The sequence below is a fragment of the Chrysemys picta genome, chromosome 11 (assembly GCF_011386835.1).
Source record: "Chrysemys picta bellii isolate R12L10 chromosome 11, ASM1138683v2, whole genome shotgun sequence".
NCBI classification, from domain to species: Eukaryota; Metazoa; Chordata; order Testudines; family Emydidae; genus Chrysemys; species Chrysemys picta.
Window position 1 is genome coordinate 10046052 of NC_088801.1, and position 71861 is coordinate 10117912.

General features: G+C 43.6%; 2 protein-coding genes across 12 annotated transcripts; one reads left to right on the top strand and one right to left on the bottom strand.

The window, feature by feature from the left end:
* Window positions 1-877: 877 nt before the first annotated feature.
* IQCB1 (IQ motif containing B1) lies at window positions 878-26454 on the bottom strand. Of its 11 annotated transcripts, none has more exons than XM_008167808.4 (14): window positions 26348-26454; window positions 23725-23838; window positions 22625-22787; window positions 20915-21044; window positions 17393-17486; window positions 15777-15876; window positions 11807-11979; window positions 11172-11281; window positions 9785-9894; window positions 5891-6033; window positions 5043-5191; window positions 4436-4567; window positions 3900-4056; window positions 878-1441 (listed from the first exon to the last, which is right to left on the bottom strand). In XM_008167808.4, the coding sequence occupies exons 1-14, from the start codon at window positions 26409-26411 to the stop codon at window positions 1212-1214; spliced, it is 1869 nt and encodes a 622-aa protein (XP_008166030.2). In that variant the 5' UTR covers window positions 26412-26454; the 3' UTR covers window positions 878-1211. The 11 variants fall into 11 exon arrangements, with proteins under 11 accessions (XP_008166030.2, XP_023960568.2, XP_008166026.2 ...); XM_024104800.3 differs by having other exon boundaries at window positions 26312-26420; XM_008167804.4 differs by having other exon boundaries at window positions 26308-26404.
* A 52-nt stretch (window positions 26455-26506) lies between these two features.
* On the top strand, window positions 26507-39551 carry EAF2 (ELL associated factor 2). The gene is made up of 6 exons (XM_005279797.4): window positions 26507-26751; window positions 30899-30993; window positions 31753-31889; window positions 33383-33528; window positions 35268-35534; window positions 38704-39551. The coding sequence occupies exons 1-6, from the start codon at window positions 26586-26588 to the stop codon at window positions 38748-38750; spliced, it is 858 nt and encodes a 285-aa protein (XP_005279854.3). The 5' UTR covers window positions 26507-26585; the 3' UTR covers window positions 38751-39551.
* The last annotated feature ends 32310 nt before the right edge of the window (window positions 39552-71861 follow it).

The following is a 71861-nucleotide window of genomic DNA, read 5'->3' on the forward strand; positions in this document are numbered from 1 at the left end:
ATGCACTCTATTAGAAATGAGTCTTGTCTACATGTGGACATTCAGGAAAGTTAATCTGAATTAACTAAAGGTGTGAATTTTTGAAGTGGATTTGTTCAACTGCATTAGGTTTTGTGCAAACACCCTAATTTAGAATTAAAGTGGCCTTAATTTGGCTTATCTTAATTCAAAAGTGAATTAAGATAAACCAACTTGAGGCCACTTCAATTCTGAATGAGAGTGTTTTCCCAGGGGCTTAATGTGGTTTAATAAATCCAGTTTCAAATTCACACCTTTAGCTAATTCAGATTCATTTTCATGAATGTCCATGTGTAGACAAACCCAAAGTGACTAGGGGTACGTCTACATGGTAATAAAAACCCATGGAACCAACTCAGTACCAAAGCATGTGCACAAAATTAATGTGTTTTAAGGTCTGTCCAGAATTGGGATGGTTTCCTGAATTGGGGGCTTAACCAGATGCATAAATCCCATTGACTTGTATGGCTGGGGAGAGGGGGCAGGAAAGGGAGGAAACAAAAGCACCCCCAACTTTTAACTGGGCTTCTGTCTATCACCGATCTGTTCACTTTGCTTGTATGCTCTCTCTCTCTCTCCCCCTCCCACCAACTCAACCCCCGGCTCTGTCTTAGTCTAAAAACGACAATGTGCTGTGGGGACAGGGGCTGTCTTTGGAAAGCACCTAGCTCATTTTGGGCACTCCTGCAATTGAAAAATAAACAGAAGTTTCCCCCAAGCATTTGTTCTGTGAACCTACTCTTGACTTCCAAGTACTTTCATTTGCTTAATGAAGAGTTGAGATTCTAAAACCCAGAGTTTTGCAGAGATGTGATTTTCTTTTTTTATACAAAACTTTAGTGAATAATCACTGAAAAGCCACAGTTCATACATTTATTTTTAAAAAGTTAAAAAATACATCAGGCACATAAATACATATTTACAATTACTGTACTTTAATCCTGATTCTAGCAACAAACTGGATATAATTTTACCTTGAAGACAGCGTAGATATCAGGTTCTTCTGCAAAAGGAGATTCCTATGAAGTTTTTTTTTATTAAGAATAACAAACCCACTAAAATTAAAATGCCTTTTGATCCTACCTCATGCACAGGCTGGAATGTTTTCTTTCCATACAGTACATACTCAACATGACTGCACAGTATGGCATATGAGTCTGGGTCACTGAATTACAATTTCTTCTGCCTGCTAACTAAGAGGATTTACTTCCACCAATAAAGAGAGTTCCAAATTCAGTATTGAGAACATCATCAGGAATCATATCATCATCCATGAATTCATCTCCAAGCTTCTTCCACCACGGCCAGCGAGTATATTTCAGCATGGTATTATGGGATTGTCTGGCTTTGCATGCTACAGGGACTGAGCGACTCATAAAGACATCAAGATCTTTTTCTGTGGCCTCCATGAGACTTGGAGCACCTGTAACAAAGAGGAAAACTGGTGTAATTCTATCTGTGGAAAAGGAAAGGCTAGCGTAGGTCATTATTCTTGGCTCTGTGCTCCTTGGTGCACAGGGTGACCTCTACTGCAGTGCTTTCAGTGCACCCCAATACCTGCATCATCTCTTCCTGTTGGTCCCACCACAAACTAAATCTCTGTGCATACAACAGTTGCTGGTTTCCTTGCTTGTATAGTACTATTCTACAGTTACAGAGTAGGAGGCAGATCTAGCAATATTGTTCAATAACTTACTAAATTTTGCTCCACCTGGGTGCTAAGTGGTGTCTAGACTGTATTATTCTAACCCTTTGATCCCAGATTGCCTTCCTGGGCCACACCAGGACAGAAGAAAAATCCTACTTGTTCTCATTCAGGTGAGCCTACCCTCCTTGCCCAACGCATGACACCTTCCCATCCCAGAATGGCCCTAGTTCAAAGTTTTCAGCCTCTAAAGCGCCTCACCAGTAGGGATGGGGATGCTTCCACCATCAGTCCATTTTTGACAAACAGAATGAGGAAAAACAAAGTCATCCCCAGTTCTGCAGGGAAGATGACTATGCAAAGATCCTCATCCTTGGTGACTTAAAAGCAACAGAGATGGCTCTGTGAAAGGGCTGTCATAAAATAACAAAGTAAAGCCTTATTACAAATATGTTAGACATCAGCATTATGAACAGAAGGATAGGGCATGTCAATGTACTTCTAGTAATGCATGTCAATGTACTTAACCCATAGGGACATCTAAAAATATACTACTTGTATATATCGGAGATTTCAGTTTTGAAATGTGCTTTCACCATTATTCATGGTATAATCCTAATTTTCTCTACATTAGTTTTGTGACGCTGGCAAACCAGGTGCCAGCTTAGGTCAAGGCCCTCAGGCCTCACTTGAATACTGACGAACACATAGCTGGGATCAGTCTGGTTCACCTGTGTGTTAGTATTGTTAAAATAGGTATTAGAATTATAAGAATGTACTTAGTGTTTAGACTTTTTGAATGCTTGTAAGATGCTGCATGCATTAATCCAGGGGTAGTCAACAGGCGGACGATGGGCTAAATCTGGACCGCCAGATGCTTTTGAACGGACCGTTATCGTTCTTGTTATTGAGGTGTAAAAATATAGACCTTGACTATACCTTGACCAAGAAATTTGGACCTTGACAAAAAATAATTGACTGCCCCTGCATTAATCTCACTTATGACTTCCGTATCCCATATCATAAGGTAATATCTTAGCATTTGCATTGTAAGCTTCGGTAACTGTGTAAATCACCAGACAGGAGAGACACATTAACTAGTGTGAAATACTAGTCTCCAAAAAAAGGTGTTAGGTCCTACCTAACAAAGAAGGCCCATCAATAACAGACAAACTGTATAGTGGAACATCAGAGGACAAAGGAATTTGACTGCTCTTCCCACTGCTGCATGAAGAGAATATGCGCAAGTAAATTTCTGCCACGAGCCGAATTTGCTACTCGATGCAGCAGCGGGGAAGGCATAAAACCCCCCAACGAGGAACTGTATCTCTATTCTTGGACTCCTGAGCTCAAGATTTCTAGGCTTAAGCAAGGAATCCTCAGCTGTTAGCCTGGGTTAACCCTAAGGGATATACAGAGCTTGCTTATTATACAAGCTTCTATTAGGGTATGTCTACACTACCCACGTTACAGTGTGGCCACAGCAGTGCTGTGATGTGGGCAGTGTAGACACACTTTATCGCTGGGGGAGCACTCGCCCGGTGATTAAAAAAACACCTCGAATGAGGGGTGATAACGCTGGGAGCCGAAGCGCTGTGTATACTGGTGCTTTTCAGCACTAAAACTTTTGTCACTCGGGGGTGTTTTTTCACACCCCTCAACGACAAAAGTTTTTCACTGAAAGTGGCGGTGTAGACACAGCCTTACTTTTTGAAACTTAAGATTGGAACTCATTTGTGTGTGTGTATATATGTTTACCTGCTTTAACCTTGTAAATAACTCTCTTATTTCCTTTTCCTATATAATAAATCTTTAGATAGTTTATTATAGGATTGGCTACAAGTGTCCTTGGTGTGAGATCTAAGGTGCAATTGACCTGGGGTAAGTGACTGGTCCTTTGGGACTGGGAGTAACCTGAATATTGCTGTGGCCTTGTGTATAAGGGACCATCTATCACAAAGGTAAGCTTACCTAGGTGGCAAGATAGATTGGAGTCAAGGGGCCAGTCTGTGACTCCATGATAAAGGCTGTTGGAGTATATGAGGAGTTTACATTGATAATTGGTCAGTGAAATCTACACGAAATCCCACAACTCACAATCAGTTTGGGATTTGTGCCCTGTTTCCTAACAGTCTGCCCTTAGTTTGGTACCCACGCTCTTGAGCCACGGCAGGATAGCTTGGCAAGTTTCATCCATGTAGTGACCAAAGGAATGAACCTAGAGACAGGCACATACTCATCAACAGCTCCATGTCGGTGTTGACCTGAGCCAGTAACGCCTCTCTGCGCTGTTCTGCTCTGCGATCCAGACTGCTTCTGAGCAGGTACTGTGCCAGCTTTTCCTGGGCCTGCCGATGTAGTTCCTTACTCATTTCTTCTGCCATTTGGGAAGCCTGGAGGAAAAGAACATCTGTCACTGTTAAGGAACGGTTATCATTTTAAATCCTTTGTGGGCAGATTAATTGTCCACAGAACAACACTTGCGTTCCTCATCTATTTGTAAATTTAATAATTCTGCTTCCTTCTAAGTTTTCTCTGCAAAGTGATCCATCGTCAAGCAGATACAGTTTTCCAATTAGGCTTTACTTAACCTGTTTTATTACATTAATGGTAAAAAAAATGATCCTAGTATATTACTCTAAGACAAATAAGCAGGTTTAATATGCACGCAGCTCACATGGGTTATCCTGAGCACTCCATACATTACCGCATATATTTAATCCTAATGCACTACGGTGGGTGGGGAAATGCAGAGCTACAAAAGAGACACACCGGGTACAGTCTGATGTAGTCCTCCAGCTTTTGCTGCAATGCTAGTTTCTGTGCACTGGTGAGTTCCTGGGCTTCCTTCCAGGGGGAGAAAGCCTTCCGTTTCCTTTGACATTTCCCCAGGAATTTATGAGCCTGCATGAAAGAAGGTATCAGAGTATGCCATTTACAGGTTAGGGGCTTGTTTTCATGCATCTTTTTAAAAAACCTCCAAAGAAAAATGTCTCAGCACTGCAGCTAGTAAGGCGCAGCTTTCGATTTCACAGTGCAGAGGCAGTACGAGAGGGCATGATCTGACATACGCCAATAACTTATTGTCAGTGTTACTGCTTATACGAGCTGCATAGAGAATCCGCCTTCGTTCCAAAGTAACAGCTCTCCTCACTTTTCCACATGGACTGCACTGCATGTTGCAGTTTACACAGGGTTCTTAACAGCTGATGAAGTTTGGGGCTCTGCTTTGAGTTGCCTGATTTTTGACTATTTTAATATTTGGTTGCTAAATTCTGGCCAAGTTGTCATTTCTAGAAGTAAACACGTTGAGCCTCATAAGGAATTGCAGTAATCCAGTCACTCTTGTCTAACACCAGTACCGAGTTCAGATACTTACTGCTCTCTGAATGGTGACAGCCGCCTTATGCTGCTTAAGAGATTGTCTTTGTTGATGAACTTTTCTCCTTGTCCTATATCCCCTCCAGTGTCTCTGGATAGTTAATGCTGCCTTCCCCTCCATTTCCTGAATGTACCTGTCTACCTGACCTAAGGAGGTGACAGAAATTCATAGTTATACAACTGTGGCTGTGATTTCACAAGCACAACAAGGTTTGGCTTTTCAGTCCTTGGAGGAGAAACCACCACTGAAAAGCCAGGCATTGCAGTAAGTAGCATTGGTGGAACAGTAGGTGGCACTCTTTCTTCTGAACCAAAACCTCAGTACACTAATCACGGACACTGGGCTACTGGAGGTACAGGTCTCAGCATAGACATACCACTGCTGTGGGATCTTTAATGAACCCAAAGGGACAGGATCTCCCTTTTACCTCACACCTCTGCAAAGAGAAGCGATTTCAAGCCACCACATCTTTTGATTACCGAGAATTTGAAGAGTTTAGGCTGTTCTCCACCAGGCACTTCGGTCATAAAAAGAGATGGACATGCGAGACTGAGAAATACTTTTAAATTTAAATTTAAATTAATGGAGATATCCTATCTCCTAGAACTGGAAGGGACCTTGAAAGATCATCAAGTCCAGCCCCCTGCCTTCACTAGCAGGACCAAGTACTGATTTTGCCCCAGATCCCTAAGTGGCCCCCTCAAGGATTGAACTCACAACCCTGGGATTAGCAGGCCAATGCTCAAACCACTGAACTATCCCTCCCCCCCTTTGTTTGTATGAAAGATGGTTTTAAGGAAACCTGAGCCCTTAATGCTTTTGATACAGTTCAATATAAATCCTACCAGCATGGACTATTTCCAGTAAAGTCAGTTGCCGTTCATGAAAGAGCCTCATGGCCCTTTGTCTCTGAAGCTGCAATTGTTGTCTGAGGGTCTCGTCTTCTTTCAGCCTCTTTAAATGCTGCAATTCCTGTTTTCGTTTAGCTCTGCAATAGACACACATATTAAGAATTGGCCACCTATAAAACTAGCTATGCATTTCAAAGTTGCCCATCACTATCTAGCAGGTGCCATACACTGTACAAAACAAGATTAGTGCCTTTACTGTCTCTGCAAAAGAATTCCCCCCTCCTTCTCTTTAAGGCTGATTTTCTTAAATTGGATAACTTTTGGTGATTGACTTCCAGGAGAAATGCTGACAGGTCGTTCTTCTGCATCAACATTACTGATGGAAGTCTAGGACACAGTGGTATCTTACACTGTGCCTTAAGAGCAGCAAGGCTCTGATTCTTCTTGATCACAAGTTGTAAGGGACATCACAGAGGAGGACGCTGCACTGACAGCTCCCTAATGAGACCCTAAAAGTTTAACCGGAGGGACTAGCAATCCTCATTTTCCCCTCCAGCACAGTCCTGTGGAGAGGAGGGCATTCTCTAAGAGAGCGAGGCCCTGGATTTAAAGCTCAGAACCCTGACAGTAACTGCTCAAGGCCGCCTCCTTTCCCCATCATGAGTTAAAGGGCCACATTGCTATTACACCCCTACTTACATTCAATATGATATTTGTAACTTTACTGTATGTAGCAAAATGGTTTCAAGAAAGGCTGCAATCAGACTGTCCACTGAGGTTTCCAATCCCATGTATCTCTGCTTTAAACGGTCTCTTTGTGTTTCTGATCCAGGAAAGCACACGTTATTTCATGTCTGAACAGTGTGAAATCTCAGGATAAAAAGGGACTCATGGCCTTCTTCTGACAAAATCTTATCCATGCTCTTTTTCTAGAAATCCTTATCAACTCCACTAGTTGGGAAGCCACACGAGTGTAAAGTCTGCCCTCTGATGGATTCCTCCAATGTATGCCTGTTACACTGTCACTGTTGTATGTTATGCATTTGATAGGTTTCTATTATAGTGACTCTCCCCTTTTGTATTACGATGTGTTTTGCAGAATGCTGGCTCTTCATCATTCAGAGGGATATAGAATGAAAAGCCACATCTAGGTTACACAAGAGCACCTCTCACAGGAAAAAACACCCACAGACTGAAACCTAAGCTTCCTCTTACTGGGCATGATTGAAAAGAACTCCCTTCTGATCAATAATAAAGGTATCGATAGATACTGATGTAGGCACCATTAACACGGAATTACTTCATTGTAACAAATGTAAGATGAGTTGGTTACGTGACAGCCTAACCAACTTTTAAGGCAGATTAGCATTTTTTTAAAGATAGATTTTTCAGTTTTAATGTTTCTGAAACCATACCGTTTTCAGAAGCATACAGCTGGCAGATTTTAAGATACCCAACTGCTATTGCATGCGAACCACACTCAAGCTATGAGTTTCAGCCCCAACTAAATTTAACCAGATTTCCTGAGATCAGAGCTTTCATAAAACTCCATAAATATAGTTAAGCCCTGAATTCACAGCCACAGCTGCTGACTGCTGAAGCACCTCAAGTATGCTATATCGACATTCTAGGATGCTTTCCACCAACGATGCTGACAGGATTCTAAGCAGTATTCTTACTCTTTGGCATAACACTCTAGCTATCGTTTTGAATTAGACTGTAAACATTGTGCGGAAGGATTGTATTTTTATTATGCTGTGCCTAGCACACTTGGTCCCTGATCAGGGCCTCTATGCGCTACCAGAATAGAAATAATTACCATCCCTTCTGATCTGAAACTAACACACACAAAACCGAGAAACGGCTTCAACAAATGACCTAAATTAATATTTACAACTACTAAAATGCTTGCACAACAAATGTAGGCAGCTAGAGATCCCATCGTTCCCCTTGGCCTCCCTTCAAGTTAGGGCTAAACTCAGACTGTAGGCTTTTGGGGGTCGGGTGCCTGATTTGTTCATGAATACTGGCCCAAAGTGGCCAGTAAGTACTTGGTGGGAGTAAGTGAGGGAGCCAACATAACCAGAAGCATTCCATCTCCAGTGAGGCCATAGAGAAGACTCGGGTTCCATGGGTTTTGGCGGTCTGGCTGGGCAGAAGCAGAACTAACAAAGCAGCTCTCTGTGGCATAACCCCTCAACTAATCCACAGGCAAATACCCATGAGAATTTATGTAGCTTCCATCAGTATAAACTCTTGTGGGTTCCTCTCCTTCCTCAAAAGGTGGTTTTGGCTCAGGTGTGGAGGAAGTGATAGTGTGAGGGAGCTGTGCTGACAGGCAGGATGTGTGTGTGTGTGTGTGGGGGGGGGGTGTCACCGAGAAGCAGTGTAAAGTGGGTGGCCCTCCACAGATGCCTTGTTATCTGTGATTTCATAAGAATGGCCATACGGGGTCAGACCAAAGATCCATCTAGTCCAGTATCCTGTATTCTGACAGTGGCCAATGCCAGGTGTCCCAGAGGGAATGAACAGAACAGGTCATCATCAAGTGATCCATCCTCTGTCACCCATTCCCAGCTTCTGGCAAACAAAGGCTAGGGACACCATCCTCCATGAATTTGTCTAGTTCTTTTTTGAACCCTGTTATAATCTTGGCCTTCACCAACCACATCCTCTGGCAAAGAGATCCACAGGCTGACTGTGCGTTGTGTGAAGAAATACTTCCTTCTGTTTGTTTTAAACCTGCTGCCTATTAATTTCATTTGGTGACCCCTAGTTCTTGTGTTATTTCCCCACAAACTTTGGGACAGCCACACAGTTGAGGGCAGAGGTAAATACCTTCCAACCCAGATGAAATGGCAAATCGGAGACTCTGTTTTCACACCTTGTCTAGGATTTAAGGAGTGTTGTTAGAATGTGGTAGCTAACACATTTCAAAAGTCTAGCATAGACTTTAAAACATGCTAAACTGGTTGAATTAAAGCCTAGTGGGGAACCTCAGTTTTAATTCGATCACTTTAGCATGTTACAGTCGATGCAGCCTTGTCTACACTAGACTTTTCAGATGTGTCAGTAAGAATGTATTACCTACCATAAGCGAACATCACACCTTAAATCCCGATCTAGCCAGATAAGAATGACATTGATTTGAGCTTCATTCTTTGTGAGCAGAAACAAGAAACCAGTGTGGGGAGGGATAGCTCAATGGCTTGAGCATTAGGCCTACTAAACCCAGGATTGTGAGTTCCATCCTTGAGGGGGCCACTTAAGGATCTGGGGCAAAAAATTAGTACTTGGTTCTGCTAGTGAAGGCAGGGGGCTGTACTCGATGACCTTTCAGGGTCCCTTCCAGTTCTATGAGATAGGTATATCTCCATATATTAAATGTCCTAGATCTCATTCTATGGTTTGCTGGAGGAACCTGAGATACAGCCCTTAGCAAGTCAGTTTGTTACCCTTATTGTTTCTTTTTTTCCATCTGAGAGATGTCAGGCATATTATACAAAATGTGTATAGGAACTTACAGTGCTTTGTGGGTTTTTTTTTAAATATCTGGATGTTCATTAAGCCCAAGGAGATGTACTTACTGCAACTAGAAATGGATGGTGAAGACTAAATAATCCAACCCAATGAGGTAATCTAGTGCTCAAAAAGACAGAGAAAACTCTGACATTGTGGACATTCCATATGTTGCTACTATGTGTTGCAGTTTGTATAATTCATAACTGATTTATACATCTTTAAATACAGTTAAGAACAATATTGTGTGCAATTTTGTTATGTAGAAAAATCTATTTTGTTTGTTAATATACAGTGTCCTGCATAGCAGTTTCTGAGAGTAGAAACCCTGTTTTCCGGAGTCCTGCTTACAAAGGGATGTTTTTTTACCTGAAACTTCTTTGTAAGGCAGTCACTGCTATAGGAAGCGTCTTTAATCTTTTCCTGGTCAGAAATCCCCTCCACACAGCCTGGATTAAACAAGCTGCTTGATGCAGTCTCTGAAATTAACAAACCAGTTGACAGAATATATTCTCAACATATATAAAACGTTTTATTGCTACTTGCTCATTTGGCATAAACTCAGTGTTTGATCAAAACTGACTTCAGTTTTCACATGCCCTGCAGTTCACTGTTTCCAAATACTTGGGTAGATTTACACTCCCATAAATAAATTACTAGCATGAACCCTATATTTGTTACCAGGGCAGCTGCTCAGTTCATCTGGTTCAATTTTCTATATGTACTACATAAAGGACTTCACAAAGCAAACTCATCAGCTAAAAGTCTTTTTTTTTTTATAAGTGGAAGGCAGCTGGGAAAAATAATCCAGCTAATGTTTGAGTCATAGAACCGGATAGGATCTCGATAGGTCACCTTGTCCCGTCCCTTGAAATAAGGCGGGACTAAGTATTATCTATACCATACATGACAGGTGTTTGTCTAACCTGTTCTTAAAAACCTCCAATGATGGAGAATCTACAACCTCTGTAGGCAATTTGTTCCAGTGCTTAATTACCCTTACAATTAGGAATTTTTCCTAAAGTCTAACCTAAATCTACCTTGCTGCAATTTAAGCCCATTGCTTTTTGTCCTGTCCTCAGTGGTTAAACAGAACAATCTATCACCTTCTTCTTCAACTATATTTTTACTCAACTACTTTTCAGACTAGAACTGCGCTTTACGATTAAAACAATCCTTGTACAGTTGTAGCCCTTGGAATAACATCTCAGAGATCTGAATGTGTGACTCTTGTTGTCCAGGTGGATAAAACATGTACTTACACTCGTCTCCACTAAAGAGCATCTCTTATTGGTCACTTCTTTTACCTAGGCATTTACATGGCCCCCATCTCTGAAGTATGCAAGTCTCTCCTAGGTTAGATCTGTACATTCTTTACACATCTCTGTGAGGTAGGGAAGTATTATTTTCCCTAGTTTAGAGAGGGCTGAACTCAAGTAGAAAGACATTAAGTGACTTTCTCAAGGTCACCCAGGAAATCTGTAGCAGAGTTGCTATATGAACCCAGATCTCCTGAGTCCCGTCCAGATCTTAACCATGAGATCATTCTCTCTCTATTTCTTGATGGGCATATATCTTTACTGCTGGCTAACTTAGAAGTGGTAGAGTAGAAAATAAAAAGGGGGGTAATTTAAAAAAAAAAAAGACATGTCTGAGCAAATACTGTTTGGGGCGTTTGAGAGGTGGGACAAGAGTAAACCCAATATAATCAAATATAAATCCACCAAAGAGAAAAGTCTCATTAAACATTCAGCACCTGCATTTCTCCTTTCCTGCAGGATTCTGAGTAAAGAAGGTCTGAAAGTTGATTGAGATTCCTGTCAAATCCTTTGCCAGCCCATTGCTTACTTAGCAGAGTTCTCAGTCCTAGGTGAGAGAGAAAAAAAATAAGCATGTTACATTGTTAGAGTTAATTTTTCATTCGCTTGCTTACCAAACAGATTTCAAACTAGCAAACATAAAGCTGAATATCAGACAATCAAATCTGATTGTACGTGCGATGAGCTTTGGAAAGGGACATTAAATCAGAGCTAAATATGAGTACAGGCAGTTACCTTTAAGTTTCAATATCAAATGGTTTTCATGAAGAGCTGATGGTATAGACATCACTGCAAAATGTTATACAATAGTTATAGCTTTGTAGGTACAAGTCATTGACTATCTACAGACACATCTATGTGACAGGCAGATAAGTTACGTTTTTTGTGTCTGATCAGCTAATCTCTGTAAAGTACTTTGAAGATCTAAAGCACTACATAAATGTTAGGTTTTATTACAAGTGCTTTCATGTTCACCACAGTGAAACTGGCTCTTTCAGGACCTGTCACTAACCACTCACATTATTCTTGAATTTTTCTTCCCTGCGACAAGAAGTGGAGAGAAGTACACTACCTTTGTAGCGGGTACTGAGTAACTCCACAAGTTGGGGGTGAGATTCTGCCACTGACAGCAACACTTTTGTAGCAGCATTTCCTGTGACAGGATTGGTGGTAGATGAAAGTTTATAAACAAGTTCATCTAAAACAGAGTGAAGGATCTTTTCATCCACATGGAGTAACACAGAACTAACAAAAAGAGACAAAAGCAGGAACGTTACTGAGGGATGCATATTTCAACAATGGCTTTCTTCTTCTGAAGCATTGGGCACAAGGCAAGGCGGGATACATGACTCACTTGACCAATGGCCCAACCCACTATGGGAGCCGAGGGGACTGGATGACCTACTGGGCCTTTTCCAGCTATGTGTTTAGATTAAAATGTAACTCTAGCTCATGTAAGGTTTAAATCTCCTTTAATTATGGCTTTGATCCAAGAATGAAACAGACATTTTTGTATTTAAGACTAAAACAATTCCTAGGGGTTGATCCCTAGAAGGTGTTGGGCATTCTAGCTCCAATCCAGCACTACACTTATTCACACGCCATTCACTACTATAAGCATGTAACTATTCTAATCGATTTGAGTGGGATTATACATACACTGAACCAGCGAGACCAGAGTGCTTAGGACCTTGCAGGATTGAGCCCCTACAGACAATTCTATCCTCAGCTGAACTGCTCCCACTCCTATTGTCAATGGAAGCTGTATTTACATGTCTGAGGGCAGAAATGGGCATTTATATAGATTCACAGATTCTAGGACTGGAAGGGACCTCGAGAGGTCATCGAGTCCAGTCCCCTGCCCGCATGGCAGGACCAAATACTGTCTAGACCATCCCTGATAGACATTTATCTAACCTACTCTTAAATATCTCCAGAGATGGAGATTCCACAACCTCCCTAGGCAATTTATTCCAGTGTTTAACCACCCTGACAGTTAGGAACTTTTTCCTAATGTTCAACCTAGACCTCCCTTGCTGAAGTTTAAACCCATTGCTTCTTGTTCTATCCTTAGAGGCTAAGGTGAACAAGTTTTCTCCCTCCTCCTTATGACACCCTTTTAAATACCTGAAAACTGCTATCATGTCCCCTATCAGTCTTCTCTTTTCCAAACTAAACAAACCCAATTCTTTCAGCCTTCCTTCAGAGGTCATGTTCTCAAGACCTTTAATCATTCTTGTTGCTCTTCTCTGGACCCTTTCCAATTTCTCCACATCTTTTTTAAAATGCGATGCCCAGAACTGGACACAATACTCCAGCTGAGGCCTAACCAGAGCAGAGTAGAGCGGAAGAATGACTTCTCGTGTCTTGCTCACAACACACCTGATAATACATCCCAGAATCATGTTTGCTTTTTTTGCAACAGCATCACACTGTTGACTCATATTTAGCTTGTGGTCCACTATAACCCCTAGATCCCTTTCTGCCGTACTCCTTCCTAGACAGTCTCTTCCCATTCTGTATGTGTGAAACTGATTTTTTCTTCCTAAGTGGAGCACTTTGCATTTGTCTTTGTTAAACTTCATCCTGTTTAACTCAGACCATTTCTCCAATTTGTCCAGATCATTTTGAATTATGACCCTGTCTTCCAAAGCAGTTGCAATCCCTCCCAGTTTGGTATCATCCGCAAACTTAATAAGCGTACTTTCTATGCCAATATCTAAGTCGTTGATGAAGATATTGAACAGAGCCGGTCCCAAAACAGACCCCTGCGGTACCCCACTCGTTATGCCTTTCCAGCAGGATTGGGAACCATTAATAACAACTCTCTGAGTACGGTTATCCAGCCAGTTATGCACCCACCTTATAGTAGCCCCATCTAAATTGTATTTGCCTAGTTTATCAATAAGAATATAATGCGAGACCATATCAAATGCCTTACTAAAGTCTAGGTATACCACATCCACAGCTTCACCCTTATCCACAATGCTCGTTATCCTATCAAAGAAAGCTATCAGATTGGTTTGACATGATTTGTTCTTCACAAATCCATGCTGGCTGTTCCCTATCACCTTACCACCTTCCAAGTGTTTGCAGATGATTTCCTTAATTACTTGCTCCATTATCTTCCCTGGCACAGAAGTTAAACTAACTGGTCTGTAGTTTCCTGGGTTGTTTTTATTTCCCTTTTTATAGATGGGCACTATATTTGCCCTTTTCCAGTCTTCTGGAATCTCTCCCATCTCCCATGATTTTCCAAAGATAATAGCTAGAGGCTCAGATACCTCCTCTATTAGCTCCTTGAGTATTCTAGGATGCATTTCATCAGGCCCTGGTGACTTGCAGGCATCTAACTTTTCTAAGTGATTTTTAACTTGTTCTTTTTTTATTTTATCTGCTAAACCTACCCCCTTCCCATTAGCATTCACTATGTTAGGCATTCCTTCAGACTTCTCGGTGAAGACCGAAACAAAGAAGTCATTAAGCATCTCTGCCATTTCCAAGTTTCCTGTTACTGTTTCTCCCTCTTCACTAAGCAGTGGGACTACCCTGTCTTTGGTCTTCCTCTTACTTCTAATGTATTGATAAAAAGTCTTCTTGTTTCCCTTTATTCCTGTAGCTAATTTGAGCTCATTTTGTGCCTTTGCCTTTCTAATCTTGCCCCTGCATTCCTGTGTTGTTTGCCTATATTCATCCTTTGTAATCTGTCCTAGTTTCCATTTTTTATATGACTCCTTTTTATTTTTTAGATCATGCAAGATCTCGTGGTTAAGCCAACGTGGTCTTTTGCCACCTTTTCTATCTTTCCTAACCAGTGGAATAGCTTGCTTTTGGGCCCTTAATAGTGTCCCTTTGAAAAACTGCCAACTCTCCTCAGTTGTTTTTCCCCTCAGTCTTGATTCCCATGGGACCTTACCTATCAGCTCTCTGAGCTTACCAAAATCTGCCTTCCTGAAATCCATTGTCTCTATTTTGCTGTTCTCCCTTCTACCCTTCCTTAGAATTGCAAACGCTATGATTTCATGATCATTTTCACCCAAGCTGCCTTCTACTTTCAAATTCTCAACGAGTTCCTCCCTATTTATTAAAATCAAGTCTAGAACAGCTTCCCCCCCAGTAGCTTTTTCAACCTTCTGAAATAAAAAGTTGTCTGCAATGCAGTCCAAGAATTTGTTGGATAGTCTATGCCCCGCTGTGTTATTTTCCCAACATTTATCCGGATAGTTGAAGTCCCCCATCACCATCAAATCTTGGGCTTTGGATGATTTTGTTAATTGCTTAAAAAAAGCCTCATCCACCTCTTTCACCTGGTTAGGTGGCCTGTAGTAGTCTCCTAGCTTGACATCTCCCTTGTTTTTTACCCCTTTTAGCCTAACCCAGAATAGCAGTTTACATGTTTGAAACACTATGCAAATTTAGCTAATCCTCACAATACCCCTCCATAGTTGGTTTAAGTATTATCAGCCTTTTACAGAAGGGTAAACTGAGAAGCAGATGTTACTGACTTGCCCAAGAGCCCAAGTAATTCAGGGCATGTCTACACTGCAATAAAACACCTGCGGCTGGCCGGGCTTGCAGGACTCAAGCTGTGGGGCTATTAAATTGCAGTGTAGGCTGGGCTTGAGCTGCAGCCTGGGCTCTAAGGCCCAGCGAGGGGGAAAGGTCGCAGAGCCTGGACTCCAGGCCAGGCCCAAACATCTACACTGCCGTTTTATACCCCCGCAAGCCCAAGTAAGCAGACTCAGGCCTGTCTTGGGTATTTTACTGCCTCAGTGGCAGAGCCAGTACTACAACTTGGGAGATATTCCAGTCCACTGGAATCTAGTGCTGTTCCAGGAACTAAAAAAAATTATATTCACAATAAACAAAGCAATTTAAGGATAGAGAAAACTGCCCATTTTAAGACTTCTCCAGCAGAGCCTGGTATAAGATATCTTAGGCATGCAGAGACTTTGCTTTTACAAACCCAGTACCAAACTGATCTTTAAATCTAAAATAAATAAATAAAGGAAAATCAATTGAATTCTTTAAAAGCAGCAAACCTGTTGGCCCTCAAAATATTCTGTAACATAGACATCATTGCAGTTGCAGTTTCGACATCATCCGTGATTAGCAACTGCAGGAAATGGTTACTCTGCAGCACTGCAACAAAGGAAAAGGAAACAAAATCAAGAAATAATCAAAACCAGGGATTTAATGCCAGTTCATTTGTAGTTTACCAAACAGACCTATAAAACACATTTCCAAGCAAGTGAAACGAGGGTCACTGTTTTTTTTATTAAATATTCTTTGCCTTTCTAACTTTTACAGAGAGACAGACTGGGAAAAGGGAATGAGCCCAAGGACTTGTCTATACTGGGGTTTTTCCGCACGGGTGGAAACCTCCTGTGTACTAGTGCAGAAGTGGTGTGAAAAGTTTCAAAGTAGGGTAAGTCACACGGGCACAAGTCTTTTTACAGTGGGGCAGAAGCATGGTGCAAAAGTTTCCAGTGGAGAGGACTCCTGAACCTTCACTCTCTTATACCAATTTTATGTCAGGATAACTTCATTGACTTCAATTAAGTTACAATGGAGTGAAATAGAGGCAACATACTAGAGATTCAGACCCACTGTTTTTATTTAATAATTATCCAGTCATTTGTATTTTTTAAACCCATGTGCTGAAATTTTTGTTATTTTTTTTTTTAAATGTCAAATACTGGGCAAAATCTCTCTGTTACATTCTGAAGTCAATGGAATTTATACAGTTATAACCGAGAACTGATTTTTGACCGAGTATAGGCCAATTTCTCAGACGTTTGTAAATTTACCAGTATTGCAGTAAAATGAAGTAATACACTATAAAGCTTTTTGTTTGGTTGGTTTTTGTGAACTCTGTCTAGGCAATCTCTTGAGCCCATATACAGCTCATTTTAGGACAGAAGCGTGAAAGTTTCAACTATGCATTTATATTAGGAAAAACTCTGATTTTTGTTAATATCTATAATTAAAAATGGAAGCTGCAGGAAAAAACATGTCCAAATCAACAACTTCAAAACGGAAAGTGGCCTCTTTCTTTTATTTTTGCTTTTTGAATGGCCTAGATTGCCTGTTTCATATGCTTATGCTTCCATTGCATAATGCAGAGGTTCTCAACCTTTTTCTTTCTGACCCCCTCCCCCGCCCCAACATGCTATAAACACTCCATGGCCTGCCTGTGCCACAACTGCTTTTCTGCATAGCCAGTAGATTAAAAGCCAGGGCCGGCGACAGGGGGTAGCAAGTAGGGCAATTGCCCAGGGCCCCACGCCACAGGAGGCCATGCGAAGCTACATTGCTTGGGCTTGGTCTTCAGCCCTATGTGGCAGGGTTTGGGCTTCAGCTTCAGACCTGCGTGGTGGGGCTTCAGCTTTCTTCGCTGGGCCCCAGCGACTCTAACGCTGGCCCTGGTCTCTGGTTTATTTTGGCGGCCCCCCGGTTGAGAACCATGGTTGAGAACCACTGGTACAATGGGTTATTTCAAGAGCTCATTTAAAAGTACATGATAACTGGATAAAACCAGGACACAGACTGGTTTCAGAATCACTTCTGAACCCTTCACTAGTCATTGTAGTTATATTAAAATTCAAAATTTTTCAGTTATTTTAGGATGCAATGAATTTCCAACCCCTTCTCTTACCACACTCCGTTAGCTGAATATGCCCACCAAACAGCCAGCAGATGGCATCAGTTACTGTCCGGAAACACCGTAAAAATTCACTTTTTTCTTCATCCTGAACAAAATAAATTAATAAATTATAAACGTGGTCGCATATAATCCCAATCTTAGGCCTCTATTTTGTGCTATATCCACAACTCTCAATCAGGATGTTGCTCTGTATTTGATCCTTACTGACCATGGGAGATGCAAGTTATACTAACAAGCTAATCCATAATATTATTAGCTAATATGTTGATTTGTGAATGCTGGATATTGCAGCAATTCATTCAGTTTAATGAGGCTTACGTAGAGAGTACGCCTGATTCTGACCTTATTTACAGTGGTGTAAGCTCAGAATCAGACCGCGTACAGCCAGCCCGTACAACTTACACAATATTAAGTATCTGAATATCTTTAAGAGCCCCGACCTTGATCTTGGCATTAAGGGGCTGGTACATAAATAGTAGAAACTGTTTGAGTTCTCAGTATGGCAGTCAAATTCAAGGCAAAATAACTCATAATAAGCACTGTGACAAAGGATGCTGGAATCTCATAGGGCAGGTCCCAAGTGAAGTAAAATGCTGGATCCCACGTCCATACCCCTCCTCAAGAGGGTCCACATCAACTCCCGGCTTCCTCCTCCATCCCCGACACCAGATGCTGCAAGAATTCATACTGGACCCTGCCATTCAATCTAATGACTGTAAGGAACATGCAAACAATGAGGGTCTCAGGTCTATGAGAGGGACTGGAAGGGTCACTTAGTCATGAGTTGTCTATGCTTGGTGGATTGAGGCTTGCTAAACCCTTTCAGAGTGTGTGGTCAAGGCTGGATGCTCAGTTACCTCTGGACAATATGACTGGAAGTTAAAGTACTGACCTATGGGATAGCTTGTGCTTGCACTCAACAATAAAGCCTGCACAGAAGTGGGTGATTCCGTAGCATGTGGGTTGTGGCATATAATAAGAACGTGTGGACAAAATTACACACTGTGGGTAGACAGAAGACTCCACGGATGTCAATCAGGAACCTTTCACAAGCTCTAAATTCACTTAAAAGAATTGAGCAAACAGAATATGTCATACTGCTGATATATAATCATACTCAGCAAGTATGTAGTTTCCAACATAATACTGTACAGCGTATGAAAACTTTGACTAAGTGCAAGGAGTGAGTCAGTCAAAAAGAAGTGTAATATTTAGGGGGAAAGTTCTATTCAGGGAACCCATCAGCATCCATGTGGTTGGTTATTCAAATTATACTATTTGTACTGATCCTAGGGTCTCAGAGTGCTCCTAAAACAGTAGGGAATTTTGCCATGATATACCCCTTTGAAGTTGCTAAATAGTGGTTACCCTCTAAAATGGGACAAAGCAACACTTTCAGAACTGCCCACTGATTTGGAGTTTCTCAATTTTAGGTGCCATGTCAGAATCAGTGGACACTTTGGGACATTTTGGCCAAGTTCATTTAGAAAGTATATGGCAGAAGAGACTCCGGACCATCTTTCCAAATGGTAACTTCCTCTTCTGAAAATCTGAATAAAGCACTACGAACAGAGCCGTTGCCAAGTCAGATTTAGTCATTTGTGAAGATAAAAGGTAACTCTCATGATTGGCAGACCCCAAATGTGATTGCCCAGTTTTGTTGAGCTGTTTTTGCTTCTCATTTATTATTGCTTTGTTCTCAGGAACAACCCACTCTCAGCAGCCAAGCTCTTCACAGCAACCCTGCAGTAACAAACTAGTCCATGCACACACAGGATGGAAGAAATATTCTGTGAGGAAAGTCATTCCAGTTTCAAAACTCCAAAGGTCAGTTATTAACAGCCATGAGTAAAAAGTCAGTTCTGAAAAACATCCTTTTATATTATGGTGTATCTGTAGCAGAACCCTTCTAATTCAGTAGATGACAGGGTGGATAAAAATCAATGATTAAAAAAAAATGATTTTTTAAATTTAAATTGGATTTTTTTGATAAAATGCTTTTTGAGGAAAAAAACCTACCGTATATACTCGTTCATTAGCCCGTTCGTTTATAAGCCAACCCCCCCCAGAATGGATAGGTAAATGTAGCAAAAACTGTATGACTCTTTCATAAGCCGACCCTATATTTCAGGGATTGGAAAACTTTGGCTCCCGGCCCATCAGGGTAAGCCGCTGGCGGGTTGGGACATTTTGTTTACTTGGAGTGTCTGCAGGCACGGAGCCTCTCAGCTCCCTGTGGCCACGGTTCGCCATTCCCGGCCAATGGGAGCTGCGGGAAGTGGCAATGTATTAGATATTCAATTCAATGATTCCATAGAGTTTAAAATCATCAAATTTTGGTGTAGACCCGTTTATAAGCCAACCCCAGTTCTTTGATGCGTCACTTTTTTACCAAAAATATTCGGCTTATGAACGAATATATACGGTATCTAAAGATAGTTTTAGATAAGATACATTACAGTTCAAAGGTATCTCATCGTGGAATAGGGATTATAAATTCTAATTCTATAGTGTGAGACAATATATTCATGTAATGTTTAAGAAAAGTTTTGTAACTGAGTTCCACTAGTTCATGGATTAGAGGCCTAATCTTATGGGGTTCCACATGCTTCTGTATAGATTATTTAGGTTAATCTTTCTATATACCCAATGGGACTCAGTGCTCAGTCTAGAAGATACCTCAGAGATGCTTAGTTTTGCAGTTCTTAAACTGTGGATTTGTGTCTCCAGAGGTAATATGCTTGTTAACAGCAAAAATGTTTTTAAATAAATAATATATAAAGGTGAGAAATAACAGACCTCAACTCTGTTGTCCCTCTGCAAATATGCGTACACCAAGTCAATCCCTTACCTCTCTCTAAAAGTGCAAAGTTTCAAAAAGTTCAATAAATAGAAGATTGTTGGGGGCAGAATAGATCTGGACAAAGAGAAGAAGTCTGGAGATAAAATGTGAGAAGCGAGGGACATATGCTTATTTTGTTAAAATATTATATGTTTGCTGTTGAAGAAAAAAATCCAGAATACTTAACGTTGTTGTTTTAGTTAAATACAACAATTTAAATGTCTGTCTGGTGATGTTCTCCTCCTAATACAGCATGGCAAGAAAATCCTCCAAATATTAATGATTAACCTGTTGAATTGGAGATAGTTCACCTCCCAGTGACTTCATAATATCCGCTTCATTTACCTTTGTTAAATGAAATAATCAAGCAATCATTCATTTTCTGATATAGCTGTAAAACTAATCTGAAAAGTTTTCAAAATAAATCACCGTTTAAAAATGTATAGTGTGTACCTTCTAAAAATGAAAAATACATCTATCTATGATTGTGAAGAATATGTATTAAGGTTATAAAACCAACAAGAATGCACTTTTATGTAGAAAACCATGATTAAATCGAATCTTCCTGACTAGTGATTTAAATCAAATCCTTCCTGGTAGAAGTGCTTGGAAACATTCTCAATTGGTTACAAAATGTTCATGGTGCTCTCTTAACCAAACAATTGAAATACCTTTATTGCTCGGATAAACCGTGCTTGCAGACGTCTTCCCAAAAACAGGAGGTTATCGACAGCTGAAGGAAGTAATTTATTGTAAAATTCTTCAGGATCTTCTTTCACCTCCAGTCCCACACAACACTGACTGAAAAGAAAGAGCACACAGATCTGAACCTTGCAGAGTCTGTTGGACAAAAGCAAGTGAATAAATGCCATCAGAGACTGAAAGATAGACAACTATTGCAACTAGCTCCAAGATATCTACCTCAAAGGAAAAGAATAATTAGGCTGTTGGAGAGAGAGAATTTGTTATCTATGACAGCGTGTCTTGGCCAAAACCATATCTGGGTCACATTGCCCATTAGCTTTCTGGGACCTGTTCTGATCTGTTCTATATACCCTCAATGCAATGCTAAGATACTATGATACCATTAAAAAACCAGGACAGACAGACAGATTAAAATCAATCTGGAACTGGAGGCAAGTTTTGTAAACCAAAAAATACCATGCAAATAAAAGCACAAATTCACAAATAACTGGGAGGATACTTTCTGCAACCTTCCTCTTTTTTAAGACTGTGGGTGAGCTAGGAATCAGTATTACAGGTCTACACTTTAACCCTCATCCAGTATTACTGTTTTGGGCATCTTTGGAGGAATCTTTTTAGAAATAATTACTGTCATATAGTCACACAAGTGGGCATTTTTTTTAGTCCATGCTCTGCACTAGAGCTGGGCAAACAGAGGAAAATTATTCATGACCATTTTGTGAATTTTGCTTTGAAATGCACCTCCACCTTCTTGTGTGCAAACCCTTTTTGTTAGCTTTCCATGAATATTTGTGCAAATGAGTGTAGTTAATCTGAACCGTGCACGGAAAGCCAATGCCAGGTGAACCACTTAGATTCATTTAGTTACAAGAAGACTTGTTTTGTTACAAAATTAATTAATTTTGTCTGGAAGCAGAATCAGTTTATAAAGGTTGGATCATGCAGTTGGAAACAGAAACAATATCATGTGGCTTTGGTGCCTGATCTTGAAGCTTCTAGCAAATTTCTAATATCAAAAACTCAGACCTAGGAAATGGTATTAGAGAGACAAAGCTGATCTAAGGACCCCACTTCAGGGTAATTTGCAAGACTTATCATTTGACTCAGAATTTAAAAGTTTGGGGGTGAGGTGGGTAGAGATTGTTTGAAGGCGATTTGAGTTTTAAGTTGTCTGGCTCATTGGTGGTGATTTTATACTAGGTAGGATTATTGCATTTGTGGTATATTTTTATGTGATGCCCAGGGTACTTAGAGTGTATGGATAACATCCATTTTTAAAGCATTTCTACACATCTAAAATAAATAAAGAACGATTTGTCAATGACCCAGAGACTGACATTTGATTGCAAGAGCATGTGAACAATTCTGAATAAGCAGTACATTGGTAGATATCATGATCTACTTGAGGACAATTTATAAACAAACAAGGGTAAATGTGACATATTTGTTCCCACCGAATAATCCGCCTAGCACGTTGAAACACAATGCAAATCAGTTAGGCTTTGCCTGACCTCTCTCTGCCCTTGACCGCTCCCTGCACTCTCACCCTGACATTTTCTGCGCAACAAGCCTTGTTTTGGATGTGAGTCAGTGTAGAACAGCTTGAAAAGAAAAAAGTGAGAGGAAAGATGTGAAGGAGAACAAAAATAAAACTTTACCGCTGCTTTTCATTTTACCTTAGTATCTCTGATAGCTGGGCAGCAGTAGCCCAGCCCCCGGGCAGTCGAGAGTAATCTTGTTTAAGGACCAACATACAGTATTGAACAAGATTATAATAGTAGAGGTCCTGTTTAACTTTCTGTGATTCTTTACTTCCCAAAGATGTACTATTTAAAATTTCTGGGGGGGAAGAAAGAGGAAAAAATTGTGCATATGTTTCTGATCCATAAGAAAGTTATTTTTCAAAACATAAAAGGCTGAGTATAAATATACATCTGAGATCAGTGTTGTTAAAAAAAAAGCCCAGTAACAATAATGTAAAACATACTTTAAATGACTATAATTTGTTAACTTGTATGGTTACAGATACTATATCTAATTAAAGATCATATTCCTGCTTTCTAGTTACAGATTTAGAAGAGTGCAGCAAGAGTATATGTATGATCTGGCAGGTAGCCCATATGTATGAATTTGCTAGTCCATATAAAACCATGATGAAAATCCATTGTGAAAACCCTTATTAACTTGATTATAATAACAGTCAAATTTCAGAGCTGGACCTAGCTCACACACCCTACCCACCGCCCATGTGCAGAAGGAACACCGCCAGGGTAAATCTTGGTGGTGGTGGGTGGGTGGGTGTGTGTGTGGAGAGAGAGAGAGAGAGAGAGAGAGAGAGAGAGAAAATAAATAAATAAGTGAATGTTCGGCTTTTTTTATGTCACTTCCAGACAATCATTCCCAACCCCACTAACTCTGTGCCCACAAACCCTCACAGAAGGGATTTTAACCAGGTGCAGTGTTCCTGCCCACAGTAGCATGGCTTTTGCAGAAACTGTACTGGCAGCAGGGGATAGGCAGAGAAAAAGTCCATAGGGGTTAATCCTCTACTGGCCTGAGGGTTCTCTTCCGTTCAGATCCCAGCCTCATGTGTGGTTCCCAAGTAAATAGTCACTTTAGGAAGATTTACAGGCAGTTCTATGTTACTGATCTTATGGAGGCCCTGGTGGATATACTCAAAGGAGGGAACAATTTGACTGTCAGTTACATAGGTTCATGAAAATGACTGTCTACACTTCTGCATTCCCTATTTATACCTTAAGAATCAATTATTTACCTTTTAACTTCAACAGCAACACAGGAACATCCCGATCAGAGCTTTCAGTGACCTGAGCGGCCAGTGCCAAAATTCTGGAATCCACAGCTGCTGGCTTCATTTTATATGGGTCAGCTATATTTTAATAAAAGAAGTCAGTAAACAAAAGCAGCTAAGCACAAAACTTTTTAACATGCAGTGCTTTGTAGCTAATATATATCATACCTAGAGTTGTTTACCAAAGGGAGGATCAGTAATGACATTGTGCACAGACGAGGTACTAGTAAATCTGCATTTGGTATGTATGCACACAGGGCATATTTGATTCACAGGGGTTCTTATAGGATTTTTGGGCAGGGGCATGGTGGAGAACAGGAACAACGAAGAAACAAGATTGAGCTTTTATCTCATCCTCCTAAGACTGTCCTGCTAATCAAACTTTGACATATTTGAAGGAGGACAAAAATCACTGGGAAAAGCAAATGTATTCTGAGCTTCTAACAGGCTATGTCTACACATGCATAGTTCATTATTATTGATAGCAGTTATGTTATAGAACACAACGGACTCCCAAGACAATGCAATAAAATGAGAATGTTAAAACTGTTTGGGACACGGTTAAGTTCACAGTAACTTTCAGCACAGCTTGCCCTTCCTTCATCATGGGGACTGAGTGGCACAAATGGGGACAGGTGCTACTTAAGAATTTGTTCTCTTAAAATGGATGAATATTGGCACTTGTCCATAAAAAAATTAAGTGAAGGAGGACAATCTTACGGTTAAGGAACTGAGTGGGGATTCAGGGGATCTGAGAATTCCTAGCTCTGCGAGAGAGGTCCTGTGTAACTTTCAGCAAATAATTTAATCTCTCTGTGTCTCAGTTCCCAGCTATAAAACAGGATGAATACTTCCTTTCTCCCACCCTTTATCTATTTTATTTAGATAGAGAGAACTGCATTAGCTTAGGCTGCAAGCCTCTTTGGTGCATGGACTGTCTCTTAATATGTGTTTGTACAATGTCGAGCACATTTGGGGCCTGGAGATGTGTGGGGTCTTGAAGCACTACTGTAATAAAAATAATGACTGTTCTGATGCAAGGAAAATGTGGATTAGATTAATGTTAGGTTAAGCCTCTTGCACTTTTTTAAAATAAATGTCCTGTTATTTTGGGGCTGCGGTCATTGAGAGGTATGGCTTTGTTCCATGAAAAACTGGCTTTATAAATACATTAGAGGTAGGAACACATCTCAAAGAAACAAGCAAAATGGCTTCTGTCTCCTTTCAGCACCTTGCTCCAAACAAACATCTCTCCCTGAGGAAAAAAACAAATAAAATCCACCCTCTTCTTTATCATGTCTGTACTAGAAAAAAAGAAAAAGAAAGTTCCTGGCAACTGTGGGAACAGAACTCAGATCATCCTTATCCAAAAATATGAATGAGAATCTGCCTTACTGCCAGCAACTGGGTAGTTGTCTAGGACACACATTTGGACAATTTTGGCTCTATTCCATACAAAACAGTGGTGACACACGCACACTTAGCCAACTCATTACATTAAAAAAAAGCGGTAACTGGCAAAACAATGATTCTACAGAAATAAAATTTTAAAAAGGAACCTTTAGCATTGCAGGTTTATTGTGGGGAAAACTAAAAATAAGATAATGTCTCAAGTCAGGAACGCATGTAAGGCTGAGATCCTCAAAGGTATTTAGGTGCCTACGGCTCAATTCCTCAAAGTTAGGCTCCTAACTACCTTTAATGATCTGGCCCTAAGTCTTTAGAAACGCTCCTATGTCGGCAGCACATTTCCACCTTCACCTTTCAATAGACAACCAGTGGGGCATGTCGGTGTCAGCCCGCCTTAGGCGAGGGCAACTCCAATGGATGGCTTGGCTCTCACAACTCCTGCGGCCAGGCTCCCAATGGAGGGGCCCGAGGTGAAATCTCCACCAACCCCTACCCTGGGATCAGACGCAGCTTGGCCTGAAGATGCTGAACCCAAAGAGGGAGACACCTGAGGATCCAACCCCCCTTCCCCCCCCAGCAGCAGGATTAGACAAGGAGGCAGCTCCTCATCAAGCTCCCTTGTGACAAGGCCCAGGGGAGAATAGGGAGATTCCCAAGGGCGGGTGCTTGGCATGAGTGAGCATCGTGCCGTACAACCAAGAGCCCCAGCTAGGGACTCATGTACCCTCCCCGCACCCGAGGATGCGCGGGGCCCTGCCCCTCCCCCAGGATGGCAAGAGCCCTAGATAGCCCCTCCCTCCAGGAGAGGGGGAGCCCTAAACGGCCCTATCCCATTAAAGTTACAGGCCCCGCGTCGCGCGATTCTGGGCTTCTCCCCGCCTCCGGGATTCGAACCTACGCCCCCAAGGCGGCGCGTCGCGAGCACGCACCTGGGCGCGCTGCCTCCCCCGCCCGACTCTGCCAAAACCGAGGCCAGAGGGTTGTAACGACCGGTCGTGGACCGGTCGTGAGCCGCTCCCCTCCCCCCCCCAGCTATGAGGTCACAGCGGTCTTTAGCCAACCGCAGCGTACCCCTGCGACTGTAATTTGCATATCCGCGTCCTGAGCCCAACCGCGCGGAGAAAGGAGCCGCCAGACCTACTCCCACCCTAACCGTCCCTCTGTGAAATCTGCATACGGATGCCTCGCGCCGGGTCACGACCGTGCCGTAGTAGCTTCTGCCCCACGAGTGACGAAAGCATGAGAAGGGCGGAGCTAAGAAGCAGCAGCCAGTAGGGGGACTGGGTGGGCGTTACCCGTTCCAGGCTCGAGCCCTCCCCTCGGAGGGGGCGGAGCCAGGGAAAGCAGCCTCCAGTAAGGAGGCTGGGTGGGCGTGGCCGGTGCTAGGCGGTGCCCCGCCCCCCGGCGGTGAGGGGATGTTCCGCGGCGGCGGGGGCTGCGCGGGGTCCCGATGCTGTGAGGCGGCTCGGGGAGCCGCTATGAACGGGGCGGCCCCTCAGCTCTTTGACCCCAAGGAGCGTGTGCTGAAGCTGGGCGAGAGCTTCGAGAAGCAGCCGCGCTGCGCCTTCCACACCGTCCGCTGTGAGTCAGGGGGTCTCCCGTCGCGCTGGTCGGGGGGGCAGCGGGGGCGGGTCTGGGCGCTAGGTGCTTGACCCTCTCGGAGTGAATCACCTCCCCCACGCCCGTGGGCCTGGCTGGTCATATTTCCCAGGGGAGGTCAGCATCCCCCTCCCCCCGCCTGACTGGTCGTATCTGGGGGAGATCAGCACCCCCCGTGCAATCCCCTCGGGCCTAACACCGCCTGGCTAGTTACACCCTGGGGAGCTCAGAGTCCTCCTGGCACCCCTGTGACCCCCCTCCCCTAGGGGCATGGCACCGCCTGGCTGGCCATACCCCCAGCCCCCCGTAACACCCCCCCCCCCGGCATGGCACCGCCTGGCTGGTCATACCCCCAGCACCCCTGTAACACCCCCTCCCCCCCAGCATGGCACCGTCTGGCTGGCCATACCCCCAGCACCCCTGTAACACCCCCCCCCGGCATGGCACCGTCTGGCTGGCCATACCCCCAGCACCCCTGTAACACCCCCTCCCCCCCGGCATGGCACCACCTGGCTGGCCATACCCCCAGCACCCCTGTAACACCCCCTCCCCCCCGGCATGGCACCGCCTGGCTGGTCATACCCCCAGCACCCCTGTAACACCCCCTCCCCCCCGGCATGGCACCGCCTGGCTGGCCATACCCCCAGCACCCCTGTAACACCCCCCCCCGGCATGGCACCACCTGGCTGGCCATACCCCCAGCACCCCTGTAACACCCCCCCCTGGCATGGCAACACCTGGCTGGCCAGACCCCCAGCACCCCTGTAACACCCCCCCTGGCATGGCACCACCTGGCTGGCCATACCCCCAGCACCCCTGTAACACCCCCCCCCTGGCATGGCAACACCTGGCTGGCCAGACCCCCAGCACCCCTGTAACACCCCCCCTGGCATGGCACCACCTGGCTGGCCATACCCCCAGCACCCCTGTAAACCCCCCCCCCCCCGGCATGGCATTGCCTGGCTGGTCACGCCCCAGGGGAGATCCGAATTCCCCCAGCACCTCTATGACTCCTCCTGGGGCATGGCACCGCCTGGCTGGTCACACCCCAGGGGAGATCAGAATTCCCCCAGTGCCTCTATGACTCCTCCTGGGGCATGGCCCCGTCTGGCTGGTCACACTCCAGGGGAGATCTGAATCCCCCTGGCATCCCTGTGCGCCCTCCCCTGGGGTATGGGAACACGTGGCTGGTCTACCCCCAGCACCCCTGTAATCCCCTCTCCCCCGGGGCATGGCATCACCTGGCTGGTCACACCCCCAGCACCTCTGTAACCTCCCTTCCCTGGGCATGTAATTACCTGGCTGGTCACACCCCAGGGGAGGTCAGCATCCCCCCAGCACCCCTGTGATTCCCCACCCCCCCATGGGTATGTCACTGGCTAGCTGGCCATACTCCAGGGAAAATCAGGACCCCCCTCTTGGCACCCTTATAACTCCCCACAGACATGGCACTGCCTGGCTGGTCATACCTCAGTGGAAATCAGAACCCCTCCCGACACCCCTGTAACTTCTACACTTGTCTGTCTATGTTGTATAAGTGCCCTCTATGCTGGCAGATGGAGTCGAAGGAGATGAATTTGATAGTAGTTGCAGATGGCTCCTTCTTTGGGTTGAGAGATGGGGCAGTAGATGGAGAGGCAGATGCGGGGAGCGGGGGTTAATCTCCCTTACCCTGGCATTTTCCTGTTGTGAGGTTGAGAGTGATGGTAGGGTAGATCAGGAGTTGAGGAGATGAAGTCATTGGGGCTGATGGGTGGAGTTAGAGTAGGGGAACAGGCTGCTGTTGGTGACTGGGAGAAAGAGAAAATGGTGATGGGGCAGAAGGAGAGCATGTTGGATCTTTTCGAACTTGCTTTTGAAAAAGTTGGCATAATGCAGCATGGAGAGCGAGGAGGGCACAGAGTGAGGGCTTTGGATAGGAATCAAATGTGGCAAAGCTACTGCACTCTTTGTTTGTATTATGGTAACACCTAGAGCCTCTGACTAACATCAGGGCCCCATTGAGGTAGACGCTGTACAGACATTTGGTAAGAAACCGTTCCTACCCAGCAGAGCTGACAGTCCAAACAGAAAGAATAAGAGAAAGGGATTTAACATAGAACCATGAGATGTAGAACTGAGGCACAGAAAAATGAAGAGACTTTCCTGAGGTTATACAGGGAGTCTGTGGCAGAGCTGGGAATTGAACCTAGGTGTCTCAAATCCAAATCCAGTGTCTTGAATACAAAACCATACAGTTCACAGCAGGTTGCAGTTATTGCTCATGAGAGACTCCGAGCTAGACTAATGAGCAGATGTGTTGCTGGTAAAGTTTGGGGTAAAGTTCACACAGTGCCTGCCTTCTTCATCTAGTTCTTCCTTTTATGTATACTAAATTCATGTACCATGCATTAAGGTATATTTTGGGAAACAATAATGTCTTGGCACAATGCTACAAAAATCTGAGTTTGGGGTGAAGCTCTGCCCTTCGCCTTGGCAGGGCTCTCAACAGTCAAAGATTAAAGGCAATATTGCTCTCAAAGCTAGTGTGCCCTTCCTGAGTACATAATAACTACTATCCTGGGAGGTGTGTTCTCACAGATTCTGAAGGTATCTAGGAAACAAATGCTGTTAGGATTATGGTTCTGATAATTTAGGGCTGCAGCTTTTGTTCTGCTGTCTCATTATTTATAGAATGATCCCCAAGGTTCCGTGTCTCACATGTTCTCTGGAGATTATCCTGTGTGCTCTCATACAGTGAGATGAGATAGATAATGTATATTCTGTGAGCAAGTGGAATCATATTTAATAAAGTTGGCCACATCTTTGAGGAGGAAGGTGTGAGAGGAACCTAAAAGCTGTGAGTGTATTTAAAGGGGTGCTGTAACTTGCAATCAGTTCAGTATATATATAAAAAAAGTAGTAGTAAAAATAGGCTCTAGTACTACACCTGCCTTTAAGTTTTCCTGCTGACTTTTGTGGTTTTACAATCTCTTTTTTCTGTTTCAAAATGTTTTTCTTTCCTGACACTCTGCGAAGAAAGACACAAGGAAATCAGCAAAACTGACAGTGCTATCAAATGCACAAAATAAACAGAAAAGCCATATTTTCTCTAACCTTTGTTATTGTAATCTTAGCTTGTACACTTCTTGCGAGTAGGTAAACTGGACATTTATTTAGTTAGCCATTTCTGAAAAGATTGGCCAAAATGCTAATTACCCAGCAGCACCAACTGCAGACCGGCATAATCTCATTCTTACCACAAGAAGGACCAGAACTGTGGTGCTTAGCTCTGTAAGGTGCTGCTAACAGGAGCTTGAGACCGTTGGCGCTTGTTTAGGACCTTGGAAATAAATTATGCTAGTTTGGTAACAATCATTAGCAGACCTTGTTGGCAGGGCTGACAACTCTGATGAAACAAACTAATGTTCATCTCTAATTGTCCAGCTCTTTGAAACATGCAAAGAGGGGAAATCCATATCTGCACAAATGGAGACATTGTTAGGTTTCTAAGAATGACTGCTAATAAAGGAGATTAAAATAAAATAAGTATATGATGGTGGCTTTTAACAATTCCATTTTAGAGAGAAATATATGTACTTAAAAATAAAAACAACCATCACAACCTTGCTAGTCCATATGGTTTTGCCTTTGATGCTGTTAATACAGTAAGAGCATGCTATAGTTAGGGCTGCATATGTATTTCCAGTCTACTCTCCTGTTTTTAGTCACAGCTGTATGCAACTTCCATTTTTTGGGCTGAAGTTTTCCAGGGTTGGTCTCAACCCAAAAGTAATTCTGTGGCTTTTTTGGAGGGTTTTTCTTTAAGTATTAGCAAACTAGTTTGGCCATTTTTTGAACGTGAGATGAACAGGAGAAACTTTCCTTATTAAACAAAATCTTTCAACTTTTTTTGAAGAGCTCCAACACCAAAACTTGATGAAATTTAGGTTGAATATCAGGAAAACCACCTTCACTATGAGCTCTATGGCTTATGGAAAAATCTGCTAAGGGAATGGTGGATTCTGCACTAGCAAAGATACTATGTCATTGATTTTAAATGCCCCCCAAACTCACCACCTTTAGATTTTATGAAATGTGTGTCAGTATTTAAGGGACTCATGAAAATCGGTGTTTTTTTAATTTGTAGATGACTTCAAGCCTGCATCTATTGATACATCCTCTGAAGGAGACCTTGAAGTTGGCAAAGGTGAACAGGTGACAATAACGCTGCCAAACATTGAGGTGAGGGCTGAATACCATTAGGGGATGGGAAAAGAAGAGGCTTCTCTTACTGAATCACCATATATGTTGAATATAGAAGTGTTTCACATTTCAGCATTTTCAGTTGGCTGTTGTTTCAAGCCTGTATTCATGTAGCTTTTAAAGCATTGGGACAGAAATAATCGCACCAGAAAATGCAGAATTACAAAGGTCAGGTAATTATGCTGTGACATTAAGTGAATTCACTATGCTGGAAATATGCTGTAATTGACAACCCTAAAATTCTCTGTCTATAAAACAAGTACAGCACGGACACTGGCTGCTGTGCAACCTTCCCTTTGCTGCATTGACATTATGGCACAATCCCAAAGGAGTAGGAGTGCACGCACCACCACTGGGGAGGAGAATTCAGCCTCCTGTAATCCCAGATTGCTTTTCTGATATTGCCAACAAGCATTCTAGTTTTGGCAGTAGTTTTGTGATGTTTGTGCCTGTTTGTTAAAAACTGGATTGAGATTACTGGTTTATTTCAAACTGGCTGGGTGAAATCAAGGCCACATTGAAGTCAATGGCAAAACTTCCAGTGGCTTCAGTAGAGCCAGGATTTCACCCCTAGTTACTACTAATCTGAGTTTAACTTGAATTAGTTGGTAACAGATTTTAAAAGGCTAGAAATGATCAGTTACAATGAACTTTTCATATTGTAAAGGCTCATTTTGTGTTTATACAAATAAGTCTATTGAAATAATGCTAATTAGATATTTTTTCCAATTTAAATAGGGTTCAACTCCACCAGTAACAGTTTTCAAGGGCTCCAAGAAGCCTTATCTAAAGGAATGTATCTTAATTATCAATCATGACACTGGAGAATGTCGACTAGAGAAACTGAGCAGTAACATCACTGTGAAGAAAACCAGGTAGGTGGTTTACAAAAGAAACTGCTATGTCCTTAACTCATTATGAAAATGGTTTAGGGCTGGTCTACATGGTCTTTTGGGTGCACACCAGGTGGGGTGTAAATTCTACTGCACACCAACATGTTGTGCATTAACTGGCCACGTGGACCCTAGTGCACATGCATTTAGTACGGTTTGAAACAGGACTATGTCAACACACAGTAGAGAACTTTTATTGTGCAGTAGGGACCATATGGCCACTTAGTGCACAACTCACAGGTGTGCACTAGAATTTACACCCTCGCTGGTGTGCACCAAGACACCATGTAGACAAGCCCTTAGAAATAGCTGAAAGTCTAAATTGGGATACATACCAACTATTCTTAGCTTTTAGCAAAATTTCACTTTTTCAAACATGGTCCTTCCAAAAACCTACCCTTGTTCAATGGAATGAAAAAGCATGTCATTATTATTCTCAAAAAATAACTTTATAGCTTTCAAGTCTAGGCTGGTAGGGTGGGTTTTGAACAGAAACATTGCATATCCTTGCAAGAGACAATAACTGTTTTCTCATAGTAAGTTTGGAAAATAGCTTTTTGCTACACAAATGAAATTGTTTGCTGCCATTTTCTGACTTCGAACTGTGTAAATAAAATAGCATAAATTCTTGTGAAAGGGTTTAGCAAAATGTTGAGGACCCATTCTCCTCCTACTGAGTATGTAATTCCCATTAACGCACATTCTGATGCTATGTCCACATATAAGTCACTTCCACTAGCATTCTAATGAAGTGTTAGTGAATGACTGAAGAAAATGTGAAACAGCATAGTAGAGGATCGGGTCAAAGGGCCAATATGAATGGCATGTTGTACATCAAAAGAATAGTACTCACTGCACCTATATGTTGCTATATGCCAATGTAGTAGTGCAGTGTTTCTCAAATGGTGGGTCCCAAGAAGGTTCTAGATAGGTTGCCATATCCAGGGGCTGGATTAATCTATCACTGGGCCCTGGCCTAGGCAGATATACACTTCTCCCAGCCTGGTGTGGAGGGGAAGCCTGGTGGTGTGGGAAGGGCCATCGGGCCAAACTTGAACAGCACTGTGATCCCATGTGTCAGGTCACAACGCCAGGAGTAGGCAGCTGGTTCTGGTCCCACAGGACAGGAGCCATCATTGTAGAGTGAGTGTGGGGTGGGCTCGCTCTCCAGCCCCCCTTCTCCCAAGGCCTTCCCTCTCTACTGGGCTGCACCAAGCCAGAAGTATGGTTGTGGTGTGCTGGGATGGAGGGTGCATATATGTAATAGTGGGTCACAAAAAAAGACAAAATGCAGTTGGTGGATACCTTGTTAAAAAGTGTGGGAACCACTGTAATAGTGTACTTTGAAATTTAAAACTGTAGTGATACAGTTAAGAAAAACATAATAGTTTCACACACAGCTTAGACTGTGTGTTTTTATTTTGTTTAAATATTGTTCTCTGGAATCAATTACAATTTTTCACCCTGTCATACAGAGCTGAAGGAAGCAGTAAGGTTCAATCTCGTATTGAGCAGCAACAGCAGCAAATGCGAAATGCCAGTAAGACTCCAAACAATGTTAAAAATTCTCCACCAAAAGAAAAGATGTCTCCATCTTCTCCTATGGACGACATTGAGAGAGGTAAACTGCAACTGTGTCACTTAGTATTTCAGAAATTTTGCAGGCTTACATTATAAATAGAGCCAAGGGTTTTTTGAATGAAGTGCACACTAGAAGCTGTTACATGGGCAATGTTCTCTAAAGTTTAATGGATGTCTTGACAAGAGTAGTAATCTAAAAGTATTTGAAACCACCTAGGATTGAGAATCAAATCAATTCTTAGTCTTATGAAGGTCATGATTAGCATTGCTTTAGTTCTCACTGAGTCCTCCCACTGCTGCTGTCTTAAGCTACAGGCTCAATTGTAGGATTGTGGCACTGAAGCCAAATCAGCCAGTCCTCCACTTCTTCCTCACTTCACCCTTCCCTCCTCATTCTTTGTCCTTTGCATACAGCAAATCTTTGGTTAAAATGCTTTATAACTCTTTTAGTTTTTAATAAAACTCTAAATTTGTATGAGTTCATTATCATGTAAATCTAGTCAGAGAGATTCAAATAGCACCCTACTTTTCCAAATCAGATCAGACCTGTAGAAGTGGTTCCCTATATGGTAAGAGACAACTGAACACTTACATAAATCCCATCCTTGAAAATAATGCCACATGCTATGTTCTTGGGAGACTGTTTCGGTAGGAACCTTTGGATTTAATTCAGTAGGAGACATACTTTATTCCCTTTTTGTGGAGGGGGGAGAAAAGCAGGTGTTAATCGCTTGCTGTATGAACACTAACAGGTGGTAGCTTTATTGATCTGAATTGATATTGGCTCTCAAGGGTGCTCTGGATTCTTTTAAACAGTTTTTTCCCCCAGATATCTCATTATGCAGATGTCTTTTCTTTGTGATTTAGACAAACTTTGACCAGAGTGTCTTACTCCACAAAAAGGCAATTAAAAGTACCTAAGGCTGCAAAAGAAACAAAGTGTGCTCAAGTGCATGAGAAACCTGAGACTTTTTCTCCATGGCTTGTTTGTTTTGTTTAGAACCTGTTCTGAGTGCGTCACCAAGACTAACATATCCCAAAACCCTGTCCCTATGTGCTGCCAATCAGATTTATTTGTTTGGCCACAGTAAATTGTGTGCTGGGGTCTGGGTGGTTTCCTGCTAGCTATTCTAAATTCTTTCCAGACCTATAAAAAGAATCAACAAGGATTTAATGAAGCTGTTCCATAATTTTAAAATATGGGCAATCGCTGCAGGTATCCCACAATGCTTAATTTGGGATTGAGAACAATGAATGTCTAGACAAACATGTACATGTTGTTTATAATGCCAAAATTGCTGCCAGCCGTTGCTGCTGCACCTTCAGATGTTCCACTGACCAATTCCTTTTTTCACTATCTGTCCCTTGAGTCTAAGTTGAGTTATTGACTCCTGTAAGACATCTGTAGAGGTGTTAAACAAAGCCTGAAAAAAGAGACTTACTAATCAGAGACAGATATTAAGGGTAAGTTAGGTTGTGCTGCCCACTGAAGTGTAGGGGGCAGCACCTTAGCTGGCAGCCTTATCTGAACCCTAATGCATCTCTGCTCTGAAAAGCATGTGGGCTAAAAGTAAGACAGCAAGGAGTGTAGGAGAGGAATACAGCATACAAGTAGGGTGATCAGTTTGCTTGTGTCCCACACTTCACTTATGACTTGTAATAATATTGTGACATTCACTACAGTCACTTGCTTGTGCAGTGCTTCCCTTGTTGCCATCTCCTTTAAACTCTGAGACACCTCTTGCTTTGTTTCTCAATTATTCTACATCTTCTTTTCAGAGCTAAAGGCCGAGGCTAGTGTCATGGACCAGATGAGTAGCTCTGATAGTTCGTCCGAATCAAGAAGTTCATCATCTTCTTCATCCAGCAGTGAAAATAGTTCTAGTGATTCAGAAGATGAGGGAGCTAAGCCGTCTCTGCCTATGTCAATGCCGTACTTGCAGCCACAGCCTGCTATGTCTGCCATACCACAACAGGCTATCCGTGACATGGATGCCAGTCATAACAAATCTCAAGAGAGCGGTGGCCATATGATGAATACACTAAGTAAGTACAGAAGACAGTGCTCTAAGAAAAGAACAATCTCATGCTTTAGGAATCTAAAAGAAAACCAGAGACTCTGTAACTATGTCTCTATTGTAATTAAAATTGTGGGAAGAGATGCTGGGGTTTCATTGTTCAGTTGAGTTCTGAATTAGAAGTTGGGCTAAAAGTTACTTGACCATCAGAGCTATTAAATTAAAGCTGATGCAGTTTAAAATATGTCATAGGCCATACTGGCTTCCTCCCAATTGCATACATTGGGACTATAGAACAGTAATTTGTGTTGAAAATGCTTGAACGGCTTAGGCACTCCCAAAACATATGTGTATGATTTCCGGAGTAGATGATACTGGAATATTATCCTGATAATACTCAGTTACAAGAGGGGGTTATCCTAATCCAGTGGTTTTCAGCCAGGGGTACATGTACCTCTGGGGATCTGCAGAGGTCTTCCAAGGGGTACATCAACTCATCTAGATATTTGCCTAGTTTTACAGCAGGCTACATAAAAAGCACTAGCAAAGTCAGTACAAACAGACCTGTTTATACTGCTCTGTATGCTATACACTGAAATGTAAGTACAATATTTATATTCAGATTTATTTTATGATTATATGGTAAAATGAGAAAGTCAGCAATTTTTCAGTAATAGTGTGCTGTGATACTTTTTATTTGTATGTCTGATTTTGTAAGCAAGTAGGTGAAACTTGGGGGTACGTAAGACAAATCAGACTCCTGAAAGGGGTACAGTACTCTGGAAAGATTGAGAGCCACTGTCCTAACCCACTCAGAAGTCTTGTGATTCATGGAGGCTTTTCTAACCTACAAGGTGCCAGTCCCCTCCTATGTATGTAGGGAAGGGAGGGTGTTTCATACTTTTCCCATGTTGAAGGGATGGAAGGATACCTACAGCCAAAACTAATTCACAGTGTTTTGATTGAAGAAAATTATGACAAATTTAAGATATTTAAAGTACAACTGGGATTTTTTAAATATATATTGTTGCCTAGAAAGAAGAGTATCACTGGTTTGAACAGTAGCAAGCAACCACCTATGTAAAGGTCTTTAAACTTAGCCCCAAAAGAAACCGGGCCTGGTTTTTCAGAATTGATGAGCACCCACCGCTGCTGTTTGAAAACAAAGCCATACTTTTAATTGCGTGCCTAACTTCAGGCTCACAAGTTTGGAAAAACTTGGTCATAGGCCCTAATTTACATAGTGATAATATATACTGAAGTTTTTTGACAGCTTACACTGATTATAGTGAAAATATCTCATACACAATATATATGTCCTCTTGTGCTTCACTATTATAAGGAATTAAAACTGGTAACAAGGTAGTTGTATATTGTGATGATGTAGCTAAGCTTACAATCAGGTTCTGTTATTAGCCTTATTTCCACATACCACCTCCTTCACAGGAATAAGATTAGACTGAAAACCTCTGATTATTGTGCAAGAGGACTAAATTTTTTAGTTTAACTTCCATGGCCTAAAGCAAATAGGCTTCATATTACAATCAGTATATCTTTAGAAAGTTCCATATACATCAGTCCCTTTGCTCAGACATGGAAATACTTTCAAACTTGCCATTTTACACACATTTAGAAAAAAACACTTTTGAGAATAAAATGAACCATCTTAGTGACTAATGGCTAGTTCACAGCTGCAAAGCTCCCATTGAAAGATTTACGTCCAAGTACAGGTGGCTGATGCCACCAGTTAAAACTGTCATAATGAAACACCCTGATGTCTTAAACTTGCAGAAATACCAAAACCACAGCAAGGCGCCCAGGAACCCTGTGGGACTTAAGAGCTCTGCAGGGAGGGAGGTGGGTCCTCGGACCCTTGTGAGCGGTCTAAAACTTCATGGTGATTTAGCTATAAACCTGCTTAGAATTTTGCTCTAATCCAGTTTACCTCTGTTATATAGGGCTGGTCTACACTGGGGGGGGGCGGGAAATCGATCCAAGATACACAACTTCAGCTACGCGAATAGCGTAGCTGAAGTCGAAGTATCTTGGATCGAATTACCTGAGGTTCAGATGGCGCAGGATCAATGGCCGTGGCTCCCCCGTCGACTGCGCTACCGCCGCTCGCTCTGGTGGAGTTCCGGAGTCAACAGTGAGCGCGTTCGGGGATCGATATATCGCGTCTTAACGAGACGCGATATATCGATCCCGGATAAATTGATTGCTACCCGCCGATACGGGTAACTGACAGTACTTTATGTATAGTTGCTTTCATTAGTTGCTTTCCTATTTGTTTAGGCATTTCACCCAGCAACAAGGGGAGAGAGATTCTTTCCATGTTTCCTTTTTTTTTAATAAAGGAAAATGCAGTTGCATAACCACCAATTTGGCAGAGGAATAGAAGGGCTGATGCAGTATTTGAAATTACATCTAACTCATTTAAAAAAAATATAGATTTGCTATTGACAGTATCCCTTTAACCTCTATCTTATATGTAGGAGATGGTGGAGGGGAGTGGGAGAAAAACTGCTTGTCAAGTTGAAAAAAAATAGCAGGGAGAACTTATTTTCTGTTATGTAGACCGCTGTTGCAAGCCCTGGATAGTCACTTTTCTTGTGTCCCATTTTAAAATAACTCCCATTTAATTTTTTGGTGACAGCATACATAAATATTTGCTTTGATCTTTTGTTTGCTGTCTTGCTCCACATCCTGATTATTTTTTTGAAAAGGTGCATCAAACAGCTTGTTCTCACCTTGATTTGGAAACTGCTTTGCTCTCAGACAGATCCAAGAGGCATTTAGATACATGCAAACAACAATAACTCGTATCCTATTGTTTTTTTTGTTTTTTTTATGAAACTGCATTTCCCAGCAGCTTCCCTGCTGATCAGGTATCAGAAGGTGGATGGGAAGCTAGCTAGTCCGCTGTGGCCTGCTTGCACTAATTCCCATACACAAACTCATTCAATCTGGTGGGTTAAGTGTGAGTAATGCAGGGCTTTCAAAGGTCACAGATAAGTGATGTAGCCCTAAGATTCCCATTCCAGTAGTTAAGACAACAGATTAGAGTTTAGACATATTAAATGTTTTGGTGTTAAATTCCTAATAGAAAATACTGGATGGGTGAAAAAAGAACTTTTCTTGATGGAAAACTAGTCTGTTTAATGGAACTAATACAATGACTTTATCTTCTATTTTAGGAAATGACTTGCTGCTGAGTGAATCTGGAAGTGACAGTGATGACTGAACAAGATTTTGGCCTTAATAAAGATGCATCACCTCTCTTTGCTAAAGCTGTCATAGCATCTATTTTGCACTAAGATTAGATTACCCAAGATTGAAATGAATGTCCTCAATTTTTGGAAATAGAGACATCTTAATTTTCTACTGGCACATCAGGTCTATGGTACAGCAGCACTCATGTCTAATCACTGCTCTGGGTACTTGTTTGTCTCTTCCAAATTACTGTATTACAGTATCGGTTCTTATGAACGGATTCTGATTTTTGCCTCAACCACCTGTTGTACTTGAAACTGACTTATAACAGCTAGTTACTTTATATAATAGATATGGGAATGGGGAAATTTCTAGTATTTATGGAGGCAAGTTTCCCTCCTGTCCTTACAGTTTAGTGCTGATTTCATAACTTTTTTTTTTTTTTTTGAGAGGGATGGAAGGAAGAACAGCTGAGATCTGCTGTGTAAGCTACGTTGTTGTTCTGTTCACAGTTCATAATTTTAAGGAAACTGCTGAATGGTATGGTCCACTCTTGCAGTTACAGTTTACGACACATCATTGAATTTTTAGTTTCATTGTATTATAGGACTTTTTATATTTCTGAGCCTTACGTCTCTGAAGGGAACTCGTCCTTTTCCCTGCCTTTACTTGGACCAGCTGGACTCCTTACAGCCTCTTCCTATCTGTATTTAGAGAACTACAAAGACAGCAATGAGTTTCCTTCATTTAATTCTGTAACTGAAATCATAGAATTCCTTTCTAGGAGTTTAATACAATTAATTTAATAAAGCAATATTATTTATAATTTTAATGGGACTGATTGTTATGATTATGAGAATTCTTAACAAAAGGTAACATGGACTGAATTTTCTTTATGTCGTAGCCTTACCAGTGAGCTAACATTTAAATTAGAGAGCGGTATACAAGTAAGTATGAAGTCTAAAATGTCTAGAAAACAACAAGAAGACAGAATCGCCACATTGGCATCTTACCCATTTGTATATTATAAGGCCAGAAAGAACCACACGTTTTAGAATGGCAGATGATATGCACAGTTTATCTAAGTTGCCAAATGTATAGATGTAGGAGATAGCCATAAGAAACATCAGGCAGAGAAGTACTATAAACAACTGACTCAGTGATTACAATATTGATACTGTGCGCTGATAATTTCTCATAGTGTGTGCCATGAGTGTGATCAGTGTATGCTATTGTATCTTATTTGAAGGAGGGAGGAAAGAATCTGCATGTCCAGTCTTCTTATAGTTGAATATGTGTTCATGCTTGTTGAATACCTTCTTTAAAAGCCCTGAAAAATCTGTAGTAAGAGGTTCAGAATCCCACCCTCTATCTACAAAACTGTCCTTGGTGCTAGCCACGTTAAATATGGCAAATGTGTGTGGAATATACTTTGACAAGACAAGTCAAATGAAATCTCTCTTCTCTGTCAGACTAAGAGATGACTTTCAACCACAGCCCCATGACTACATAATGGGGTAAAATTCCATATGTAAACCTAGACCTATTGTGAAGTGAAATGCACATTCAGTTCACATACACCATATATCTTATTAGTGCAGGGGTCTTAAATTGCTGGGAGCGAGTATCAACTCATGGGTGCTCTGTGGCAGGATTGTTAAGGAGTCATATGTAGGTCTACCACTTACAAGTGGACTTCTGCAGTGTTGCCAGCAGATGCTTAAGAATTAGTAGCAGTGTTTTCTTGCACTGAATTCTTCTACCTCTTCCCCACACCAATCTTATCTTCCTTTGCTCCTCTATTAGATCATATATTGCTCATCTTCTTGGCCTACCGTAGGTAGAGGCATTGCTCTCCATTTGTACAGCATGCTGAAGTTTACTAGGTGGGTTAGGGATTGTTGAAAAGAAGATAACCATGATCCTTACCCTGAGGATCTTACCCTCTGTCTTTGTAAAATTTTTGATGTATGTCTACACTGCACCTGGAAGTGAGTCTCCCAGCACAGGTCTACAGACTTGTATTGGTGGGACTTGCACTAATGCGCTAAAACTAGCTGTGTAAATGTGGCTCAGACTGGAGTTTGGATAGGTGGGCCTTCACAGCTGAGCTCTGGCGCAAGCTGCAATGTCAAAGCAATGTCTACACAGCCATTTTTAGTGCGCTAGCATGAGCCCCACTAACACAAGTCATGGACCTGGGCTGGGAGGCTTGTTCCCAGATGTAGTGTAGACATATCCTGAGTGATAGCAAATCATGGCAGGGCAGGGCAGCAGAGGGTTACTGGATTCACTTGAGAGGGAAAGAACATAAGAACGGCCATACTGGGTCAGACCAAAGGTCCATCTAGCCCTGTGTTCTGACAGTGGCCAATGCCAGGTGCCCCAGAGGGAATGAACAGAACAGGTAATCATCAAGTGATCCATTCTTTGTCGCCCATTCCCAGCTTCTGGCAAACAAAGGCTAGGGACACCATCCCTGCCCATCCTGGCTAATAGCCATTGATTGATCTATCCTCCATGAATTTATCTAGTTCTTTTTTGATCCCTCTTATAATCTTGGCCTTCCGACCATCCTCTGGCAAGGAATTCCACAGGTTGACTGTGTGTTGTGTGAAAAAATACTTCATTTTATTTGTTTTAAACCTGTTGCCTATTAATTTCATTTGGTGACCCCTAGTTCTTGTGTTATGAGGAGTAAATAACAATTCCTTATTTACTTTCTCCATACCAGTCATTATTTTATAGACCTCTATCATATCCCCCCTTAGTCATCTCTTTTCCAAGCTGAAAAGTCCCAGTCTTATTTATCTCTCCTCATATGGCAGCCATTCTATACCCCTGATCATTTTTGTTGCCCTTTTCTGAACCTTTTCCAAGTCCAATACATCTTTTTTGAGATGTGGTGACCACATCTGCACGCGGTATTCAAGATGTGGGCGTACCATAGATTTATATAGACACACTATAATATTTTCTGTGTTCTTCTCTATCCCTTTCTTAATTATTCCCAACATTCTGTTTACTTTTTTCACTGCCGCTCCACATTGATGGATGTTTTCAGAGAACTATGCACAATGACTCCAAGATCTTTCTTGAGTGGTAACAGCTAATTTAGACCCCATCAATGTATATGTATAGTTGGGATTATTTTTTCTAATGTGCATTACTTTGCATTTATCAACATTGAATTTCATCTGCCATTTTGTTGCCCAGTCACCCAGTTTTGAGAGGTCCTTTTGTAGCTCTTCGCAGTCTGCTTGGGACTTAATTATCTTGTGTAGTTTTGTATCATCAGCCTATTTTGCCACCTCACTGTTTACCCCTTTTTCCAGATCATTTATGAATATGTTGAATAGGACTGATCCCACTACAGACCCCTGGGGGCAGGGCTGGCTTTAGGCCAATTCCCCCGAATCAGGCCCCGCGCCCTAAAGAAGAGCGCCTAACTTAGGCACCTTTTTAATTTTTTTACTCACCAGGTGGCGGTCCGGGTCTTCAGCGGCATTTCGGCGGCGGGTCCTTCAGTGCTGCAGAAGACCCAGACCACCGCTGGGTATTTGAATCGGGCCCCGCACTTACTGAAGCCGGCCCTGCCTGGGGGACACCACAGTTTACCTCTCTCCATTCTGAAAACTGACTACTTATTCCTACCCTTTGTTTCCTATCTTGTAACCAGTTACCAATCCATGGGAGGACTTTTCCTCTTATCCATGACTGCTTACTTTGCTTAAGTGCTTTTGGTCAGGGACCTTGTCAAAGGCTTTCTGAAAATCTAAGTACTCTATAGCCACTGGATCCCCTTTGTCTACATGCTTGTTGACCCCCCTCAAAGAATTGTAGTAGATTGGTGTGGCATGATTTCCCTTCACAAAAACCATGTTGACTCTTCCCTAACAAATTATGTTCATCTGTGTGTCTGACAATTTTGTTTACTATAATTTTAAACAGTTTGCCTGGTACCGAAGTCAAGCTTACCGGCCTGTAATTGCTGGGGGTCAATTCTGGAGCCTTTTTTAAAAATTGGCATCACATTAGCTATCCTCCAGTCATTTGGTACAGAAGCTGATTTAAATGATGGATTACGGACTACAGTTAGTAGTCCTGCAATTTCACATTGAGTTCCTTCAGAACTCTTGTCTGAATATCATCTGGTCCTGAAAGGGCTGCTAAGCAGCCAGAAGTGGTGAAGCTGTCTTCAGGGTATAGCAGTGTTTGTGTTTCCCTCAATCCTAGAATGTCCCAGGACCAAAAAAGCAGCAAATAAATGTGTGGGGAGAAGAATATAAATCATCACTAGGAATGTGATGAGAAGGGGCAAGACAGTCAAGGAGAACTTATTCATAAAAGGTGGGGGGATGCTTCCTTTCAGTTGCCATAGGTCATGTGAAGCTTTCTAGTTCTTTATGTTCAGATGGTAAGAGAACAACCTAAAATGAACCAGAATGTTTGCACTTTTCTACTCTGCTCAGTTGTAGGTGGGTCTCCAGCAACTCTAAACCCTACGTGCTTATTTCAGAAATTGTCCTTTGAGGAATATTTTGCAATATTGGCAATGTTGCGAGAGAAGCGTCCTCTCTCTGGCAACTGCTGTGAATGAAAGCTGCTAGCTCAGAACAACTAATGTGAGATGCTACAGATAAAATACTTCAGGGTAGTAGACCAGCAGGACTGGCGTGGCTCTGTGCCAGCCCAAACCAGAAAGGAGAATGAAAAGGAAGCGAATGATAAGCCCAAGCTGCAGACACAGAAATGAAGGCTAATTCTCTTACCCCCTCCAACAATTTTTTTGCACTCTACCCTTCAAGCCGAAGTGGACTACTCTCTGTTGGGCTGTATGAAAGTTGTGCTTTTTGTGGGGGAATGTTAGTTTTGTGGCTGGCCCTGACTTAGGAGCTACTATCCAATTACTGAAAGGTACCAGACTAAGAAACTTGTCTGGCCACACCACAGCAAATACTAGTCTTCACTGTGTGCATGTGTTTTGTCATGTAATTGCTCCCTCCCTAGGCGTGCCCAAGGTAATTGCTCAGCTAGGAGTAGACTGTCTGGTTCAGCTGTTACAGCTGGTATTTCTAGCATTCACAGCAAATATAAAGAGTGAGAGGAGTTGCTTTTAAAGGCACATTGCTCTGATATAAATTGTGTGTATATATAGATGTTGGCTTATAATATCTCATTGTTTCTTATTTTCTCCATGTCTGTTGTAACTACATGTTCTACCCTAGCCCTTGATTCTGCAAACACCTTTGCACATGCTTAACTTTACCATCTAAGTAATCCCATTAACTTCAAAGTTCTTCATTCTTGAGATTGTTCATGGTAGTAAAGTTAAACATGCGCTAGTGTTTGCAGGATCTGGGCTTGAAAATGTAAGGTCTTTGGGGACAGAGACTGTCTTGGTTATGTTTTTGTTCAGTAACTAGCACAACGTGATATGGGGCTCTGAGGGCATGACCCCAATACAAATAAGCATGTGAGTTAGATACACCTCTACCTCAATATAACACTGTCCTCGGGAGCCAAAAAATCTTACCGCGTTATAGGTGAAACTGTTATATCCAACTTGCTTTGATCCACCGGAGTGTGCAGCCCCGCCCCCCCCGAGCACTGCTTTACCGCATTATATCCGAATTCGTGTTATATTGGGTCGCGTTATATCGGGGTAGAAGTGTACATATAGCACTGCAGACTAATGGTTTTGATTGATGTCTTAATTGACCTTTCAGATCATTCTGTTAACCTGTTCTTCTCTTTAAAATTCAAGGTGGGAGATGATGAAGGCCTGGACAAAAGTTTTAGCTGAGGACGGGGGGGGGTGAAGAAAAGCCAAACCTTAGAAACACTGGGGAGGGGAAAGTTGCAAGAGCTAGGCCCAGCCTGGATGTGTGGGGTATGGGGGGAGAGAGGCATTAGAGATGACTCCCAGTTTACAGGTTTGAGTGACAAGGAAGATGCAAGTGTTGTGAACCTAGGTAAGCAATTAAACCATAGAACGTGACTAGATCTGTTGTTTTTAAGAGAAAGGAGAGAGCTTAAATTTGATGTCTACACATCTGGCTCCTGTCTGATCACTTTTCCCAAGAGGGCATTTTTTTCCTAAGGATTTTTGTATCGGCACCTCGGAGGTGCTGAGCACCCACTAATCCAGTGGGAGTCAATGGGAGCGACACGTGCTCAGCACCTCTGAAAAATCAAGCCCATAATCCACAAGGTTGGTAGCTTAATTGAGGTCAGGGTGATCTGTCTGGGCCCTTTAAGCATCTGGGGGAGGCCGAGGACTCAGCCTCACCTGTGCCACGTTTAGGCCACCTCCCCAGGGTGAGAGAATCAGAACCAGGCCTGCTTAGGAGATAAGGGCAACCTGGAAAGCCTCCTGGGAGAGAACTGTGATGGATTGGATCACAGAAACCCCCTTGGGACTGCCAGCTGATGTGTTGAGACTACCTTTAAGCTTGTTTTCCCTGGCAGCTTGGGACTTCAGAACCTTGCCTGGTTGTGCCAGACATGCTAGCCTGCTACAAACATAGACCCAGGTCTGAACTACGTCCCACAAACTGCAGACTTACCTGAAAACAGCTTAAGAAGTGCTCCTGTCTCCGACACTCAGGTACCCAGCTCCCAATGGGGTCCAAACCCCAAATAAATCCATTTTACCCTGTATAAAGCTTAAACAGGGTAAATTCTTAAATTGTTCGCCTCTATAACACTGATAGAGAGATATGCACAGCTGTTTGCCCTCCGCCCCAGGTATTAATGCATATTCTGGGTTAATTAATAAGTAAAAAGTGATTTTATTAAATACAAAAAGTAGGATTTAAGTAATTCCAAGTAATAACAGCCAGAACAAAGTGAATTACCAAGCAAACTAAAATAAAATACGCAAGTCTAAATGTAATACAGTAAGAAAGTAATTACAGTAAAATCTCACCCTCAGAGATGTTCCAATAAATTTCTTTTACAGACTAGCCTCCTTCTAATCTGGGTCCAGCAATCACTCACACCCCTCTAGTTACTGTCCTTTGTTCTAGTTTCTTTCGGGTATCCTTTAGGGGTGGAGAGGCTATCTCTTGAGCCAGCTGAAGACAAAATGGAGGGGTCTCCCAGGGGCTTAAATAGACTTTCTCTTGTGGGTGGAGACCCCCTCCTCTCTCCTATGCAGAATCTAGCTGCAAGCTGGAGTTTTGGAGTCACATGGGCAAGTCACATGTCCATGCATGACTCAGAACTTTACAGGTGGCAGCCATTGATCACATGCTACCTTGAATGTCCCCAGGTAGACTTCTTATGTGGATTGGAGTCTTCCAAGGTTCCATTGTCCGTTAAGTGTTTCTTGATTGGGCACTTAACTTGCAAATTCCTTTTTTAAGAAGCTGCCCAAATGCCTTACTAAGGCTACTTAAAATCAAACAAGTACACAGCCAATATTCATAACTTCAAATACAAAAATGATACATGCATACACATAGGATTAATATTAATCAGTAGATCATAACCTTTACAGAGATATGTTACATGGCATATGTAGCATAAAACATATTCCAGTTATGTCATATATACATTATAAGCATATTTCCATAAAGCATTATGGGGTGCAAGGTCACAAGAACATTCCACAAGTGAGTGGCAGAACAGTCAGGAAAGGGCTCGTGAGGAAATCTAGGCTGAGCATGTAGGAAGAGGCCCTGAGAAGGAAAGACAGGGCAGTGTAGCTTGGCTTACAAGGGTCCTAGTGCTGAACACATGGAGTTGAGGAGGATGGGTACCGGTTGCTCTTATTCTGCTACTTTAGGGAGGTGGTACAGCCGCTGCTATCAACAAGGGAAAGAAAGGACCAATTAGAGCTCAGTAGGGCAGGCAGTTGAGCCCAAGAGAAAGGTAAGCTGTCCAGTAGTGACCCCTCTAAGTCATTCTCTGCTCTATCAAGAGTCTCTCCATCTTAAAAACCTGCTCATTTCTAAAGAGCAGAATTTTGATTTTAATCTAACTCTTTTTATCTGACATGTTTTAATAGTTTTTTTGGGGGGGGGGGGAGATGTAATTTAATGAGCAGAAAGATGATGAACTCTTCTCCCAATTAGGGGTGTGACCTACATTAAAAGATACTTAGAATATTTTTAATCTCTCTCTCTTTCCCACCCATCCCCAACCCCCGGACTCAAATCTTAGCCAAACATCCATGTACAAGCTACAGAGGGTCCTGTGGCACCTTTAAGACTAACAGAAGTATTGGGAGCATAAGCTTTTGTGGGTAAGAACCTCACTTCTTGCATCTGAAGAAGAACCTCACTTCTTCAGATGCAAGAAGTGAGGTTCTTACCCACAAAAGCTTATGCTCCCAATACTTCTGTTAGTCTTACAGGGGCCCCAGGACCCTCTGTTGCTTTTTACAGATTCAGACTAACACGGCTACCCCTCTGATCCATGTACAAGCCGAGTTCTATATGTTGAGGACTAATAGAAGTATGGATTTCTGATAGTACTTTATCTTTTTATAATGTACACTAGTTTAAGTGAAACTGTAGTGACCCCTGATCATGTACTGTGGACTAATTGCTATTCTCACTTACAATGCCACATTAAGAGGGAATGAAATAACTTTGTATGGGAACTTGGTGTCTTGCAAATATTTCATATTGGAATAGCCATAGGCGCCGACTTCAGGCTGGAGCACCCACAGCCGAAAAAATAGTGGCTGCTGAGCATCCCCTGGCAGTCCCCCTATTAGCTCCCCCCAACCCCAGCGCCTCCCACCCATGGGTGGGCCCCATGGTTCAGTGCCTCCCCCTCCCCTTCCGCCCGCCATGATCAGCTGCTTCACGTGTTCAGGAGGTTCTGGGGGGAAGGGGGAAGGAGCGAGGACATGGCGCGCTGGGGGGTGGAGCAGAGGCGGGAAGAGGCGGGGCAGAGTGAGGCCTTGAGGGAAGGGGTGGAGTTGGGGCAGGGCCTGGGGCAGAGCCAGAGGTCGAGCACCGCCCAGCACTTTGGAAAGTTGGTGCCTATGGGAATTGCTACATAGATGTGGCACCTCCATGACCTACTCGGAGCAGCTATAAGTTATCAAATCAGTGCATAGCACACCCAAGGATGAGTTACAGGAAAAGCTCTAAAAGAATCTTCAGTAACTGTTGCCTTTCTTTCACGGCTCACAAACTCCATTGTGGCTGGAGGGGGCTTGCATACTATAGAAACTGGAATAGCACGTAGATTTCCTGGTGGCAGCTACTGTAGAAGTGCTTATAGAAAGAAATATTCAGAGCCTAAATGATGAAGGGATGCCAAACTGACTTGGGCTTCTCACAAATATACATTGCATCTGCTCCTGCACAAGTCAGTGGAAACAGGATGCAGGCTCTTGGGATTGGCCAGGGCCAGAGCTTAGTTCTTTCAGTTGCTTTCTGAAATCCAATAAATAAATAAATGTGTTCCTCACATTTCCTTTGTTGAAAAGAAAACCCCTGCACTGTGGTGTAAAAGGAATGGAGATCAGTGGCAGAGATGACGGAGCTTTTCATTCAACAGAGGAAGCTTTGTGAGTTAATAGTTGAGACCTCTGTTGAGTTGTTTTAGGTTGGGGCCTTCATTATAGTACCTGTTCTCCATTCTCCGTTTCTTCTGTTGTCTTTTCTATGCAGTTTGGGTTACTCTCCTGAGAGTTTGTATCTGGTTTGTTTTTGCTAGTGTGCTCACTCATGCTAGAGAATTTTGTTCACTCCAAGAAATGAGGTCCTCTCCATGCTGTTATTTAAAGAAAAGCAGAGTGTCTTAGAAGACCAATTTAAAAACAAACAAACACTTATTTTTTAATCATAGTATCATAGAAGTGTAGGACTGGAAGGAACCTCGAGAGGTTATCTAGTCCAGTATCCTGCACTCAAGGCAGGACTATGTAATAACTTGACCATCCCGGACAGATGTTTGTCTAACTTGTTCTTAAAAATCTCCAGTGACAGAGATTCCACAACCTCCCATGGCAATATGTTCCAGTTAACTACCCTGACAGCTAGGAAGTTTTTCCTAATGTCCAACCTAAACCTCCCTTGCTGAAATTTAAGCCCATTGCTTCTTGTCCTATCCTCCGAGGTAAATGAGAACAATTTTTATCCTCCTCCTTCTAACAGCCTTTTATGTGCTTGAAAACTGTTTTCATGTCCCCCCTCAGTCTTTTCTCCAGACTGAAAAAAATGGGTTTTTTTTTAATCTTTCCTCATTGGTCATGTTTTCTGGACATTTTTGTTGCTCTCCTCTGAACTTTCTCCAATTTGTCCACATCTTTCCTGAAATGTGGTGCTCAGAACTGGACACAATACTCCAGTTGAGGCCTTATCAGTGTGGAGTAGAGTGGAAGAATTACCTCTTGTGTCTTGCTTACAACACTTAATGTTTGTTATTTTGCAACAGTGTTATCCTGTTGGCTCATATTTAGCTTATGATCCACTATGACCCCTAGATCCCTTTCTGCACTACTCCTTCCCAGGCAGTCATTTCCCGTTTTGTATGTGTGCAATTAATTGTTCCTTCCTAAGTGGAGTACTTTGCATTTGTCCTTATTGAATTTCATCCTATTTACTTCAGACTGTTTCTCCAGTTTGTTCAGCATATTTTGAATTTTAATCACATCTTCCAAAGTATTTGCAACCCCTCCCAGCTTTAGAAGTGTACTCTCTATGCCATTATCCAAATCATTTATGAAAATATTGAATAGAACCAGGACCGATCTTTGCAGGACCCCACTCAATGTGTCCTTCCAGCTTGACTGTGAACCACTGATAACTACTCTCTGGGAACGGTTTTCCAGACAGCTGTGCTCCCACGTTATAGTATTCCACCTAGGTTGTATTTTCCTAGTTTGTTTATGAGAAGGTCATGCAAGACAGTATCAAAAGTGTTACTAAAATCAAGATATACCACATCTACCACTTAGCTTTCTTTGACAGGGTAACAAGCCTTCTGGATAGGGGCTATTAGGTTGGATTGACATGATTTGTTCTTGACAAATCCATGCTGACTGTTACTTATCACTAATCTCTAGTTTCACTTCCCAATGCTGCATGTCCTGTTCTACCAGTTTCAAAAGTCTTGCAAAATAGTTGCACAATCGTTTCCTCTTAGCAATCAGCATAGTTAAATGTGAGATCACCTAATCGGATATATCTTGCCTAAGCAGGGCCGGCTCCAGGGTTTTGGCCGCCCCAAGCAGCCAAAACAAAAACAAAACAAAACAAAACAAAAAAAAGCCGCGATTGCAATCTGCAGCGGCAATTCGGTGGGAGGTCCTTCGCTCCCAGGCGGAGTGAGGGACCGTCCGCCGAATTGCCGCCGAATAGCTGGAGCGGCTTCCCCAAGCACCTGCTTGACAAGGTGGTGCCTGGAGCCGGCCCTGTGCCCTAGGCGTACTGAATTTCCAGTAAACTGCAAAAAATCCTTCATGTTTTGCCTGTATAAGAACAGCCATACTGGGTCAGACCAATGGTCCATTTAGCCCAGTATCCTGTCTTCTGACAGTGGCCAATGCCAGATGCTTCAGTGGGAATGAACAGAACAGGACAACCATTGAATGATCCATCTGCTGTCATCCAATCCAAGCTTCTGGCAGTTGGAGGTTTAGGCACACCCAGAGCATGGGGCTGCATCCCTAACCACCTTGGCTAATAGCCTTGATGGACCTATCCTCCATTAACTTATCTAAATCTTTTTTGAACCCACTTATACTTTTGGCCTTCACAACTTCCTATGGCAACCAGTTCTGCAAGTTGACTATGTTGTGTGAAATTACTTCCTTCTGTTTCCTTTAAACCTGTTGCCTATTACTTTCATATGTTTATGAGACGTAAATAACACTTTCACTTTCTCCACACCATTCATGATTTTATAGACCTTTATTCTATACCCCATTAGCTGTCTCTTTTCTAAACTGAGCAGTTCCAGTCTTTTTAATCTCTCCTCAGATGGAAGCTGTTCCATACCCCTCATCATTTGTTGCCCTTCTCTGCACCATTTCCAATTTTTATATATATCAATCATATTTAAAAGAGGTGACCAGAACTGCAGTCAGCATTTATGGTGTGGGTGTATCATCGATTTATATTATATTATATTTTCTGTTTTATTATTTATCCCTTTCCTAAAGGTTCCTATCATTCTGTTTGCTTTTTTGACTGCCGCTGCACACTGAGCAGATGTTTTCAGACAACTATTCACAATGACTCCAAGATCTTTCTTGAATGGTAACAGCTAAATTTAGACCCCATCATTTTGTATGTATAGTTGGGATTATGTTTTCCAATGTGCATTACTTTCCATTTATCAACATTGAATTTCATCTGCCATTTTGTCTCCCAGTCACTAAAGGCTATTGGTCTCAGTTTTGTGAGATTCCTTTGTAACTCTTTGCAGTCAGTTTTGGACTTAAGTATCTTGAGTACTTTTGTTTTGTCAGCAGATTTTGCCACCTCACTGTTCACTCCACTTTCCAGATCATTTATGAATATGTTGAACAGCACAAGTCCCAGTACAGATCCTTGGGGGACCCCACTATTTACCTCTCTCCATTCTGAAAACTGACCATTTATTCCTGCCCTGTTTTCTATCTTGTAAATAATTACTGATCCATAAGAGGACCTTCCTTCTTATCCCAGTACTACTTATTTTGCTTAAGAGCCCTTGGTGAGGGATCTTGCCAGAGGCTTTCTGAAAATCCAAGTACACTGTATCCACTGGATCACCCTTGTTCACACGCTTGTTGACACCCTCAAATAATTCTAATAGATTGAGGCATGAATTCCCATATTGACTCATTCCCAACATATCGTGTTTATCCATGTGTCTGATAATTCTGTCTTTTACTATAGTTTCAAGCAATTTGCCATCTATTGAAGTGAGGTTTATTAGCCTGTAATTGCCAGGATCACCTCTGGAGCCTTTTTTTTTTTTTTTAAATCAGCATTACATTGGCTATCCTCCAGTCATCTGGTACAGAGGTTGATTTAAGTGATAGATTACCTACCAGTTAGTAGTTCTGCAGTTTCATAGCAGGACGGTGGCCATGGAAGTTGGAATCCGCTAAGGAGTGTGTAACAACTCACCTGCCGAATCAACTAGCCCTGAAAATGGATGGCGCTGGAGCGTCGGGCCCATACCCGGCCGTCGCCGGCAATGAGAGCCGCGGGGGCTACGCCGCGACGAGTAGGAGGGCCGCTGCGGTGCGCCTTGAAGCCTAGGGCGCGGGCCCGGGTGGAGCCGCCGCAGGTGCAGATCTTGGTGGTAGTAGCAAATATTCAAACGAGAACTTTGAAGACCCTCAGAACTCTTGGGAGAATACCATCTGGTCCTGGTGACTTAATACTGATTAATTTATCAATTTTTTCCAAAATCTCCTCTGACACTTCATCTGGGACCGTTCCTCAGATTTGTCACCTCAGAAGAATGGGTCGGGTGTGGGGATCTCCCCCACATCTTCTACAATTAAGATGAATGCAAAGAATTCATGTAGCTTCTCTGCAACAGCCTTATCTCCCTGGGGTGCTCCTTTAGCACTTTGATCATCCAGTGGCCCTGATGACTTTTTGGCAGGTTTCCTGCTTCTGATTAACTTAAATTTCTGTGTGTGCTGTTTTTATCTTTTGCTAGCTGCTCTTCAAATTCTTTCTTGGCCTGTCTTATTATACTTTTACACTTGACTTGCCAGTGTTTATGGTCCTTTCTATTTTCCTCACTAAGATTTGACTTCCAATTTCTAAAGGGTGCCTTTTTGCCTCTTTTACTCTGCTGTTTAGCCATGGTGGTATTTTTTGGTTGTTACTGTTTTGTTTTGTTTTTTTTTTAATTTGGGGATATACATTTAGTTTGAGCCTCTAGTATGGTGTTTTTAATTAGTCTCCATGCAGTTTGCAGGCATTTCACCCCTGTGACTGTTCCTTTTAATATCCGTTTAACTAGCTTCCTCAGTTTTGTGTAGTTCCCCTTTGGAAGTTAAATGCTACTGCGGTGGGTGGCTTTGGCATTTTCCCTTCTACAAGGATATTACATTTAATTACATTATGGTTGCTATTATCTCTTGGACCAGATTCTGTGCTTCACTTAGAACTAAATCAAGAATTGCCTTTCCTCTTGTGGGTTCCGGGACTAGCTGCTCCAAGAAGCAGTCATTTATGGTGTCAAGAAATTTTATCTCTGCATTCCTTACTGTGGTGACATATCCCAGTCAATACAAGGACAGTTTAAATCCCCCATTATTATGACCTCTTCTAAAAGCCTCTTAGAGTTATATTATTGGCCTTCTACTTAATCAGTCCTTCTGTTGACCCAAGACCTGAAGATGATGTAGAAAGATAAAAGTGAGCTCTTTGCTAACTTCCTCTTGGAGCTTTGTTAATTGCAGCTGGACAGAGGTCAGTTTATGAAAGAACTTGGACTTTCCCCTGAATTTGATAAAGCCATTTACGCTAATGTCAGGAAATCACCATATTTAGATCCCTGGTGGACCTGCACATTCTTAGAACTATTCTGAAGACCAAATTCCAGCTAATTAAGAAGTCCTGTTCAAATGAAAACCATTTCTGTGTCTGCTTCATCGTCCCTTAGGAATAAAGTGGGAGTAGAGACAAGTGGCTGGATTAAGCAGCTTCCTTTAAGTATTAGGATGGCTGGAGTCTGGCAGGCTACAGCATAGGCAAAAGCAGAGCATGTGAGGGGGCAGTTACTTAAATAACAGTAATGCCCAGAAGCCCAAATTGGGAACTGGGATCCCATTTTGCTAGGTTCTGTACATACACAATGAAAAGACTGTCTCTCCCCCAAAGAGTTTATAAATGATCAAAGCATAAGAGGAGAGGCAACAGCTGGAACCAACAAACAGAGGGTGCACAAGGCAACAGCCAATGCAGAGTATTATAATGATCCAGCAGAAGCCAATCATAAATCTGGTTAAAAGAAATGCTGGGCCAAATGCAGCCTTAACATAAGTGAGCACAACTCCATTCAAAGCGGTAGCTGGGGTCCCTTTGGTCTCTTCCTTTGACTGCTTTGCCCCTCTCAATCTAACAAAATATGAGGGGAAATCCTGACCTCAGGGCAATCGATGGGAGTTTTGCCATTGACTTCAATGGGGCCAGGATTTCACCTCGCAGTCGTTAGAAGAGCGCGGTTTCTGCCATAATACCGAGGAGGAGGGCAGGTGGATTCGTTCAGCCCTGGAGATCAGACTGTTATCTAAAAAGGTTCTTCCCGCACTGAGTTTAGATGAGAAAGTACCATCTGGAAGGAGAGCACTGAACACACTGGGGATTCCCCACCCCCAATTAATTTGTAAAACAAAACCTTGTGCTCATCTCTCCCTTTGTGCTGACTTTGTTTAAATCTTGACTGATGATGAAACACCAGCTACTCACAGGTGAGTCACTGAGCTCCCTGAGAGAGAAACTCGTTAACTTTTTAATAAGGCCCTGGGTATATTTATAATAACGTGGAAAGTCTCTGAGCTGCGTAAGCCAAAGCGATTGCTGTGCTACATCAGAGCCTTTAATCTTCGGGATCTTGCTTCTAAAAACTCTCACAAGCTTATGTCTCTCTAAATCGAACAAAAAATCAGGTGTGCAAGTCAGTCGGACAGTGACTGTCCGGTGAGAGGCTGCAGCTTCTATTAACCCATGTCTGCTCTGTGGGACAAGTTGATAAACCAAATTCCCAAGCCAGCAAGCTGGTTTGTGTGGTTGGGACTCAGCATCTCTGCAGAACCGCACTGAACTCAGTGGGGTCTGTCCATAAAGATTAGCTTGCAGGATTGGGGCCTTGATCTTGGTGGGAGATTCCTTCCGGCAATTGATTGCTGAGTTGGGCATGGGGCATGTTCATCAAAGCGGGTGGTTCAGGGGGGATAGCGGGAAGGGGGCCAGGCAATTCTAGCTCTTTTGATGGGCTGTGGTATGGCTGAGGGATTAAATTTACCTTCCTCTGTGGCTTCCAAAGCAGGGCGGCTTCTATTAAAGTCAGGCACGTTGCCAGCGAGAGAAGAAGGCAGTGAAGACAGCTGCCCAGTGCAAGTGTAACTTGTTTACTTCTTACATTTCATCATCAATTCCCACAATACTGGGCCCTCCTGCCGGCCTGGATGGTCAGTTGTAAAAAGCAACCTGGCAATCATGATTCCCCACCTTCGTCCTTCTGATACAAAGAGGCGGGGACATAGGCTTGGTGAATTATTTTGGACTGCCATGAGAGCTGTTTTTTTAAGTATGACACAAGCTAATGCCCTGGTACAATTCATGGCACTTTCTTAGTGGCTGTTATTGAAGGGGGGAGGGATAGCTCAGTGGTTTGCGCATTGGCCTGCTAAACCCAGGGTTGTGAGTTCAATCCTTGAGGGGGCCACTTAGGGATCTGGGGCAAAATCAGTACTTGGTCTTGCTAGTGAAGGCAGGGGGCTGGACTCGATGACCTCTCAGGGTCCCTTCCAGTTCTAGAAGATAGGATATCTCCATGAATTTAAAAGGATCCCAAGCTCCTTGTTAGCACTAGTGGATTGAGACTTGCAGACCTGAAAAAGAGGTTGGTGGAGCTCTAAAGCTTGTCTCTTTCACTAACAGAAGTTGGTCCAATAAAAAATATTACCTCACCGACCTTGTCTAACGTGCAGGAGAAGGAGGGAAATAGAAATATTATCACTACCTGAGGAAAGTGAGGCACAGGAGGATGAAGTGACTTGTCCAAGGTCACACAGTGAATCAGTGGCAGAGATAGGAATAGAAGCCAGGTCTCCTGACTCTTGGACCTTCCTGGCCACTCGCAAGCATTGCTGTGAGGGAAATCCAAGCCTCTGTGTTCTGGATTCCCGGGGTTTGCTACACAGAGGCCAGCCACTGCCCTAGTCTCGGAGTCTCGAGGCACAGGCCTTCTATTTGGCACCACCCTCTGACTCTTGGAACCTGCGGTCAGCTGCCTAGCCCCTCTGGGCACAGAACTGACTCTTCAGGCTCCCTGATACACACTCCACTCCTAGAACTCCACCCCAAAAAGCTTCTAGAAGGTTTATAGTTTAACTCCTGCAGGGGCATGCAGCAGTTCTGAAGCAGTTGTCTCTGTCTGTCTGTCTGTCTGTCTCTTTCCCTCTCTGCTCTTTTACTTAGCCAATAAAGCACTGGCAAGTGCAGATCACACAAAAACCCCTGCCATGTTCCTTACTAGCTCACCTCCGTTGGGAGTCCTTGTGTTCTGTCACGCAGGCAGACAGGAAGGGTCCTCCACCCCCTTGCCGACCCTGCCCCTGCAGCAGCCCCTCTCATTTTAATCTGATGAAAGATGACTCTCTCCCACAGCCTCCCCTCCCTGAGTCCCTTTATAGACTCCTTCTGGGGTCATCTGCTGCTTTTGTTCTGCCCTTTGGTAATTACTCTCGCCTCCTCACCCCCCTTCAGACCAGAGGCTGAAGTGTGTGCTCTCAAGTAGAGCAAAACCTTAACCCATTGTCCCAAGGGGTTTCACTCTGAATAGACTGATTGAGTGCTGATCACTCCTCATTGTCTCTGGCCTGGTGGAGATATGATGCAACCCTGCTGACGGCTATGGGATCCACGTACCTAGAGGCTTTCCAGGACACAGTAATAGCATCATATAATTTCAGAAAATCATCCAAAATTCAGCAGTGGTACAGACTGAACCCACAACTCGTCACACCTCTGCTGTAGATGGTGATGCCGCATGGTGCACAGCCTGTTTAATCTCCTCATTGTGTGGGCACCATCCTTGCAGGTAGCTGTGGATCAAAGTTCCACGGCGAAGTACAGCCACGTGGTCTCGTGCTGGTTCATCTTCCATCCTTGCCCCATGGCTGCCAGGCCGCCCCCATTCTGCAGGCGAGAGTGGTGCTCTGGGTGACATGGGCCCATCCCCACAGCTCTCCTTTCAGCACCTGCCAGCCTAGCCCCACCACCCACTGACTGACTTGGACTGCAGCTGGGCTTCTCCCCGAGGGTTGCCAGTTCGGGTTGGACGTATTCCTGGAGGTGTCGTCATGTGACCTAATCTTTAATTAAAGATTAATTCTTATTTCCTGGAGTCTGCCGGGCAATCCTGGGTGGGTTGGCAACCCTATAATCTCCAACACACCCACGCACATTCTGCTTCAGGACTCCTTTCCCCGGCCTGTGGCTGGGAAGTCCTGAGCGTCAGCGTGGGCTCGGCCAAGCACCTGCTCAGGGCTCCTTCAGGCAGATATAAGAGGAGTACTGAGTGAACAACACTAACACACTCCCTACTGTGCAGGGCAGGAGCCTAGCAGCTTCCCTCCCCTGTCCTCATGGGAGAGGATAGCAAAGAGCTCACACACTCTTGGCCAGCTGCCTCCAGGGGAGAGTGGTGAGCTGTCTCCTGCTGCCCACACCTTCCTGGCTTCACTGAGGCCTGCCTCACTTGGCCTCATGGGCGAGGGCATGAAATTCTGCTCCCCTCCTCCGCCTCCCTCATTAGCTTTCCTGACAAACACCCCTGCCAGGCCCCCACTCTCAGCCTGAGGCTGGAGGGAGTGCACAGGAGCTGGGGGTGTGGAGGGACACAGGAGGGAATGGCCGTGAATGTGTCAGGGTTATGTTCCCTGCTTTCCTCCGTGTCATCCAAAAGGACTGTTTGAGGAGGCTGGTAATGAAGTGGGGAGGAAGGGGAAGGGATGAGGTGGCCACCATCCCCTAACTAGATCCCACCACCTTTTGGGTCCCGGCCTGGGTATCACTCACATCTTCTCTGGAAAGTTCTGCCCATGTGCCTTTGCCCCTCCCCCTTTGCACTCCACCCCCCTGCCCCATGGGGTACCATAAGGACCAACCTGACACTGGGAAAGGTCTAATGGGGTGACCACTCAAAGCCTAGCAGCTCTTAGAACTACTGTGCTTTGCTGTGTGCAAGGGGTTGTGTATTGGATTCCAGATAAAGGATGATAGACCTCATAAAGACTTGGCCTCCATGGGATCAGCGATGCTCCCATGCTTAGCTAGGTAGCATGCAATGGGCCAGACTCGCCCTTCCCCTGTTCAAGTGCAGTCACTCACACCAGCGCAAATGGGCGTGGCAGCATTTTACACCAACGTTGTTTTCACGCTTCCCTGGTGTACACGACTGGGCAAGGTGCGTGGCAATGAGGATTCAGGCCCAGCATATTTAAAGGTGCCACACACAAGCCCTGCAAAAGACTGAAGACGATATTGTACCTCCCATGACGGAGCAGAAATTTGTGTTCAAAGGGGAACCCTTATGCAGCCCTTTCCATTTGCAAACTGCTTTTAGGCACTGACACAGCCTGGCAATCGTGTCAGGACATAACCCGCCTAGGGCGCAGGCTCCCCAGCCTTTTGTCATCACCCGTTTGTAAAACAATCTAAGGATGCCTTAGTCACCAAAACTGACTCTCCCCTGGTGAGCAGAATTGTGCAAGGCTTTGTTGACTAACCCTCCGCAATGCACCTGGGAGCTAGGCACGTATTATCCCCATTTTACAGATGGTGAAACTTAAGAGGCAGAGGTGAAGTGACTTGATCAAGGTCATGCTGCAAGACATTGTGGAAGTTGCTGGCTTCTAGTCCTATGCACGATCCACTAGACCATGCTGCCTCTGAGACTAAATAAGGGCCTGATCCTGCATTTTCTTGTACCTCTGCCAAGCCCCAGGACAGCTTGTCCATGTGCAGTGAATTGCAGACTTGGGACATAAGGTGTAAAATTTTTTGACAGTGAAGGTAACTAACCATTGGAACAATTAACAAAGAATCTTCATTGCTGACAGTTTTTAAATCAAGACTGGATTTTTTTTTTAAATGATCTGTTCTAGGAATTATTTTTGGGAAGTTCTCTGGCCTGTGTTATATTATAGGAGAGCTGAAGAGATGATCACAGTGGTTCCTTCTGGCCTTGGAATCTATGACTCTGCAGACATTTCTAGGTCTGATATACATCAACTGACTAGATATAGTAACAGATTGTTGTAAGGCATGTATTATTTATCTTGCAGCCCATAATGACGCTTTAGGAGCTGTTCCAAGCTATTCATTAATTCCAGATAGTTAAGTTTTAAAAGGCACATACATCTTAAGCTATTTGACAGGAGTAACATTTCATACTGTATTACAGCCTGCTCTATATTCAGGGCCTAAAATTACTGTTCACATTAAATGTGTTCTAAAAATCATTCCAGAATGTGGGGTCTATCCATGAAGATTTAACCATTGTTCTGATTTTAATATCTTGGAACTGCTTTTAAAGTGTTGAGTTCTTAAACGCCAAAGTAATTAGAAAGTAGAGTAGAACTTTCTCTAGCAACTTTCATCTGAGGACCTGAAAAGATGATAAACATTTGAATTGAGCAAGCTTCAATTAGAGCAAGCCCTGTGACGCCCCATAGATTATGGATAAAAATCTATTCATCCACCACTGTAATGCAGCCACCTCTGGAGTAGAACGTGGTATCAGTGTACAATATTAGGGACCATAGGCGCTGACTTTTATTTTTCCCTGGGGGGTGCTCCACTCCTGCTCTGTCCTGAGGCCCCGCCCCTTCCCACTAGGCCCCACCCTTGCTCCACCTATTCCTGCCCTTGCTCCACCCCCTACCTGAGGACCCCGCTCACTGCTCTCCGACCTCACCCAACCCCTCCCCCCAACTACTGATCAGCTGTGGCTGGTGGGTGCTGAGCACCCACTATTTTTTTTCTGTGGGTGCTGCACCCACGGAGTGACGCCTATGTTAAGGCCTGGTTTACACTAGAAAACTAGGTCAGTTTAACTCCATCAGTCAGGAGATGTGAAATATCCACCCCCACTGAGTGGCATAGTAAAACCGACTAAGTCCCTGTATAGACTGCGCTTGATCAACAGAAGAATTCTTCTGTTGACCTAGCTTCTGCATCTCGGGGACGTGGATGAGAGAATCCCTCCCTTTGGTGTAGGCCAGGAGTCCCCAACGCGGTGCCCGCGGACGCCATGACGCCCGCCGGGGCATCTATGTGCGCCCGCGTACTGGCCGGCGGATGGGCATCCACTGAAATGCCGCTGACAAGCAGCGTCATCCAGAGGCGTTGCTGCCGAAATGCTGCTGATTTTCGGCGGCATTTCTTCGGCGACGCCTCTGGATGACACTGCTTATCGGCGGCGGCGCCTATTGACGTTGCTGCTTGTCGGCGGCATTTCGACGGATATTCGTCCGCCACCACGGTCCTCCTTGGCTCGTCGTCTGGTGCCCGCCAGATGAAAAAGGTTGGGGACCGCTGGTGTAGGCAGTATCATCTACCCTGAAGCACTACAGTGGCACAGCTGTGCTCCTGTATCATGTTTAGTGAGACAAGCCCTAAACAATGGTTTTGAGCAAAAAGTTAACCCTGTATCTAGTTGAGACATCAGGAGGAGTTTAGGGGGGTCGGCATGTAATTATCACGAGAGGCACTTACAACCTGTTTAGTTATGCTAGGGTGACCAGACAGCAAGTATGAAAAATCGGGATAGGGGGTGGGGGGTAATAGGAGCCTATATAAGAAAAAGACCCAAAAATCGGGACTGTCCCTATAAAATCGGGACATCTGATCACCCTAAGTTATGCTGAAAAATAGATACATCAATACACAAAAGTAGCTTGGCCCATTACAGCAAACAGTATATGCAATTGTGTTCTGTGACCTGGCTGCTCTGAATTTCCAAGAATTAGCTGGCAAAATATTAGCTATGGCAAGATAAAAGCATGTGTCAACAAGCCCTGCTGTTAACTCGTCTGTGGGTGCGTGTTTTGAAATGTAGGTAGGTAGAAAGAAACAGCTTTCAGCACAGCTGATTTGGTTTCGAACTTCTGCAAGGATCAGAACGGTCACACAGCAACATAACCCACTGAAAGCACGCCTCTTTTTTTTTTAATTAAAGGGGCCAGGGCTAATAAATTTATTTAAAACCACATCAATTCACCTGTTTTCAATGCCTTAGATCACTAAAATCCTGGGCCCACTGACAACAACTGCAAAATTCAGTGGGACTTGGCGTTCTCATGTCTAGCATGGTGTGATCTCTCATAGTATTTTAATTTGTCTCATGTATTTGCTTTTTATTTTTTTCCTCCCTAAAAATTGCTCCACTTGAAGTTTTTTAAAAAGACCCAGAGGGGATCAGAACTCTTTCGGGAGTGTTGCTCCCTCTGTGAGGCCCAGAGGTGCTTGTGTCTGCCTCCCCTGCTACAGCAAGAGCAGCTGTTAAAGATAAGCAGAACAAAATTTCCAAAGAGTCAGTCATGTGGAAAAAACCTTTATGCTGCATTTTTGTTGCTTGTAATTGACTACTTACTGCCTCTGTTTCCTGAGGTCGGTTGCAAATATCTAATCCAAACTGTCATGTCAATCTCTCCTTGACAGAGCTCGTGTCAGGGGCAGAACACACCTTCCTGTTTTTAGGTAATCAATAACCAAATCTGCACTCTTGCTGTTAAAGGGTCATTCAGGCTAAAATAATATTTTTAAGAGCGGTCCATCAGTGTTGCTAGTGACGCTGAGGATATTAACACTGATACAATTTTAAACTTCCAAAGACCTGATCCAAAGTCAAGGGAAGGATTTCAGTGGGTTTGGATCAGGCCTGCATATTTATAGTCCATTTCACTTTCTGATTCTCCATCCAGCTCTCTGGCTAACAGAAACCTTGTTCTCTAACTGCCATAAACCCCATGAAGCCAGTCGTTAACAAACGATTGGCATTTTCTTTAGAGGTTAACTTAAATTTATTTCCACGTCTACCAATCCCGTATTTACCTCAGGGCAAAGGTTTGCCTGCCTGATACCTCTATATTAGAATTATAAGAGCAGTTTTCTTGGGGAGAGATTGCACCCTCTTGGATCTAATCCCTTATATGAAAGGCCTTGTCGACACGGGATATTTCTGCTGTTTTCACACCACCTGTTCAGACCCTTAATGCAAAAACTCCTTTAGATAGGGTGACCAGACAGCAAATGTGAAAAGTCGAGACAGGGGGTGGGCAGTAATAGGAGCCTATATAAGAAAAAGACCCCAAAATCGGGACATCTGATCACCCTACCCGTAGACAGGGTGCTGGTAGCTGCCAACATTTTAAGCACCATCTTGTGGAAACCTCATAGACTTTAAGCTCCGAAGGGATCATTGTGATTATCTAGTGGTCTGACCTGATCTGAGCACAGTTAGAACAGAGAGAAGTGCCAGTAAAACTGCTTTAGACGTTCTGTGAACAATCAATCCCTCAATAGTGGGAATAGACAAGGATGGTCATGAGGTTAAGGCACTAGATGGAATATAGGAGAACTGGTTTCAATTCCCAGGTTTGCCATAGACTTTCTGGATGACCTTAGTGAAACTACTTAACCCTGGTATGCTTCAGTTCCCTGTCTAAACAGGGATACAACTTCCTTTGTCATGTCAATTTAGATTCCAAGTTCTTTGCGGCAAGGACTGTCTCACAAAATATGTATGTACAGCACCCAGCACAGTGGGGCCTACCCCACCTCAACTAGGGCCTCTAGGCACTGTTTTTAGGGAAGTAAATAGCAATAATAAAGAGGCTGATTTCTAACACTATAAATCTATTGTTTTCTCAGCCTGTAATTTTCAAATGGTAGGGCTGGAGAATCCTGTGTGTACTTCCAAAAGGAGGAAACAACTTTTATATACAGGAAATAAAACTATGAAAAACCACTTGTGTAATAGCTGCTTATTGGTCCTTTATCTAAGACTAAATCATACACAGTAGCATGAATAGATGACCTCAGAGAATCAGTCACAGGGGAAATCTTTCCCCAGCATATTTGCTCTGGACACATCAATAGTTTCCTTTCCAGCTGGTTTGCTCAGGATACCTTTTCTCTGATCCTCTCCATTAGGACACTTACAGTTGTTTCCTCTTGGATTGGAACTCTGCTGAAAAGTTAAATAAAATCCTTTCCATGTGCTCCATAACCCTAAGTGTATTTGCGTCTAGAAATTGTTGAATGATAAGAAAACAGCGCCATCTGCTGGATTCTTGTGCACTGAACTTTGTGCTCTTTATGCTTTCTTGTGCTAGTCACAGGGCCAAATCCCCAGGTGGTAGTGTGCAAATAGAGCTGAGCAAATAATTGATTTGTTTGTTTTTTTGGTTCAGTGACTGAATCAAAAATCCAAAACCAAAATTATTCTGTCAGTCCAAAAATTTTTTGGTTTTCTTGTGAAAACGAAAAACTGAAAACATTTCATTTCAGGTTCGAGCCAAACCTGAACTTTTGTTCTGAAACAATTTGTTTTCCATTTGTTCTGTTTGTGTGTGTTGACTGTTTGGTTTTAAAATAAATCTAGCCAACTTTCAAAATGAAATGCTGTTTTGAAATGAAAAGTCAAAACATTTCAGTTTGAAAATGTGGAAACATTTTGATTTTTTTTCTATTTCCCCCCCTGAAACTAAGAATTTGCAAAGCATTTTGGATGACCTGAAACTGCATTATTTGGTGAAAACCTATTAGTCTGAACACTTTTACCCAGCTATGTGTAAAGTGGTGGAAGTTAGAACTCCTTATACTAACATGGCCTCCATAAACTTATTGACACCCATTTTGCTGAGTATTAGTTGGTATAACGTATACACTGAGGAACTGGGGTAGGTCAGACTAACTTAGATCCCCTTATGCTCAGTGGGCCAGATTCAGAACTGCTAGGGGAATGTGAGTTATCTGGTGGTAAGAGGCCCTGAGTCTAAGCCTAAGAATACACTTTTGAGGGAGCTGGAAATTTTCCTGTAGATTTGCATGGTCTTATGACTGATTTTTGGCACAATGTGTTCAGAGTCTGACAGCACTGGGCAGGAAGCATCCATTGCAGTAACAGAGTACTGAGCAAAGTGGAGTGGGTGAAATGTAATAGAGAACAAAGGCAAAATCACTACAGCCCAAGGAGGAATGACGGCAATAGCTGACTGCAGGGAGTGGGGAGACTGGGCAAGGAGGGGAAAGATCAGGACTGGAGGGGAGACAGGAATTTGCGGGGAGTGGAGAGGGCGAGGGAGGAAGAGGTGGGAACTGGAGAGTGTAACCTGGGGTGGGGAAAGAAAAGGTGAGGACCAGAGAGGGAAGAGTGTGTGTAGGTGGTGGTGGTGGAGTCGAGGAGTGGGAGCAAGATGACTGGAGAGAGGACCTCGGTGTGGGGGAGAGGTCCAAGACTAGAGAGGGCAGCACAGGCTTGTTGGGCTTGATGAGCCTAATTTGACTTATTGGGTGGCTGTGTAGTGGCTCATGGTAGGGAATGGTGTGTGTGTGTGGGGGGGGGGAGGAGTAAAGAAGTGTTTCCCTTCTATCCCTCCCCCCACTCCCAGCTGCAACATAGAAATGTAGGACTGGAAGGGACCTTAAGAAGTCATCAAGGACCAAGCTGTGTCCATCAATGTTCTAAATAATATCCTGGTGATACCTCTGCCATCCACTCGGTTTCACATGAAGCAATCAGCTGGATCACCAACCTAGACTTGAACATCCAACATTGCTGTTTTTAAGCCATACAAAAGAAGTAAGAGTACTACTGCTGAGGTAGTTATTCCCTAATTTGGAGCTGTGCATTTCATTTTTACTTCATAAGTGTAGTACTTTGCACTTGTCTTAATTGACTTTCCTCTTGTTGATTTCAGTCCAATTCGTCAAGATCATTTTGAATTCTAATCCTATCCTTCAAAGTGCTTGCAATCCCTCCCAGCTTGGTGTTACCCACAAATTTATAAGCATGCTCGCCACTCCATTATCCAAGTTATTAATACACATGTTGAAGAGTACCGAACCCAGGTCAGAATAGTACCAGACCCAGGCCAGACCCCAAAGGACCCCACTAGATATATCTTCCCAGTTTGACAGCGAACCATTAATAACTACTCTTTGAGTAAAGCTTTTAAACCAGGTGGGTATTTTTACACCCACCTTATAGTAATTTCATCTAGACCACATTTCCCTAATTTGTTTATGATAATGTTATATATGATTGTGTCAATAGCCTTACTAAAATCAAGATATATCACATCAGCTGCTTCCCTCTCTATCCATTAGGCCATTCACCTGTCAAAGAAGGACATTAGGTTGGTTTGACATGATTTGTTTCTGACAAATCCATGTTGGCTATCACTTATCACTTTATTAACTCTTGGTGCTTACACATTGTTTAATAATTTGTTCCACTATCTCTCCAGGTATGCAAGCTAGGCTGACTAGTTTGTAGTGCCCCAGGTCCTCTCTGTTCCCATTTTTAAAGACAGGTGCTAAATTTGTCCTTCTCCAGGCCTCATGAGGCTCCCCATGCAAGAGATCTTGGCACATGAAGGACCCTGCCCCTACTCCTGCTTCCATAGGGCATAAGGAGCATACATACAGTAACTAATCTCCAATCTGTGGCCAGATAGCTAACAGTCACTTTTCTTTTTATACCTGCAGTTTTGTGTCACCAATCAATTGCAGGCATAAACGACAGTGTCGGCTGCACCCCCAGACTGGGCGCTAAACTGGTTGCACCTGCAACTGATTGAATATGCAAAGCAACAGCCGCACTTAAAAACTGGGCCTATATGTCAGCCTGGCCATCGGACTTGCCCATGGTCATAGTATCCCGGCTCCTCTTCCTGGCTCCCTTGGGATGTCATCAGCTTTACTAACCAGCCACCAGCCAAAGAGTGGCCGATGGCCAAAAAAGCACTCAGTGTTTTCTCCATAATCTGGGCTTTTATTCTTGATAGATTTTTGTCTTCATACATCTTAGTTCAGGTTCAAAGGTGCTGATGTGATATAGTATAATAGCATGATATTGAAAAATGTGTTGTGAATTGATTACACAACAGTTTGTGATGCTATTTCACAATCATTACGCAGCCACAGAGAATCATGGTCAGCATGTCCTTGGAACACCTCATAGTTTTATTTCTTCCACTTTATAAAATCGGTCCAGCAAAACGCTAAGTACAAAGAGGGCTGCGTATCCCATTTGTGTTTCTTACCTAGAGAGAAGGACAAAGAAGTAGTGATGGCTGGGTGAGTCGCATTGGCAAAGTGTGAGGAGAGAAAAATTAAAAAAGCACTGAATGGTTGGTGAGTGTGTCCTTTTTAATCAGGCTGTGCCAAAGCCATCCGTCCATCCGCCTCTTGAGCACCCCCTCATGGGCAGAGGTCACTCTGCAGTGTCCTACCACCAATTTCTCCCCTCTTCAGGGCCCTTTAATAACTCACAGTCCACAAGTAATTAAAACATTCCCTTCCTGGGATCCCTACATACCAGCCCTCCAGGGCCCAACCCCCATCCAGTGACTCCCTCTCTTTACATCGGGAGTCCCCAGCCCTTCTTCCTAGAGCTAGGTCCCAGGGCAAAGTCTCTCATGCTTTACCTAGCTGGAGCTCAGTCTTCTTCAGCCCTTTGGCTTCCAGGGCCCCAAACCCTCCTCCCAGTCAGGGTCTCTAGTAGGAGCTGGGCCCAGTACTCCCAGGCTTTACCAAGCTGAAACATAGAGCATATAGTGGCAAAACACCAATTTAGACTCCATGATTCAAGGTAGAGATAGAGAACCCAGCTCATCTTAGTCATATGCAATATCCTGTGGACTAGTGGGGTTACTTGTGTGACGAAGAGCTGGCCCCAGAAGGGGAAGATGTAAAACTGAATTCAGTGCTAAAGGTGAATTGGGACCTGGTGAGAAGCCAATCACCTGTCAAAAGGGACTGAGAGGGTGTGACTCTACCCCCCTTCCTCCGTATTCACACCCTACACACCGCTGTAATAATCTTTGTACAAGGTATGCCGTGGGACGTATCCTTTGAAAACTAATAACTCGCTGGTCAATAATAGCATGTTAAAATGTGTGCAGCAACACCATAGGCAAAGTTGGCTTGGAAAAAGAGGAGACTAAGGGGGGATATGATAGAGGTATATAAAATCATGAGTGATGTGGAGAAAGTGGATAAGGAAAAGTTATTTACTTATTCCCATAATACAAGAACTAGGGGTCATCAAATGAAATTAATAGGCAGCAAGTTTAAAACAAATAAAAGGAAGTTCTTCTTCACGCAGCGCACAGTCAACTTGTGGAACTCCTTACCTGAGAAGGTTTGTGAAGGCTAGGACTATAACAGAGTTTAAAAGAGAACTGGATAAATTCATGGTGGTTAAGTCCATTAATGGCTATTAGCCAGGACGGGTAAGGAATGGTGTCCCTAGCCTCTGTTTGTCAGAGGATGGAGATGGATGGCAGGAGAGAGATCACTTGATCATTACCTGTTAGGTTCACTCCCTCTGGGGCACCTGGCATTGGCCACTGTCGGTAGACAGGAAGCTGGGCTAGATGGACCTTTGGTCTGACCCGGTATGGCCTTTCTTACGTTCTTATGTTCTTATGTTCTAAAGTTATGAGTTTCCCCTATACAATGTTACTAGCACAGGCTCCAGACCAGACAGCCTCGCCTAGGTAAAGGTGTTGAAAGGGTCTGTCCTAAACAAAGGAATGTGGGTTTACCTCAATTTACATATAAGCAGTAAACAGGGCCATCAAACTAACAAGGGGAGGAGACTGCAGGAAACAGAATAATTTGCACGTTAGCAAACACCAACTTCCTTCACTACCAGGCTCCATGTCACTTTCCTCGCAGCTTGAATAAACTTTACTTTGAAGGGTAGCCTTCAGAAGAATCCATTTCAAAGATCCACTGGACTATAAAAGAACGAGGCCAGAACTCCAGGTTATGTCTTTCATCTAAGAAGACAAAGGAACCAGTACTTTGGTCTCCTAAATTACGTTTTAAACTCTTAGATGCGTTTTCACTTTTATTTGCTTGTAACCGTGTCTAACGTTATTTCTTGTGTTTGAACTCACTTAGACGCCTATCTTCTTTTGTTAACAAACTTGTCTTACTTTTAATTGCAAGCAACCCAGTGCTGTGTTTGCTTTAAGAGAATGTTCACTCCAGTTAGTGTGGGAAGCTATTGAGTTTTGTTTCTTTAAAGGAGCAAACGGATCTGCTGATTCCTCTGAATGTTGCAGGAGAGGGCTGGGCCTTGCAGAACACACGAGTTTGGGAAAGTTCGGGACTGGGGGAGTGTTGGGGTAACCTGCTAACATTAACAAAGTCTGGCAAAGGCAAGAGTGTGTCTGGGATAACTGCTGGCAGGCTGTTGGATTCAAAGCGGTTGAATCAGAGCTATTACAGCATACAGAGCATGGAGTGCATAATGGCTGCTGGATGTGTGTCCATCCTAGGCTGGGAGCCACAAGTAGCAGTAGCATTTTGGGGCACGCAGGGATATAATATAAGTGAGTATAATACACGTGGTGACACAGCCACTCACTGGTTGGGAGTGCACCCTGCAATGTGACCGAGGGCAAGATCATGGAGGCCTTGGAGGGGGAAGGAAGAATGAGTGGGGAGGTGGCTTGGGGAGGAAGAGTCCATTAAAGGAGCTGGGAGGGAGCGTTCAAGGAATGTGCACTTGAACTCCCTTCTCTCCCAGCCTGATCCACCCCCACTCCCTGACTGCTCCCTCAGGCACAGGGAGGTCTCAGGGCACAGGGAGGTCACATCCAGGGTCAGGCTGAGGATGGGGAAAATGCAGCAGTGATCAGTCGGGGGGCCAAAGCTGTTGGTGCTGGCAGGCAGGCAGAGAGCGTGAGGCACTCTGCCTGATTGAGGAAGCGCACACACAGGGCACTACGGGTGGGATCAACGTATCTTCTTGTCCCCCCTGATCCTAGGGAGTGATAATCACAGATGCTCCAGTTGCCTTCTCATGGCTGAGCAAAGAATGCTGAGCAAACCTGCTTCCTGGGGTAGGCGCTGCGGGGCTTAGGGTGACCAGATGTCGCGATTTTATAGGGACTGTCCCGATTTTTGCATCTTTTTCTTAGATAGACTCCTATTACCCCCCGTCCAGATTTTTCACATTTGCTGTCTGGTCACCCTAGCTGGGCTCCATTTCCCAATCCATTCCCCAGCCCACCACACACAGGCAGGAAAAAGACTGCACCCACCAGATGTGCAGGGCAGACTGACACATCCCACACCTCCTACCTGCCAGGAGAAGGGAAGGGATGAAGATGGTAAATTGGTGTGTTGTGGTGATGCATCACATCACTGCTAACACAGAGGGGTGCTACTTCACGATACCACTGCTGGGCCTTTAAGAGAGATCCAGACCCAGCTCTCACCTGGGTCTGGTTTCCTCCCAGATCATGCCGCTGTTGGCTACAACCAGGCCTACTGGGAAGGATATAAAAGCAAGGTCCTGTGAGCTAGGGAGAGTCTACCAACCCTTCTGAGGGAGACAGGCATGGGAGTTAGTCCTTTCCAGGTAAGTGCCTAAGAGGTAATGACTACCTGCAGCCATTAACCTAGGGGAAGGTCTTAAGAACCTGTGGAGGCCTAAGTCATGACTCCTAGACTTTGGAACAGAAGGGTGAATTGAACCTGAGGAGAAAGTTTGGATGGGGAGAGGTTGCTGAGATAGCTATTGTGTGTTAATGAGACTATTAAACTAGAGCCTGGAAGTGGAGATTCTGTTTTGGAACTAGATTTATGTATGAACACCTCAGCTCCAGGAAGGAAACTGAGGCAGCAGCAGCCACAATGTAACCCTTTCACAATGACTTTTTTTCCCACCATCTCCAATGACAAAATGGCTATTCAGCTGGAAAACAGTGAGTAACACCCGCTGAGAGGCTCATTAGGATCTGGCTCATTCATGTGATTGGGGATGTCAGTCTGAGGAAGAAATTTGTTCCTATTTGTCACTAGCACAACAAGCTGCAATGACTCCTCTGCAGGGCCGGCTCTAGGCACCAGCAAAGCAAGCAGTTGCTTGGGGTGGCAAATTTGCAGGGGCACAAGAATCCAGCGTGGGAGCTGAGAACCAACAGGGGGCCCTGGGAGCCAGGGCCGGCTCCAGCATTTCTGCCGCAATTGGTGGGGGAAAAAAAAGCTGCGATCGGCGGCGGCAGTTCAGCAGCAGGTCCTTCACTCCTAGAGGGAGTGAGGGACCTGCTGCCCCCAAATTGCCGCAGGTGCTGCCCCTCTCCCTTGGCTGCCCCAAGCACCTGCTTGTTAGCTGGTGCCTGGAGCCAGCCCTGCTGGGAGCTGTAGTTCCTTGGTTAGCTCCCTGCCTATAGAGCTAGCCCTGGAGCAGGGAAAGAACTACATTTCCCAGCATTCCCTTGGCCGCAATTAACAGGAGGGGGAAGGAGTGTAGACCTGAAACCTCATGCTGCAACTTGCTGTGAATGGTAGGGACAGAGCCAGCTCTAGGTTTTTTGCCGCCCCCCACCTCAGCCCTGGGCTCTCCCTGCCCACACCCCCTGCTGCCCCAGCCCTGGCCCCCACCTGCCACCCCAGCCCTGGGCTCTTCTCCCCCCCACGCCTGTACCCCCTGCTGCCCCAGCTCTGGCCCCCTCCTGCTGCCCCAGCCCTGGGCTCTCCCCCAAAGAAAGAATTGGGTGGACTAAATGGACAGTGCACCTCTCTATCTGAAGCCTAGCAAGGGAGGTACGTGGATCCCACTAGAATTTAAAATGAAAAGTAAGGGAGGGGAGGCTCTACTAGACTGGGCAGCTTTAGATACAGTACCAGGCACGTAGGAGGATTTATACTTCTGAGCCATGGAAGCAGAAATTGACTTTTCTTTTCCAGATTTAGCTAATATTCAGAAAGAGAATCTAGCACCTGCCTTCCAGATTTGAACACCCTCAGAATTCAGGAGTGCTCAAGCTCAAGTTGGGCAGCTGTTATTTCATTTCTCCCAAATCAAATATACTGATCCACTGTAACTTGCTGTAGAAAAAGTAGAATAAATTGAGCAAGAAATGCTTCCCAGTGGTTATTAGGACTGGAATTGAACACTCTGCTTTTTCTTTAACGTGTCTTTAAAAAAATACAATCAAAATAAATTTTCAGAAAATTGCAAATCAACCTGCTCCTCTGTTTCCCAGCCCTCCAGGCTAATGTCCAAGCAAAGAGAGAGTACGTCTAGAGTCCATGAGCTCTGGCTCTGAATTGTTAGAGGAAGAAAACTCTAGTTCTCTCCAATGACAATGTTCTGCCTGTAGTACCTGGGCTTTCAAAGCAAGGGACTGGTCTAGCTCTAGTACCGCAGCTGATCTTGGGCATCTAAGGAAAGAGGAACCAGGCCATATAAGGCTTACCAGATCCAATTCCATAGCTTGAAGCAAATAGGAAACACTTCAGTTGCTGGAGAAGTGGTGTAACATGACCTTGAGGCTAGCACTGCCTGGCAAGTGGGTGATCACATTCTGCACCAACTATGAAGTGACCTTCAAGGGTAGCCTGATGCAGATTACACTACTGCAATCCAGTCTATAGATCGTGGTAGCACAGACTGGATTTGACGGTAATGGTTTCAGTCACTTTCCTAAGTGTAGGTGGGAAAATACTGTTGCCACCTTGCAATCCAGGAACACCCAGGGATTCAAAAGCTCCTCCAGTAGGTAACGTCTCGAGCAATGGGGTCTGCTAGAACATGATGCACTAGACAGGGAGACTTGTTCTGATTATTTGTTCTACAACAGCACCAAGATTAGGACCCAATTGTGCTGAGCATTGTACAAACATCTAGTAAGAGACCGTCCCTGCCCAAAGAGCTTATTGTCTAAATAAACAATGGGTCAGAGGGGAAACAAAGGTACAGAGACTTGCCCAAGGGCAATGGCAGTGCCAAAAGTAGAACCCAGCTCTCAAGACTCCCAGGGAAGTGCTCGGTTGCCCTATGCGCTGAACCACCTCTCCTGGCTTACTAAAACTATCCAAAGAGCTGTCTGCTAATATAAATGATGGGGGCGGGGGAAAAGGGGAATCAACCTGGCAGATCTCTGAAGTGAGTGACTTGGAAAAGTAGTTTTGTTTGTTTCTGTTTTTAATCACCCTTCTGTTCCCATCGGACAAAAGGAGGCCACCATGTGTCTCATGCGTTCATGCCTGTCATTGGAGCAAACACTTCTGTTTTACTGCATATTATAAACACCATTCATTTAATGCCTTTGTTGCCTGAAACAAGTTCAGGCAGAGGGTGTTGAATGCAAATGGATCAAGCACCGGTCCGACGAGCTCCCCCATTTAAATTTTCACGCAGTTGATTAAGAGGTGGATCAGAGTTCCCTAAGGCTTGAGTA

Bases quoted from the DNA above. Each gene is read 5' to 3' on its own strand.
- IQCB1 (XM_008167808.4), bottom strand. From the start codon at position 26,411: ATGCTTTCGTCACTCGTGGGGCAGAAGCTACTACGGCACGGTCGTGAC. The intron at 6,034-9,784 runs GTAAAAAAACAT...TGTCTATTGCAG, and splicing joins GCCTTACAAAGAAGTTTCAG to AGCTAAACGAAAACAGGAAT. The intron at 1,442-3,899 runs GTATGTGCCTGT...TCTTTGTTACAG, and splicing joins CGACATGGAGCTGTTGATGA to GTGCTCCAAGTCTCATGGAG.
- EAF2 (XM_005279797.4), top strand. From the start codon at position 26,586: ATGTTCCGCGGCGGCGGGGGCTGCGCGGGGTCCCGATGCTGTGAGGCG. The intron at 31,890-33,382 runs GTAGGTGGTTTA...CCTGTCATACAG, and splicing joins ATCACTGTGAAGAAAACCAG to AGCTGAAGGAAGCAGTAAGG. The intron at 35,535-38,703 runs GTAAGTACAGAA...CTTCTATTTTAG, and splicing joins CCATATGATGAATACACTAA to GAAATGACTTGCTGCTGAGT.